The following is a 72,089-nucleotide window of genomic DNA, read 5'->3' as shown; positions in this document are numbered from 1 at the left end:
TCACTAAAGAAAACAATAAAATTAAAGAGAACAATGTGTTTTTAAGTGAAAGAAACAATGTGCTAGAAACTCAATTTGTTGAGTTTGATAAATTGAAAATAGAATGCAAGATTGCTAAGGATGAACTAATAGAATCCTTAAAGAAAGAGGAGATTTTAAGAAAGCAACTTGAACGAGAACGTGAAATAATTAAGGCATGGAAATCATCTAGAGATGTCCATACACAAATCACTAAAGTTCAAGGGATAGAGTCATTTTACGATGCAACTTGGAAAAAGAGAAAAGAGAAGCTTGATTCTAATTTGATTGAAGGATTGTCAACGGATGTAGATTCGACGGATGATGAATGTTATCCGTCGAAAGACCAAAAGGACTATCCATCGAAAGACAAGGAACCACATCCGTCGACTGAGAAAAAGCCAGTTAGCAAAGCTAAGGTAGCTAAGTTAAATGAAAAGTATGGATCAGTTTCTAAAAACTTTGTTCCAGGAGAATCAAGTCAAGTGAGAAAAGAAAAGAGAGTTAATGTTGGACATTTATCTATCAAGCAATTGAATGACATATTGGAAAAGATTGAGGTTAAAACATAATAAAAAAGGAAAAACAATAGGAATGGGAAGGTAGGAATTAACAAACATAACAACTACACACCTGATAAATATGCACCAAGAAAAATCTGTGTTAATGGTGGTAGTGTTAATCATTTGTCTGTTAATAGTAAACTTGCCATGCCTACTCCCATGTCTGCACATTCTTCTTTTCCCAACATGACTACTATGCCTGGAATGCCTATGAATATTTTTCCTACACAGAATTTAAATACACAATTTACTAATATGCCATTTGCACCTAATCCTTAATATGCTGTATTTAGTATGCCTCAAATGCCATTTAGCATGCCTTATTAGAATAACATGTTTGCACACAGTATGCATTTTCATGTTAACCAAAATGTGCATGATAATTATGTTCCACTGAATGGTCTCAAAGGTCCAGCTTAAATGACAAAGGATGAATCTGAAATACTTAAGTCAAATAAGGTCAAACCTAAGAAACCAAATAAAAAGGCTAACAAGGCAAGACCCAAGGAAACTTGGGTACCAAAATCAACTTGATTTGATTTTGATGTGTGGAGGGAAACAAAAAGAATTTTTGGTATCTGGATAGTGGTTGCTCAAGGCACATGACTGGAGATTACCTTACTCACTGGTTTTAGAGAAAGAGCTGGCCCAAGTATTACTTTTTGAGATGACAACAAGGGTTATACTGTGGGTTATGGCTTGATTTCAAAGGATAATGCCATCATTGAGGAAGTTTCCCTAGTGCATGGTCTGAAGCACAATCTGTTGAGTATCATCCAGTTTTGTGATAGGGGCAACTCAGATACTTTTAATGCAGAAGCCTGTGTTGTGACTGACAAGAAAAGCAACAACGTGGTTCTCACTGGAGTGAGAAAAGGCAATGTGTATCTAGCTGACTTCAACTCAACAAATACAGAATCTGTAACTTGTCTTCTCAGTAAAGCAAGTCAAGATGAAAGTTGGCTATGGCACAAGAAGCTGTCCCATATAAACTTCAAGACCATGAATGAGTTAGTCAAGAAAGATTTGGTTAGAGGTATTCCTCAAGTGGATTTTTCAAAGGATGGATTATGTGATGCCTGCTAGAAAGGAAAGTAGAGTAAAGCATCATTCAAAAAGAAGCTTGAATCATCTATTGAAGAACCTTTACAATTACTTCACATGGACTTGTTTGGACCAGTAAATGTATTGTCTATCTCAAAGAAGAGACATTACATAGTAATTGTGGATGATTTTTTAAAGTTCTCTTGGAAATATTTTCTAAAATCCAAAGATGAGGCTAGTGAAATCATCACCAATCACATCAGGCAAGTTAACAATCATCCTGCCTTCAAGGTTAGAAGAATCAGGAGTGACAATGGAACTAAGTTCAAGAATTATGTGATAAGAGTGTTTTGTGAAGAGTATGGAATCATGCATTAGTTTTCTACAGCAAGAACTCCACAACAAAATGGTGTGGTGGAAAGGAAGAATAGATCACTCATTGAAGTTGCAAGAACAATGCTTAAAAAATCAAGGCTGCCAACTTACTTTTGGGCAGAAGCTGTGAACACATCATGTTATACTCAGAATATCTCCTTGATCAATCAAGCAAAAGGAATGACTCCATATCAGATATTCAAGAACATGAAGCCAACTCTAAATTTTCTTCATGTCTTTGGATGCAAATGCTACATTCTAAGGAATCAAACTGAACAACATGGAAAGTTTGATGCTAAAGCAGATAAAGGAATTTTTTTTCGATATGTTGTTGGAAAAGCTGTTGGAAAAGCATATAGAGTCTAAAATCTTACAACAAACATTGTTATGGAATTTGTACATGTTGTGTTTAATGATAAGAAGATTGAAGGACTAAAATATGAAGGTTTCCATGATAGCCTCAAATTTGATAATGTTGAGATAATTTGTGATGACAGTGATGATGATAGTGATCAAGAAATAATGGCTAAGGATAATGCAGAAAAGTCTATCTCCAATGATACATAAAATTCAGCATCAGTCGAGGTACAAAATGCATCATCCATCGGAAGACAATCAGCTTCATCCGTCGAGATACAAAGTGCATCATCCATCGGAACAATCAGAGAAGCTGAGAGTCAAAATAGATCACTTACAGAAAGAACTCCTTCTTCAAATTAAAGATCCACAAAATCAGGGGGAGTTTCTTATAATCAAAACTCAGTCACACATCAAGACAACAATGAGGCCTCTTCATCTAGAGCTAATCTACCTCAACAGAGAAAATGGACTAGAGATCACCCATTTGAACTGATCATTGGTGATGTGTCCTCAAGAGTGCAAACAAGGAAATCAACTCAAGAGGAATTTCTATAGAGCAGCTTTCTATCTCAGGAAGAGCCTAAAAAGGTAGAAGAAGCTCTGTTGGATCCTGATTGGATTTTTATCTATGCAAGAGGAGCTAAACCAATTTGAGAGGAATAAAGTATGGAAGCTGGTACCCAATCCTAAAGGAAAGAATCCATTTGACACCAAGTGGGTATTCAGAAATAAGATGGATGAAAATGGTATAGTTGTCAAGAACAAAGCTAGATTGGTTGCTAAGGGCTACTGTCAACAAGAAGGAATAGATTTGATGAAACTTTTGCTCCTGTTGCAAGACTTGAAGCCATCAGAATTTTCTTATCCCATGTAGCCCATGCCAATTTCAAAGTGTATCAAATGGATGTTAAAAGTGCCTTTCTGAATGGAGAATTAGAGGAGGAAGTCTATGTCATTCAGCCTCCTGGTTTTGAATATCCAAATTTTCCAGAATATGTCTACTATCTTTTGAAAGCACATTATGGTTTGAAGCAAACACCTAGAGCCTGGTATGATACTTTGTCAAAGTTTCTCTTAGAAAATTACTTCACAAGAGGTACTGTTGACAAAACTTTATTCTTTAAAAATGTTAATGGCTCTAGCATACTTGTTCAAATTTATGTAGATGATATTATATTTGGCTCTACGGATGAAAAAGTTTGCAAAAAGTTTGCCAAATTGATGCAAAGTAAGTATAAAATGAGCATGATGGGAGAACTAACTTGAAAGAGATATGTCCTAAGTCCAATCATGTATGTGGATTTAGGAATAACTTTTATGTAATCTGTTTTGATTTCATTGATATTAATAAAAGACTTATTTTGTTTTTATTGCGGGCTCTATCTATTTAAATGTTTAAATAAGATATACCACAGTTTAGAGTAAAGCTTTTTATGGATTGTGATGAGATCATAATAATGAGACCTAAAAAGATGATAACTCTAAACTTAAATAGTTCCTGGTCGTAGGATTACTAACTGATAATTAATAATCCGCAAAGATCGGTACATACTATGCTTGCTTCATTATGAAGGATGTCTGTTCTCATAGACATTTGTGTGGTGACACTATAGCTAGTATATAGGTGCTTATTATAGAATAAGTTCACTGAACATGACTCACACAACTGAACAACTGATGGAGTTCACTCACGTGTCAGCAGTTGTTCACATAGTGATAGTTGTACAAGTATCCTTAGACTTGAGGTCATCATAGTCATCTTGTGTACACTGAACTATGCTTTGTTTAGTTCTTAGTCTCAAGGGACAATTATAAGGGCTCTACTGGGTATAGGAATTTCTACACGAAGATAGTGTATGATCAATAAAGGATCTACCCCTTCCAGTGTAGGAAGAGAATGTTCAATGCTGATCCATTTATGTTAGTTCAGGAATCTCTGGCCAGAGTGAATGAAATTAGAAAGGAGTTTTTAATTTACATTAAATAGAACTAAGCATAGTGAATGGGAAAGCAAGTGATTAAATAAGATAGGCTTGACACAAGTTTCATGCCTTATATTTAATCGTGACATTGCAGGGTAGAAGGAATTAATTATACGGTAACTACTCACTGAATAGGTTCTTGGTATTCTAAGCAGTGAATTCGTATTATCCGGATAGTCGCGATATGCTGAGAAGTATCCCTCACGATGTAGAATAAATATGATTAATTAATTAATCATATTTAATGAATTAGAAAATTTATATAAATAATGATAAAATAGTTTTATTATTATTTATTTCTACTACCGGCTTAATATTGAACCTACAGGGTCACACCATAAAAGAGAATGATTTAATGGTGGAGGAATTAATTAATAATGGCTGATAATTATTTATTTATGAAATAAATAATTAATTGGCAAATTTAATAATTGATTAAATGAGATTTAATTGATTATAAATTAATTAAGAAAAGGTTCTTAATATTATTAATTAAGAATTTAATTTTTGGAAATTAAATCAAGTGAGAGAATTATTTCTAAAGAGTTTAGAAAAAGGATTAATAATTAAAAGGTGTTTTAATTATTAGTGAGAATAATAAAGGGTTAATAATAATAATAATATTTTATGGGAAAATTTTCAGCTGAAAATTTTGCCTATAAATACACTATTATAGACCCTATTTTTGCCTCAACCAAAAAGATTTACAAAACCCTAATTCTCTCCATCTCCTCCTCCTTCATTACATCGTTTTCTTGGTGGATACCGGTGGAGTGTTTCACACTTGAGGAGCAGCTGCTAAGGATCTCCGTTCATCATTTTTGGATCGCCATTAAAGACCTCCATCTTTCCATTAACGTAAAGCTTCTTAAGGTAAACATACTGAACTACGAATTAAATATTATTTTTCGCATGGATCCTGCGGAGGGTTTCGGTTTTTTAAGATTTAAATTTACGTTTTCGCTGCGTTTATGTGCTAAAAACCCTTCATAACTTACTTTCTTGGTTTACAAGTTAAGCAAGTTAGTGATGGAATATTCATTAGTTAAACCAAATATATTTATGATCTTTTAAAGAAGTTTAATCTAATGGATTGCACATCTGCAAAAACTCCCATGGTCACTGCAACTAAACTTGAATTAAACACTGCTGCAAAGTCTGTGGATATTTGAAGCTATAGAGACATGGTTGGCTCACTTTTGTACTTAACAACTAGTTGGCCGGATATAATGTTTGCTACTTGTCTATGTGCTAGATTTCAGGCTGATTCTAGAGAATCTCATTTAATAGCTAATAAGAGAATTTTCAGATATCTCAAGGGAACACCAAAACTTGGCATTTGGTACCCTAGAGATTCTGGTTTTGATCTAACTAGTTATTCAGATGCAGATTATGCAGGTTGTAAAATTGATAGAAAAAAGTACAACAGGAACCTGTCAATTTCTAGGAAACAAGCTGGTTTCCTGGTTCAAGAAAAAGCAAAATTCAGTTTCTACTTCTACAGCTGAAGCTGAATATATTGCTACTAGCAGTTGCTGTGCACAGATTCTATGGATAAAAACCAATTGTTGTACTATGGTCTGCAAGTGGACAAAATTCCTATTTTCTGTTATAACACAAGTGCAATTTCCATTACTGAAAATCCAGTATAATATTCAAGAACAAAGCACATAGATATCAAGTACCACTTTATTAGGGAACCTGTAATGAATGGTATTGTGGAACTTCATTTTGTTCCAAGTGAGAAGCAACTTGCAGATATCTTTACCAAGCCACTTGATGAATCCACCTTCACTAGGTTGGTAAGTGAGTTAGGTATGCTTAATTATTCTTAAATATTTTTTGATAATTTTGCAAATTGAAATGCAGCCATAAAATTAATTGATTCTTATATTTTGGATGAAAATTTGGCTAAGTCAAAATCTACATCTCGATGGATGTTCATTATCCATCAAGTTTGATCATCAGTCGAAATAAAATAGCTTGGTAAAAATCAATTACTTTTCTGGATTATTTTAAACCCGACGGATAATTGCTTTATTCTCATCCGTCGAATTGTCTACATTTTAGCCATTAAAGTTCTGAACATTATCCATCGGATTTAATTATAGTCTGTAAGTATATCACGACGGATAATTGACAGAATTTTGACAGTCTATTTTACTTCTAAACGGCTATTTTGGGAAATTTTCATTGGGTCTTTGATTTTTACCTTTAATTTTTATCCCATTTTAGCTGAGAATATATAAAAGCCTAATTTCAAGTTTATTTTAGCTTTTATCTTTCTTTATTGCAATTAATTGCTCTCTTCTTCCTCAAAGCAAAACCCTCTTTCTTTCTGCAACTTTCCTTGCTTAACAATGGCACCAGTAGTCAAGATCATGTCTCAGTCAGGATTCATTTATGAGAAAAACAACTTCATGGGTCTTGTGAAGAAAGAGATTCCAGCCTCTGAAGATTATCACAAAATGATGGATTTTGTGAAGGGATGCAAGCTTAACTATGCCATGCTGGAATCACCCACAATCTACTGTGAAGTTGTGGAGGAGATGTGGACCACTGATATGTATCAGGAAATTGACAACACTATAACTCTCTCCATTAAAGGTAAGGAATTTTGTATTAACAGTGATACTATCCAAGCATGCTTTAAAATTCCTGAAAACACTACTACTAAACCACACACAGATGCTGATTTAGTTAACTTGCCTAATTCTATTGGCTATGCACTTCCTACCACTAAATTAAGTGAAATTAGGAGGCTGGGTCTTAGGAAAGAGTGGAGCTTTCTGTGTGATGTAGTTATCAAGGTGTTTTATGGTAAAATAAGCAACTTTGATTCTATCAATACTGTTATGCTTAACATGCTCTACATGCTGCTTACTGATAATTACTATAATTTTAGTGATGCTATCATGTTTGAGTTAGGCTACAAGTTAGGGGAGATTAGAAAGAGATCTAGGAATGTTTATTATGCTAGATTCTTTATGATAATTGCTAATCATATTTGTGAGTATCTTGTGATTTAGAACCCAACCAACATACTGGATTGTTGGGTTCGAGAAAGAAGAGTAATTGCAGATTTAAACAGAGCCAATCACCACAAGTAGGTGCCCCTTATTTATTTACCTATCATGGAGGCCCTCAGGTAAATGAGGTAAATACTTATGTCCCTACTCCTTTTACCTCTCAATTCTCTTTGACATTGACTGGGGCTATGGCATCTGTGTCAATGACCCAACAGATGCCTACCCAAGCCACAAAATCCAAAACTTCAAAATCCAAATCAAAGAAATCACACTCTAGTGTCTCTCAAAAGATTCCAGTTTCAAAATCTACCAAAAACGAAGAGGGGAGTGTGAAGGGGGGTGAGATTGGTGAGGGACAGGGTGAACATCAAAGAAGCCCTAAGAATAAGGATGGTGAGGTGAGTGTACCCAAACCTAGCCACACCACAGTTTTCCAACAAATTGTGGTGCTTAATAAGGAAATTAACACATCTCTAGTTTCATCCTCTCAAAAGGATGCTACTATTGAAACAAGCTCCCAACCAGGAGCACATGCCAAAAAGGTTAGGGACATAGACTCACCCCAGACTTATATAAGAAATAAGAAGTCTAGAAAACTTGGGGATGCACAGGGATCATACACAGTGCAAACGGCAGCTAAAGACTCAGTCACTGCACCTTCTCAAACTCAGTTTGATGTGGCTCCAATAAATGTGGAGTCACAGCCAAAATCTCTAACTATTAACATCTCACACACACTAGATACACAAAACTCTCCCACTGATTCTCTGGATGTAGATATGATTCATACATCAATTCCTAATTCTCCTTCTTTAACTCTGTTAGAGAAGCCAAAATTCAGTGCAAGTGAGCATCATCTTCTAGATGATCTGTTGGCTCACTTGCCAATTCTTTCAGGAACTATTGAGACTTTTGTGCCTAAATTATAATCAATCTGCACAGAGTCCATAATAGTTTCTACTCCAAAATCTTTCATTTCCTCTATTCCGATGGATATTGTTCATCCATCGGCTAGTGATTGTATCCCGGCGAATGTGCCTAACAGCAGTTATCCGTCGGCTAACCTAACTACTACCCTGATGGATGTTCCTCGTCCGTCGATACTTACTACACAAGCTGAATTTTCAACAATTATTGCAAGTGTAGATGAGCTAGTAGTTGTACAATCACTTCTAGGATTGAGGGAAGGGAATGAACAGAATGAGAGGCTGAGTTACTCTCAGGAAAAAGGAGAGGAAAAAAGAGAAAATATGCAGGCTATTTCTTCCAGCCTGGCAAAAGTGAGTGAGGGGAGTTCCACCTTAGTAGGTGAAGGTGAGGGTGTGAGGGTGGTGAGCTAAGGGGAGCCCTTGATGCAAGAATATAGAGAACATGAGAGAAAAGCAGGTATAGCTGAAGAATAGGAGATTCCTATTGTTAATGAGTTAATGGATGTCAATGAAGCAGACAAGAAGCAACTATTTCATCAAGAATATCAAGCTATTTTAGATTCTGTTTCTTTTGATGCTGAGGCATTTACTCATCCTGTTCCAGCTTATCACATTCTAGTTGCACAGGGCAATGAGGCAGCTGAGAGAACCTTGAATCTAGTGCACACAACAGCCACCAAGCAAAGGGCCAAGGATGCCATCAATGCCCTTCCTACCATAACTGGTGCAGCTTCTGATTCTCTCAGTGAAGAATTTGGAAATAGTGGTAAAGATGATGAAGCAAGGGAGCCCATGAATTTAGGGGGAGAAGCTGGTCCAAGCAGGAGTGCAAACACTCCTTCATGGATGTTTAGCAAAGAATGCAGCAAACACCACTTCAAGTCAACCCTCATCTCTCTCATCAAACAGACTACTACAGCTATTCAGGCTACTACAGATCAAAATACCAAAAATCTGCTTCAAGCTCATCTCAATTCCCTCCAACTACATCAAATATCCAATATCAATCTGACTCAGCAGGTGGATGAACTCAAGGCCTCCATTGTTTCCATTAAAACAGATGTATCTGAGAGTTTGGAATCTAAACTTCCTGCAGCTACAATGAGAGATCTACATCAAAGACTCAGAAAGGAGTCTGAAACCAACTCCAAGATAGATACTGTGAGCAGAAGAGTGATGAATCTAGAAAGTAAGCTAACAAAGATCAGACTAAATCAAGCTCATCAGACTATGCTTCTTCAACAGCTGGTCGCTGCACAGACCAAACCTAAAACTTCTCAACTTGATTCTAAGAAAAAAGGGGAGAAAGGCTCAATTACCCCAGTTAGTAAAGTGCTGCAAGTGAGGGGGAGACAGTGCTGAAGATAAATGTCAGCAAGGTAATTGTTCCAGAAATAACCTTCACTAAGCCACCAGTGATGGACAGTATAGATTTGATCAATCTCAAGGCAGCTGAACTGAATGAAAAGTGGGAGGAATTTGACAAGAAGATTGAGCAGAAATTTGGTCAAATAGAGAAACCAGACAAGATCTTTCATCACTTCTCTCAAGTCAAGCAAATCTCAATGAATGAAATGAGTCAAGCAAATATCAATGAATGAAATGAGTCTGGGTAATATGGAAAAGGGCCAACCTTCATGTATAAAGTCTCCAAAAGCCAAGTTGGTTTTAAAGCCCAAAAAAAATTATCCAAAGTCATCTGACAAGAACCCCTTGGATCTTATGTTTGAGACTCCAAGGACAGATGAAAAGAAGCTGTTGGAAAGGTCCATTGCATTCTTCAAGGATCCAACTGACTCTATACGAAAGAGAAGAATTGATAAGATCTAGGAATGGGAAAGAAATCTGTGTGGTGGCTGGACACCCTCAGTTTGTAGAAGCTAAGAAGAAAGAAAAGGAGAGAATTAAACAAGAAAAGAAGCAAGCTGCTTTAGATGCTAAGAAGCTCAAACATAAAAAAAAACAAGCTGTTATAGTAGCCAAGCTCCAAGCTGTGAAAACTGCAACTGAGATTTCTGAGAAGCAACATGTGATAGCTGAAGCTCAGGATCATAAAATGCACAAGGAACCTCAACAAATAAAGAAGCTCAGATACAAAGTCAAGGACAAAAGAAGATTGGACTTCAATTATGATGAGATGGAAGATTACATTCCCAACCAGTCTACATCTACAACTCAAACATCCAAGCCCTCAGTGAAGCAGGAGGAATTTAAGGTGGATCCTACAAGGAATTATCATGGTGATCCAAGAGTTCCCAAAGATGAGCCAGTAGACTGGGATAGCTTGCCTCTTCTTGAGCTCAATATACCAATCTTCAACAAGTTAAAAAAGACAAAGATAAGAGCAATCAAGAAGGTCAAGCCTGTGAGACTCAAAACCAAAACCTTAACCAAAACTTAACCAACTGTCAATAAGGGATATCTTCTATATATTAGTGACATCAAGGAACTTTCAGATATAAATCTCTACATGGATGAACTAGAAGAAGTAAGAGCAATTGATGCTCACAGAAATCTCCCTGAAAGACTGGTATTCAAATATAAGGGTGGGAAAGAGATCATATGGCCCCTTCACAGAATTCTTCAAGAGAGTTGTTCTATTTTGATAAAGATCTTCTCATCTTTCAAGAAAAAATTTGGATTTAATGTGACTACCAAGAAAATGGTTATAAAGAAGATAGAAGAACTAAGGAACAGGAGAAAAGCCTCATATGCAATCCCAAGGACTCTATCAATTCCCTTCACAAGAAATAGAGTGCACTTGAGGCCTTACTGGCTGATGAAATTCAAGGATGAAAAATGTGTTAGGAGATTCTTCAGACTGGATGACCAATTGAGCATCTCAAGCAATGAGCCTCTCTATTGGAAATGCAAGAAAGCTGGATCTATCAAATGCTGAAGAACTTGAATTTCACAGACAACTCCAAAATCAAATAAAAGAAAACAACAGGAAGCTTGGGAAGAAATCAAGACAATCAAGAAGATAGATCACGTCTGCTCAGACTAGAGGAGCACCTTGAAAATGATTATGAGAACTCTTTGTACACTTTACTTTGTTCAATTTTCAAATAAACTGTAGCACTTACTAGTTTTATCTACCATAATTCAATCTGTATATTTAGGGTGTTTTTTATCATCAAGTTTCTCTTAATTTATGGCTACAATTCCAGTAGACATAAATTAGGGGAGATTGTTAGGAATATGTTGTGAACTTGATGATAAGTTGAACAAAACACCTTAGTAGACTTAACTTAGTATTTTTGTAGCTCTCAACGGATGTTCTACAATAGTCTCGATGGATGAACTTTTAGTCCCGATGGATGACCACTGAACATCCATCGAGAGTGTAGCTTATGTAATAATAAGTCTTGTAGCACATGTCTGCAAACAACAATGTATTAGTTGGGTAAATGCTATAGGATTCTTTAAGTCATGTTGACTACTAGATTGATATGCAGAATAGGGTGATTAATTGTAAATATAAGATGTCTTGTAATTCTGTATAAGTGAAATAGAGTCAAGTGTCAGAAAGGCTCCTGACGGATGATCTACAAAGGCTCCCGACAGATAATCAACAAGGAATCCGACGGATGACCAACATAGTCCTGACGGATGATAATATTCAAAAGAGCAGTTGACAATGACAACACAGTCACATGTGTCGGGTTTTTGCAAATGGAATGTGGCAGCCTAAGTGCAGGATTTAGAGAAGAATGAAGCATTACTATTTCCATGCAATCATGAAGATATTCAAAGATGTTGGGTAGTGTAATGAAGCAGCATGAAATTAGACTATAAATAATTTTTGTTTTACTTGTTTTTATTTTTATCATGTATCTTGGTAGTATATAAATCAAGTGTAGCAAGTAAAAAAAAGGAGACTAAGAAAGTAAGCATTATTTTCAGAGAGATAGAAAAGGCTGTATCTGTTAAGCATCTCTTTGTAATTTTGTAAGTTCACTTGTAAGCAGCTGTGTGATATTCAAGCATCACAGAGTTCTCATCTTACTATATATATCTCTGGTGGATAAGTTCAAATCCACCAGAAAGTTTTAAAGCCTTGTGTTTTATTTCTTTGTGTTTGATTTTCATATCTTTATCATTCCGCAACATAGAAAAATCTGCACAATTATATTATTAAGTAAGAACAGTTTTAAAATCAGAAAAAGAAACCGGAATTACATTCAACCCCCCTTTTGTAATTCTTGTTGCATTGTTTGGGAATAACAAATATCTATAGTGGCTCTCACCGTACTGTTAGAATCTCTATACCAGCTCAGGTAGGGGACACGCATGAATAATAGCTGGGAGTAAGCTATTTTGAATCAGATTACTATTATCAGTACCTTTGGGTTGTATTGTATAATTCCAAATCGGAGTTAAGACCTTGGCTATTTATTAAGGGTTGTAATAATTTTATATTGTTCGTGAGTAGCTGTAACTTGTTTCATACCATAACCTGTTTTGGGTCCTTGTAGTTTAAAGGGGTTAAATAATTATATTATGATAATAGTGTTAATTATGAGAAGTGACTCCCCAATCTAAACCCCGGATTGGGAGGGCGTCACACTATATCTTAAGGAATCAAACTGAGCAACATGGAAAGTTTGATATCAAAGCAGATGAAGGCATTTTTGTTGGGTATGCTGTTGGAACCAACATTATTTTGAATATGTACATGTTGTGTTTGATGATAAGAAGATTGAAGGACTGCAAGATGGAGATTTCCATGAAAGCCTCAAATTTGAAAATGTTGAGATGATTTGTGATGAAAGTGATCAAGAGAATATATCTAAGGATAATGCAAAAAAATACAACAAATGAAGCACATGATTCAGCATCCGTCGAAAGACCAAGTGAATCATCCATTGAAAGATAAACTGCATCATCCGTCGAGAGACAAAGATCAACATCCGTTGATCCATCAATAGGAGTTGAAAATCATTTTGGATCAAACGGTGAACTTGCCCCAACTACAAGTCAAAGATCCACAAAATTAGGGGGGGTTTCTTCTAATCAAAACTCAGTCACTCATCAAGACAACTATGAGGCATCTTCATCTAGAACTAATCTACCTCAACAGAGAAAATGGACTAGAGATCACCCTTTTGAATTAATTATTTGTGATGTATCTTCTAGAGTGTAAACTAGGAAAGCAACTCAAGAAGAATGTCTATACAGCAACCTTTCATCTCAGGAAGAACCTAAAAAGGTAGAAAAAGCTCTGTTGGATCCTGATTGGGTTTTAGCTATGTAGGAGGAGCTAAACCAATTTGAAAGGAATAAAGTATGGATGCTAGTACCCAAGCCTAAAGGAAAGAATCCTATTGACACCAAATGGGTATTTAGAAACAAGATGGATGAAAATGGCATAGTAATCAGGAACAAAGCTAGATTGGTTGCTAAGGGCTATTGTTAACAAGAAGGAATAGATTTTGATGAGACCTTTGCTCCTGTTGCAAGATTTGAAGCCATTAGAATCTTTATGGCCTATGAAGCCCATACCAATTTCAAGGCCTATCAAATGGATGTTAAAAGAGCATATCTGAATGAAGATTTGGAGGAGGAAGTCTATGTTAGTCAGCCTCCTGGTTTTGAAGACCCCAACTTTCCAGAATATGTCTACTATCTTTTAAAAGCACTTTATGGATTGAAGCAAGAACCTAGAGCCTGGTATGACACTTTGTCAAAGTTTCTATTAGAAAATCATTTCACAAGAGATAATGTTGATAAAATTTTATTCTTTAGAAATGTTAATGGCTCTAGTATACTTGTTCAAATTTATGTAGATAATATTATATTAGGCTCTACCGATGAGAAACTTTTCAAAATGTTTGCCAAATTGATGCAAAGTAAATATAAAATGAGCATGATGGGAGAAATAACTTACTTTCTTGGTTTACAAGTTAAGCAAGTTAGTGATGGAATATTCATAAGTCAGACCAAATATATTTATGATCTTTTAAAAAAGTTTGACTTAATGGATTACACATTTGCAAAAACTCCCATGGCCACTGCCACTAAGCTTGAATTAAACATTACCGAAAAGTCCGTGGACATTTCAAGTTATAGAGGCATGGTTGGCTCACTTCTATATTTAACAGACAGTAGGCCAAATATAATGTTTGCTACTTGTCTTTGTGCTAGATTTTAGGTTGATCCTAGAGAATCTCACTCAGTAGCTATAAAGAGAATTTTCATATATCTCAAAGAAACACCAAAACTTGGCATTTGGTATACTAGAGATTCTGGTTTTAATCTAACTGGTTATTCAGATGCAGAATATGCAGGTTGCAAAATTGATAGAAAAAGTACCACAGGAACCTGTCAATTTCTAGGAAACAAGCTAGTATCCTGGTTCAGTAAAAAGCAAAACCGAGTCTCTACTTCTACAGTTGAGGCCGAATATATTGCTGCTGGCAGTTGTTGTGCACGGATTTTATGGATGAAAAACCAACTGTTGGACTATGGTCTACAGGTGAATAAGATTCCTATTTTTTGTGATAACACAAGTGCTATTGCAATTACTGAAAATCCAGTACAACATTAAGGACAAAGCACATTAACATCAAGTACCACTTCATAAGAGAACATGTCATGAATGGTATTGTGAAACTTTATTTTGTTCTAAGTGAGAAGCAACTTGCAGACATCTTTACCGAGCCACTTGATGAATCCACCTTTTCTAGGTTGATAAGTGAGTTAGGTATGTTTAACTACTCCTAAGTTGTTTTGATGTCTAAGTAATTTGGAATGCAGCCAGAATAAAATTTGATGTTTCTCGTCAAAGATGAAATTTTGCCTAAGTCAAAATTTACATCTCGACGGATGTTTATTATCCGTTAAAAATGAATATCTGTTGAACTTTATCATCCATTGAAATATCAAATATTATTCTGGGTACTTTTATCTCGATGGATAATTGTTTAATCTTTATCCGCCGAATTGCTTTTAGTCTTAGCCGTTAATTCTAGGTATTATCCGTCAAATTTACTTAAAGCCTGTAAGTATATTTCGATGGATATTCATTAGAATTTCAACAGTTTATCTACTTTTAAACGGCTATTTTGGGAAAATTTCATTGGTTACTTTATTTTTACTTGTTATCTTTAACCATTTATTTGTTAGAGAGTATAAAAGCCTATTTAATATTCATTTTTACTTTTATCTCTCTCAAGCAATTTCTCTAACCCACTTCGTCTCCAAAGCAAAAACTTTCTTTCTGCAAGTACATTCAATCACAGCAATGGCACCAGTAGTTAAGATCATGTCTCAAACTGGGTTTGTATATAAAAATAACAACTTTTTAGCATCGGTGAACAAGGAGATTGTTGCTTCTAAAGACTATCACAAAATGATGGATTTCATTCAAAGTTGCAAACTGAGTTATGCTATGCTGGAATCTCCGATCATCAACTGTGTAACACCCCCAAATCCGGGGTCGGGGATCCGGGTTGTCATGAGTTCCATTTCCCTCAATAACACCCAATTTTAATAAACAACCAACTACTGCATACTGTTACCCCACAATAAATACACACACCACAAGTTATAGTCTCAGAGATGAATATCAAAATAACACAAGTCATTTTATTCCACAATTATAAGTCATTATACCTCAAAAGGGCATCTGAATAAATTTACATTTCTTTTCCATTATTACAATTCAAAAAGATACATAAGTCTGGTACATCAAAAGTTGAAAGCCTAGCCTATTGGTAGTTTCTACCTCAGCTACAGCGGCATCAACGCCTATAGGAAACTGTGGAACGTTTCATATCCGCTCGCGAATTGGGAGCTTGGACATGTTCATCTTGTCTATCTGTTGTTATGTGATGAAAGAAGAAAGCAAGGGTGAGCAATAAGTCCACCGAAATAACATGTATGATAATTTACAATATATGAGCATTCTCATAGTACTCATGAAAGTCTTGGTCAAGAAGAAATGGACCAAGTTTTGATATCTTAATGCGATGAAGTCGCAAAATATTCAGTATATATATACATATATACTTCTCAAAATCTTTAAAATCCTCTGACATATATAATATACACAGAGTTCTAGTTTATAACTGTATAAAATATCGTTGTAAGGTGATCTCATATATCTAACCTCGTCTCAACGTTTTTCTGAAAATCTTTGTCGTGCACAAGATAATCATTAACTAGATATAAGTTGAAAAGATGAAGTTATAAGATACTCCAATATACTTATATATTTTTCGAATACTACTTGAACTACCACCGTTCAAGATATAATCAGTTTCAAAAGTTCATTACATAGATGAGACTACAAGATAAGACTTGAATATATTCAATTTTTGAAATATCATTTGAAAGAATGAAATTACGAGATACTTCATTAGTCCCGATATATATATACACTTATATATATATACATTTCATACACTTTTCTTCTTTGGAAATATAAGCAGAGTTATCATTCCCAAGAATTTTGGAAAGAAGAAACTTTGGTATAAACCTGATATATTGCTGATCAGGCAAAGATAGCAATTAAGTCACCTTTTCTACTAGTAGATGGATGAATCCCCCACTGGTCATCACCCTGGCCATATTAGGACCTTATGCTGGACTGCCACTCAGCCACTTACGCATTGATGGACTCCCACGGAGTCACTTACACTTTCATGGACCCCCATTGAGCCCATGTTGCTTATGCCACCGCATTTCGATTGGGCTTACTTCCTGAATGTTAGGCAAGTAATCAAACTCTATTATCAAGTTAGAAATTCATTGCTCCAAAAACACACCTAGGAGCCGGATCCCTTAGGTTTTGAGTGAGTATTTAAATCCCCTTCGAAAGGAAGATCTTAAATCTGAAAATGAGTTTTGGGATCCGCTCTAACTTTTAAAATCATATTGAAGACTCGAAAATATTTTAAAGAATGTTTAGAGTAATGATGATTTGATAAAATAAATCAGTCCTGATATGTTAGAAAATATCTGAATATTATTATTTAAATAATATTCCCATAAGGATAATCTTTATAAAAATAATTGAAGTAGAAGTTTTAAAAACTCATACTTGAAACGAATAATAAATAATAAAAGATATACTTATACGAAAGTACGATCTTTATTTGAATAATCGAAAATAAGTTTGATTATTATTCAAAACTATCGAATATACCTTATTTGATTAATAGTTATAGAAAACTTTATATATATATAAATATATAGTTATATATATATATATATTATATTCGGGAACATCGACTCCCGGTTTAGAAAAATGTTCACCTTTGGGTCCCCTATACTAAGGGTATACGCAACTACTGATTTTCTCTATCATAGGTATTATGCAGCTTTTAAGCATTTGAATTGATAATAGAATATCAAGATTACGAAACAGGCATGCATATAAATATCATATCACATGCTCCAATATATCGCAAGACTTTGCTAATAATAATCATGCACTTATCTCAAGATAATGTATCAATATATTACATCACAACAACAGTATAACGGGTAGAAAAATTTTCTAAGTGTTCTCGAATAGACTTAAGCTTAGAGTGGGTCCGGTAACCTATGAACAATAACATAAGCCGGAATTAGACCAGGTCGCTTAAGAAACTAGTCTACACTCAGTCATACCCTAACGGTCGCCTATACGCTTAACGATTTGCGTTAATTGTTTGTGTACCCTCAGCTCCACCAATTTTAATAAATTAACGTTATGTATTTTAAGTCGACTCTTTCGCGAGTACTTTACCAACTGCCTAACCCACCTTATATAATTTTTTCGTAATCCAATTAGTCTTTTAAGGGCCTTAAACAAGGTTTCAAAGTTACTCGAGATTTCAGGATTCGCTCGCTAAACGCCGATACTTAAAATGGTCGTTTCTCAACGCTCGTAACTCAGATTTAGGCGAACGACATATCAAAACGAAGCTCGTAACATGAAATATCTAATTATGGCAAAGTCCAGAATCTTACAGTGAGTTCACAGGTACTAAAGCTAAGCACAAAACAGTCTAAGGTAAATCGGGCATTACGACGGCTATGTTTACGCGATTCCCAAAATAATTACAACTCTAAAACCTCATCAATTCACTCCCATCCTCCAACAATCAATAACACAAAAAATACAACTTAAACCACTGAAAAATCAGTCCACACTCCAAGGTTTTATCAACTCATTCAATCACTACAAATTCACCATTTAAAATTAACACAACTTCACAAAAATCACTACTAAGCGTGGATCTAACTATACATTTACCAATTCATCTAAAAACTCAAACAATCAAGCTTATTACTAAAGGTCAAGAAGTTTTTATACCTTTATTTGTGAGTGAAAAGTGGCGAGGGATCCTTAAAACCTTGATCAATCCCTATACAAGCTTGGATCTCTTAAATAATCAAGAAAACACAAAGTTAGATTTTGAAGTTTCTAAAAGTCCGATTTAAAGAACTATACAAATGAAGGTCTTACCATGATTATTTGGACGAGACTTGTGAATAATAGTTGTAGGCCATCTCAATAACTTTCCAACGAGTTATAGAACACAATATTTGAGTGAGTATTGAAGGAGATATGGAAGTTTGAAGTTGCCGGTATCATTTTGGCCGAGAGCAAAATGATGAAATGGAAAAAATGGAAAAGCTTCTTTGATTTTCTTGCATAAATATCTTCTCCCTTGATGACATCATCCATCATGCATCACTTTCTTTCCATGTGTCAATCCCTTGTGGTTTGATGATGTCATAATCCTTGGCTTCTTGTACAAGCTTATCTCTTGGTCGCTTATTTGTTTTACGGTTCGCTTAACTCTCGTTCTCGTTAATAGTTTGAGGGATCATATTCGAGATCTTATTACTTGGGCTTCCCTGAACCTTTATTAATATCTTATATTCCTTTAATGATCCTCTGTTATAATCCTTAAATAAAAAATCATTTTAATCATGTTACCTTATACTCAATTCTTTCGGTATCTGGTGGATTTTCGGGAAAAATCAAAGTATCCAGATTCGAATTCTGACGACCTTTACATACACTCATTTACTTTGTGGAATACTAATACGGTCTCAGAATTTCCATAACAGTACTCCTATATAGTGTGGTCTGATAATTTTCCTTAATCAGAATAATCAGAAAAAAAAAATTACTATTCATCAGAGTTTCAAAAATTTCCAAAAATTGGGGTTATTATAGTCTCCCCCCTTAAAAGGATTCCGTCCCGGAATCAGATAGAAAACTGTTGGGGATGCTTTTCTAGCATTGTGCTTTCTAACTCTCAAGTAAAAAAAATTCCACATTGTGGTTTTGCCACAAAACTCTGACTAGTCTGATAATCCTGTTCCTAAGCACTTGCTTCTTTCAATCCATAACCCTTACTGGTTGCTCCATATAGGTCAAGTCTGGTTGCATGTCTATGCGCTCGTATTCTCCTATATGTCCGACATTCGGATTATGCTTCCTTAATATTAATACGTGGAACATGTTATGAACTTGCTGCAGGTTTGGGGGTAGGGCTAGTTCATTTGATAACTTCCCAATACATCATAATATATCCAAGGGCCCCACAAATCGTGGACTTAGCTTTCCTTTCTTTCCGAACCTCATCAATCCTTTCCAAGGCTTTCCAAGGGGATACCTTTAACAACACTAGGTCCCGTATTTCATACACTTTGTCCTTTCGTTGTCAAATCAGCATACTTCTTATGTCCATCTTGGGCTACTACCAGCCGTCCTCTGAGTAGATCTATTATATCCTTTGTCCTTTGGACCACTGCTGGTTCGAGCATCTTGCGCTCTACAACTTCTTCCTAACATAAGGGAGATCAACATTGTCTTCCCTCAAGGATCTCATAAGGCGACATCTCGATACTGACATACGATCTATTGTCGTAAGAAAACTCAATCAGCGTTAAGTGATCATTCCAAATTCTTTCAAGTCTATTGCACAGACTCTCATCATAGCTTCTAGCATTATAGCTTTTGCTTCTCAATACCCACTCTTTTCCAGTTCATAATCGTTACTATCTTCAGTACAGAATACTTTTCTAGATATACCTTTACTCGCTAGAGTTTTATAACCTTTTAATAAATGCGTCAACCTTAGTATCACAATCGCGTTTCCATTCCGAATACCGCCATATTTTTACTACTCCTTTTTCAGCTGCTTCTATTTTCCAAAGTTTGATCAATCATATAGAAGTAAAGGAATTTATTGAGAGATCACTATGATCATGAACACTTGTTCTATTGCATAGTTAGTACAGAAGGTGGCCAGCCTTTAGTACTTGACAAACAATTAAACAACATGTGGTATCCTACTAGAATTCTATCACACAGATAGATAGTCATTTGTCTAATACCTCCCCTTTTGGAAGGGTTGTTCTTCTCAATTTACACGAAAATGAAAAGAAGAGAAAAGAACGAATTTAAGAGAGTTGTATATAAAAATATATGGTCACAAAATATGTGGCTTGGAATCTACCTCTGAACTATAGAGATTTATCACCGGAGAAGAAAATACATATAGATGTATATATATATATATCAACATCAAGTATTATCGCATCGTATTTCACATGCCTAAATACTTTTGCTATTTCGTCCATCATTTTATGGACCCATGCTCTTGCTCGAGCTTAAAAAGACAATCATCTTTGAAACTCCCTCGACATCGAAATTCGAATCTGGGATTTCATTCTAGACATCATCGTTACTAGAATACATTGCTACACCGCAACCTTCTTCGTATAGTAATACTACTCTTTATTGATAAGAAGGAATAAATATTCAATAGGTAGATGATCGACTTAATTAGTCTATCAATGATAACTTGTACATCACTACAACCCGATTAGTGGTACTTAATCTTAACATCCATTACAATACAACTCTCACGGTTGTTATCGTCTCATTATTCAAAGAATTGTTAATGCATTACTATAGTCCACCACGGACCAACAGTAGTCATTTGTTTTCCATGAAATCTTAATATCTAACCATACAGAGTCCATACCTACCGTATCGAATTCTTCTAAGGAGGTAACATAATCGCCATTCATGATTCATGAAGAACACTCTTGAACTTGACGTACATATGACATGAAGCAGATAAAATTGCAGAAGGGTTTTAATGAAAGCAACGATAGCGAGCTAATACCATTATTAACCATATGTCTTTATTAGGAGACATGAAGCTCAAAGGTTCATTTAGTCCTTTTGTAACATAGTCCAGGCTTATCTCAAGATAGGACCTTCTAAGATAGATAGCCCGCTTACGGCGATTACATGAATTAAATCTTTACCAAACTACTATTACGGTTGAGTATCGCACCATCATCAGAAGGAATATTAATCTTTCACACCATAATACAACCTTCACGGCCTTAACTATCATCACTGTATTCCTCTGGCACGAGCGCCTATAATTGCTCTCTTACACTTAAAGTGTCGGCCATCTCATTGGCCTTTCCTGATAGTAATAGTTCCTTATAATCAATATCTTTTGAACAATCTCCAACTAAATTTTCTACCTCATTTCCAATCACTGCTTGTGTGAAAATGCTCTTCCTTAAGCTTTGGTGAGAGAAAAAAAATATCACCATTTTTCCAAAAGTTATTGCCTCGGTCTTTAGAGGTAAACATTGTCACGACTGACTCTCAATCATACTTAGGACGTCTCTTATCTTGGGTCCTTCTTGTTTTCACCAATCTCGACCTTCATTGGGTCGATCCATACTTTCTTATGGTTCAACATGTGCCCACCTGACATTATTATAATTACGTCATATTTCCTTTATCAAAAATTTTATTCTTCAGAACTTTGAATATTACCTTTCTCTTTGTAAGACCTCTAAGGTTATCCTTGAATCGTTCCTCCTGTATTCCCTAGATACATGGCATATCAAAATACCCTTTTACTAATACTAGAATCATTGTCTATATACTTCTGAAAAATTTCTCCACTGATCCTTAAAGGTTGTTGTTACCTTAATCCTTTCCAATTCATACTGTCAAAACTCATATGGTCCCTATTAAGGGCGAAATGCCAACCTTTATGCATTCCCCTGGGGTTCATCTCAAGTTATCGAGTATCTATCCTTAATTCCACCTTTAAAAAGGTACTTGCCTTGCATCCTTCCATGGATAAATCAAGTCATATATCCTTGATAGATTATCTTATTCAATCATTCCCACCTCGATAGTCTATACCAAATTTCATAATAGCATCCTTATTCAAGTTGAGGTCAATCCATACGGCCTCCAAAAGATAATAATGGTTATCCGCTTTTCTTTCCTGATTTGGTAATAATAACAGGGATGTTCTGGAAGATATTGGTCGTGTTCAATGTGAACTTTTTAGTTCTAACTGTTCATTTATCTCCATTATTTATCTCAATCGTCATCTCAATGTTGGGATATCTTTTATACTTGGCGTCTCCCTTTCTGGGTATCAAGTCATCGGTCTTACCTACACTTCACATTCTTGAAGGTCACTTCCTTCATCCAATTTCCTAATTTCTTACTTTCCTGTCTCCTCAGTTCATCCGTGTTTTCTTATTAGCCCATCAATCTATCTCGAAGTGTCTTCGAATACTCCCAACTTAAAGGGGATAATATATATATATATATCATTTATGCCTTCAACCATCAACTTTAACTCATGGTGAATCACCCCCATCCTGATGATCACCTACTTTTCTATTTCTATTACTACGATTCTTTAGGGTTTCCTCATACCCAACTCCCTTATTATTCCTCAAACTCTATTGCCTTTATATTCCTTTCCACTTCAGTTTCTTTTTATTTTCCTTTCTATTACAATCATTTCATAAACCAACACAACATAAGCATTGATTTCAAACATCCCGTCATTCTGGATTCGTGTCCTTCAAATGAACCTTGATGACTTTCACAACCTAGATTCATGATTCATCATACTTGTCCGCCTCTGGCCTGCTTTTAAAACTTCTACACTATCTCTCTATCTTCCTTAGCCTTCCATCAGTGGGTGGCCTCTCTCTTAGGAAGGTAAGTGGAAAAACAGTCTTTTACGCTTCGTCAATCATTTAGAATCTTAAATGAATCCTCTATTTCCTTTATCCAGGCTCTTGCCTCGACTGGGTCAACTTGTTCCTTGGAACTCTGAGAGCTTAGCGACTTAAAGATCCTGAAATAATTTCCCACCGCATTGTTTCCTCAGGGTGGTAATTGGGGATAATAGTCTAAGTTCTGTTTAGACAGGTCCATGAATTGTCGTATAGGAGTACCGTCTCGGGACTCCTTTCCTTACTCGACTTCTGTTTCCTTAGTATGAACGTTCCCTCCTCCTCCCCATAATCGGGGTCATCCTACATATTTTAAATCCTCATTTTCCACTTCATTATGTTATGGGTTTCTTCTATCTTGATGGCGACCTCCCTGACTATCACATTTAGGGTTTGCTCTAAATCTTATTCCTCAAACTAGGGCTTTCAACTAAGATCTCATCTTTAAGCTCTTGAATATTGAAACCCAATTTTTATCGGAATACCTCATTATTCCCTTATCATCTTTCTCGGTATTAATCTCTTCTCCCGTCATCGGCTCTTTGCCTTCATTCATCACTTTTTCTTGGCACAATATGATCTTTTCCAATAATCTGGGCTGCATTACAATCTCAAACAGCTTTTCGGTACCGGCTCCGGTTATCTTCACTTCTATTTCCATTTTCTCGAAATCTCTTACCAATTCTTCCAAAGACATTATCATCTTGAGTATCTCCTTTCTACTAAAGGCATCAGCCACCATATTGGCTTTTCTTGGATGATAAAGAATCTCATAATCGTAATCCTTGATTAGATCTAACCACCTCCTATGGTGCATGTTGAGCTCTATCTGCGTGAAAATGTACTAGAACTCTTATGGTTTGTGTAAATCTCGCACTTCTCTCTATACAAGTAGTGCCTCCAATCTTTAGGGCAAAACTATTTCCGTGAGCTCAAGATCATGTGAGGGATATCGAATTTTATATTCCCTTAATTATCTTGACGCGTACGCGAATACCTTGTCGTGCTGTCTAAGCATGCACCCTAATTTCTTGTGCGAAGCGTCACTTCAAATCACCAAATCTCCTTTTCGATCCGGCAACGCCAATATAGGGGTCGTCACCAATCTTTGCTTCAGTTCTTGGAAGTTGTTCTCACATTTCTCTGTCCATTCAAACTTCTCAATCGTACAAGTAAGCCGCGTTACAAGGGCTGCAATCTTTGCAAACCTGAACGAACCTACGGTAGTAACCGAACAATCATATCTCTGGTAGTCACCCGGACTATGGTCATCTATTCCTTAAAGATCATCTCTTCAGTCTTGTTAGGATCCTTTACGAGATACTCCTCAGCAACAATCCCTTCTGGGATAACATCCTTAATCATTACATCCTTAATATGAACATCATCTGGTCCCTCGTTAGGGCGCTCCATTGGATCCACAATCTGATCCCCAATATGTAGTAAAACATCATCATATTATTGCTCTTAAACTTCAGGGTTCGGAGTCCCACTACCATATACGATAACGAACTACGCTTCTATCACGATATTTATAAGGGTTCCCATAAGGGTTTTAACTGTCAGTACTACGTTAGGTAGTCTAACTATGAACTTGGAAAGAGTTCTTATTATCTTAGTGAACTTCTTATCTTAACGTCGCATCATCTCTGAGGTTTATAACGCTTAGCTCTGATACCATTTCTGTAACACCCCCAAATCCGGGGTCGGGGATCCGGGTTGTCACGAGTTCCATTTCCCTTAATAACACTCAATCTTAATAAACAACCAAGTACTGCGTACTGTGACCCCACAATAAACACATACACCATAAGTTATAGTTTCAGAGATGAATACCAAAATAACACAAGTCATTTTATTCCACAATTATAAGTCATTATACCTCAAAAGAGTTTCTGAATAAATTTACATTTCTTTGCCATTATTACAATTCATAAAGATACATAAGTCTGGTACATCAAAAGTTGAAAGCCTAGCCTATTGGTAGTTCCTACCTCAGCTACAGCGGCATCAACGCCTATAGGAAACTGCGGAACGTTTCCTATCCGCTCATGAATTGGGAGCTTGGTCATGTTCATCTTGTCTATCTATTGTTGTGTGATGAAAGAAGAAAGCAAGGGTGAGCACCAAGCCCACCAAAATAACATATATGATAATTTACAATATATGAGCATTCTCATAGTACTCATGAAAGTCTTGGTCAAGAAGAAATGAACCAAGTTTGATATCTTAATGCGACGAAGTCACAAAATATTCAGTATATATATACATATAAACTTCTCAAAATCTTTAAAATCCTCTGACATCTATAATATACACAGAGTTCCAGTTTATAACTGTATAAAATATTGTTGCAAGGTGATCTCATATATCTAACCTCATCTCAACGTTTTTCTGAAAATCTTTGTCGTGCATAAGATAATCATTAACTAGATATAAGTTGAAAAGATGAAGTTACAAGATACTCCAATATACTTATATCTTTTTCGAATACTACTTGAACTACCACCGTTCAAGATATAATCAGTTTCAAAAGTTCATCACATAGATGAGACTATAATATAAGACTTGAATATATTCAATCTTTGAAATGTCATTTGAAAGAATGAAGTTATGAGATACTACATTAGTCCTGATATATATATACACGTATATATATACATTTCATACACTCTTCTTCTATGGAAGTATAAGCAGAGTTGTCATTCCCAAGAATTTCGGAAAGAAGAAACTTTGGCATAAACCTGATATCTTGCTGATCAGGCAAAGATACCAATAAAGTCACCTTTTCTACTAGTAGATGGATGAATCCCCCACTGGTCATCACCCTGGCCGCATTAGGACCTTATGTTGGACTGCCACCCAGCCACTTATGCATTGATGGACTCCCACTGAGCCACTTACACTTTCATGGACCCCCACTGAGCCCATGTTGCCTATGCCGACGCATTTCGATTGGGCTTACTTCCCGAATGTTGGGCAAGTAATCAAACTCTTTTATCAAGTTAGCAACTTCGTTGCTCCAAAAACACACCACGGAGCCGGATCCCTTAGGTTTTGAGCGAGTATTTAAATCCCCTTCGAAAGGAAGAACTTAAATCTAAAATGAGTTTTGGGATCCGCTCTAACTTTTAAAATCATTTTGAAGACTCGAAAATATTTTAAAGAATGTTTAGAGTAATGATGATTTAATAAAATAAATCATTCCTGATATGTTAGAAAATATCTGAATATTATTATTTAAATAATATTCCCATAAGGATAATCTTTATAAAAATAATTGAAGTAGAAGTTTTAAAAACTCATACTTGAAACAAATAACAAATAACAAATAACAAAAGATATACTTATACGAAAGTACGATCTTTATTTGAATAATCGAAAATAAGTTTGAATATTATTCAAAACTATCGAATATACCTTATTCGATTAATAGTTATAGAAAAATTTATATATATATAGTTATATATATATATATTATACTCGGGAACATCGACTCCCGGTTTGGAAAAATATTCACCTTTGGGTCCTTATACTAAGGGTATACGCAACTACTGCTTATCTCTAGCATAGGTATTATGCAGCTTATAAGCATTTGGATTGATAATAGAATATCAAGATTACGAAACAGGCATGCATATAAATATCATATCACATGCTTCAATATATCGCAAGACTTTGCTAATAATAACCATGCACTTATCTCAAGATAATACATCAATATATTACATCACAACAACAGTATAACGGGTAGAAAACTTGTCAGAGTGTTCCCGGATAGACTTAAGCTTAGAGTGGGTCCGGTAACCTATGAAGAACAACATAGGACGGAATTAGACCACGGTCGCTTAAGAAACTAGTCAACATTCATTCATACCCTAACAGTCGCTTATACGCTTAACGATTTGCGTTAATCGTTTGCGTACCCTTAGCTCCACCAATTTTAATAAATTAACCGTTAAGAATTTTAAGGCGACTCTTTCGCGAGTACTTTACCAACTACCTAACCCACCTTATATAATTGTTTCGTAATCTAGTTAGTCTTTTAAGGGCCTTAAACAAGGTTTCAAAGTTACTCGAGGTTTCGGGGTTCACTCACAAAACGCCGATACTTAAAATGGTCGTTTCTCATCGCTCGTAACTCGGACTTAGGCGAACGACATATCAAAATGAAGGTCGTAACATGAACTATCTAATCATGGAAAAGGTCAGAATCTTACAGTGAGTTCACGGGTCCTGAAGCTAAGCACAAAAACAGTCTAAGGTAAATCGGGCATTACGACGGCTATATTTACGCGATTCCCAAAATAATTACCACTCTAAAACCTCATCAATTCACTCCCATCCTCCAACAATCAATAACACAACAAATACAACTTAAACCACTGAAAAATCAGTCCATACTCCAAGGTTTTACCAACTCATTCAATCACTACAAATTCACCATTCAAAATCAACACAACTTCACAAAAATTACTACTAAGCGTGGATTCAACTATACATTTACCAATTCATCTAAAAACTCAAACAATCAAGCTTAGTATTAAAGGTCAATAAGTTTTTATACATTTATTTGTGAGTGAAAAGTTGTTAGGGAGCCTTAAAACCTTGATCAATCCTTATACAATCTTGGATCTCACAAACAATCAAGAAAACACAAACTTAGATTTTGAAGTTTATAAATGTCCGATTTAAAGGAATATAAAAATAAAGGTCTTACCTTGATTATTTGGACGAGACTTGTGAACAAGAGTTGTAGGCCATCTCAATAACTTTCCAACGAGCTATAGAACACAATATTGAGTGAGTATTGAAGGAGATATGGCAGTTTGAAGTTGCTGATATCATTTTGGCCGAGAGCAAAATGATGAAATGGAAAAAATGGAAAAGTTTCTTTGATTTCCTTGCATAAATATCTTCTCCCTTGATGACATCATCCATCATGCATCACTTTCTTACCATGTGTCAATTCCTTATGGTTTGATGATGTCATAATCCTTAGTTTCTTGTACAAGCTTGTCTCTTGGTCGCTTATTTATTTTACGGTTCGCTTAACTCTCGTTCTCGTTAATAGTTTGAGGGATCATATCCGGGATTTTATTACTTGGGCTTCCCTGAACCTTTATTAATATCTTATATTTCTTTAATGATCCTCTGCTATAATCCTTAAATAAAAAATCCTTTTAATCATGTTACCTTATACTCAATTCTTTCGGTATATGGTGAATTTTCGGGAAAAATCAAGGTGTCTGGATTCGAATTCTAACGACCTTTACATACACTCATTTACTTTATGGAATACTAATACGATCTCAGAATTTCCATAACAATATTCCTATATAGTGTGGTATGATAATTTTCCTTAATCAGCATAATCAGAAAAAAAATTACTATTTATCAGGGTTTCAAAAATTTCCAAAAATTGGGGTTATTATATACTGTGAAGTTGTTGAGGATATTTGGACTACCGTTGTTTTCAATTCAAAGGACAAAACTATTGCCTTCACTTTGAAAGGTAATAATTACTGCATAAACTGTGATGAAATTCAAGCTTGTTTCCAACCGTCTGAGAATAATACACTAGTTCCACACACAGATAAATATGTAAGCTCTATGCTTATTTCTATGGGTTATTCTCTTGAACCTTCCAAGCTAGGTGAGGTTAGGAGGAAAGGCCTTAGAAAGGAGTGGAGCTTACTATGTGATTCTTTCATTAAAGTCTTTTCTGTAAAAAAAAAAGCAATTTTGATGTTGTAACTTACTCACTTGTTAACATGCTATACATGCTACTTACTGATAAGTATAATAATTTCAGTGAGTTTGTTATGTATGAGTTGTTAACTATTATAAACACTTCTATCTCTGCTACTTCTCTACCACAAGTTTCTTTGCAGACAACTGTGGCTATGGCATCTGTGAGTTTGCCCCAACAGATGCTACCAAGCCACAAACAAAAATTTCTAAATCCAAGTCTAAAAGACCCCACTTCAGTTCCTCTCAAAAGGAACTAGTTTCAAAAACTACCAAACATCAAGAGGGGAGTGTGAAGGGAAGTAAGGATGGTGAGGGACAGGGTGAACAACAAAGAAGCCCTAAGAATAAGGAGAGTGAGGTGTGTATAACCCAGCCTGGCTACACTGCAGTTTCTCAACAAACTGTAGTGATTAATAAGGAATTAAGCTCATTGCTAGTTGCATCCTCCCAAAAGGATGTAACTGTTGAACAAAGCTCTCAGCCAAGAGCACAGGACAAAAGGGTTAGGGACACAGACCAACCTCAAACTTACACAAGAAAGAAGAAAAATAAACACACTGGGGAAACACAGGGTGCACACACAGTGCCAACTGCAGTCAAAGACTCAGTGAATGCACCATCTCAAAGTCAGATTGATGTGGCTTCAATAAATGTGGAGTCACAGCCAAAATTCGTAACTATAGAAGCACCTCACACAAAAATCACCCACAAATTCTTTGGATGTGGACATGATTCACACATCAATTCCTGATTCTCCATCTTTAACTCTCATGGAGAAGCCAAAATCTCAAGCAAGTGAGCATCATCTTTTAAATGATTTGTTGGCTCACTTGCCATTTTTTTCTGATTCTACTGAGAAATCTGTGCAAAATCTCAAATTAATCACCACAAATTCTATAGTTTTTTCAACTCCAAACTCTATCATTTCTACTCTCTCGACGAATATTCTTCATCCATCAACTAGTGATTGTATCTCGACGGATGTGCTTAACAGCAATCATCCGTTGACTCTCTCAACTACTATCTCGGCGGATGTCTCTCATCCGTTGAATATCATTGCACCACTTGGAATGTCAATAATTGTTACAAGTGCAGATGATCTAGTAGTTGTATAATCACTCCTAGGATTGAGGGAAAGGAGTTAACAGAGTGAGAGGCTGAGTCGCTCTCAGGAAAAAGGAGAGGAAATGAATGAACAAATGTAAGCTATTTCTTTCAGCTTGGCAAAAGTGAGTGAGAGGAGTTCCACCTTAGATAGTGAAGGTGAGGGTGGGAAGCCAAGGGGAGTCCTTGATGCAACAAAAGAGTGAAATTGAGAGAAATGCGGGCACAAATGAAACTTGGAAGAGCCCATTGTTAGTGAATTAAGGGATGTCAATGAGGCTGAAAAGAAACAGCTATTTCAGCGAGAATATCAAGCTGTCTTAGACTCTGTTTCTTATGAAGCTGAGGCATTTACTCATCCTGTTCTAGCTTATCAAACTTTGGCTGAACAGGACAATGAGGCTGCTCGAGAATACTAAACTTGGTGCACACAAAAATATATATGCTAAGGGCCAAGGATGCAATCAATGTCATGCCCTCCACAACTGATGATGATTTAGAGTTTTCTGAAGACTCCTTTGGGGATGATGGTAAGGATGATGAAGGAGAAGGCATGAACATAGGGGAGATGCAGATATTCCATCATGTATGATGCACAAGGAATGCACTTACTCACATCTTCAATCCACACTTTTCAAGCTAATTCATGACACCCAAAATGCAATTCAAGCATCCACAAATAACATCACCAAAAGTTTACTCAAAGTCCATCTGGAATCTCTCCAATTACACAAAATACAAGCTCTAAAACAAAGTCAGGATGTGGATGAACTGAAGCAAGAACTCGCTGAAGTTAAACAGGACTTTGTCGCAAGGTTGGATGATAGGCTTCCAAACACAACAATGATAGAGATAGTCCAAAAACTCAGGAAGGAACCTGATTTGAACAAGAAAGTTGAGGCCATGGATTCAAGACTAAAAAAATATGGAGGAATCAATGGCCAAGATACTTGCAAATCAGGAAACTCATACAAGTCTGCTACAGCAGTTGGTGGCTGCATATACCACAAACTCTGCTCAACTTGATGCTAACAAAAAGGGGGGAGAAAGATTCTATCATTCCAGTAAGTAGGGGGAGAAAGTGCACATTCAAGTCAGTAAAGCGATTGTTCCAGCAATTACCTTCTCTAAACCACCAGTTCTGGATAGCATTGACTTGATCAACATTGCAGCAGCTGAGCTCAGGCTGAATAAATAATTGAAGCAAATTGATGAGAAGATTGAAAAAGTTTTTGGTCCAATTGCAGAACCTGAAAAACTAGTGAAACACTTCACGTAATTGAGACCAATTTCAATCAATGAAATGAGATTGGGAAATTTGGAGAAAGGTCAACCCTCAGCAAGAAGACTTTTAAAGGCTCCTTCCAGACCATAGAGATGGGCCGGCTAAATAATCAAAGAATTCAAAAAAAAATCCATTAGACTTAGTTTATGCAACTCTCAAGCCTGATGAGAAGAAGCTACTTGGCAGATCTATTGCTTATCACAAAGATCCCAGAGACTCAGTCTTGAAAAAGAGAATTGCTAAAGTCTACAGGGATAGCAAATTGATCTGTGTGATGGCTGGACATGCACAATTTGTAGAAACTAAGAAAGAGGAAAAGTTGAGGCTCAAACAATAGAAAAGACAAGCTTCCTTAGATGCCAAGAACCAAGCTAAGAAGCCGGCAACCACGAAGACTGAAAAGGCTGCTTTGATAGCTGAGTCTATGAATGAAGAAAAGCAAGAAGAGCCAAAGCAGAAAAGCAAAAAAAAGAATGAGAAAAGAAACAACCAAAAGGAAGCTGGATTTTGGAGAAGAAAAAGAAGAAGAAGATGAACCTGAGTTTACCCAGTCTGCCAGTGCAAATCAATCAACCTACTTTGGAGCAAGCTGAAACCAAGGTCTATTCAGATGTGAATTTTTATGATGAGCCAATAATTTCAAAGGATGAACCAATAGACTGGGAAACCTACCTATCCATGATCTAAACCTTCCAATTCCAACTACCTCAGCTAAAAGAAGAAAATCCAACCCAAGCAAGCCAGTCAAGTCAATTCCATTCAAATCCAAAAATCTATCCAAACCCAAACCAACTATCAACAAGGAAGATCAACTCTACATTTGTGACATTAAGGAGTTTTCTGACATCATTCTCTACTTGGATGAGCTAGATGAAGTTAGGGCTATTGATGCTTATAAAAGACTTCCAGAAATATTGGTGTTCAGGTACAAGGGTGGAAAAGAGATGACTTGGCCTCTTCACATAATTCTCAGTGAAGGCTATTATGTCTTAGTGAAGATTTTTTCCTCAATAAAGAAGAACTTTGGGTTCAACATTGTTGCCAAAAAGATGGTAGTGAACAAAATTGAGGAGATAATGAAAAGAAAGAGAGGCCCAAATGCACTCCCAAAAGTCTTAACTATTCCCTAAAGTGGAGAAATAGCGCATTTGAGGCCATACTGGATAATGGAGTTCAAGGATGAAAAGAACATCAAAAGATTCTTCAGATTAGAAGATCAGGTAAAGATTTCAAGCAATGAAACTCTCATGGAGATGCAAGAGATGCTTGATCAGACTAATGAAGATGAATCTGAATACTTCAGGCAACTCAAACACCATATTGAAGAGAACAATGAGAAGTTGGGAAAGAGGACTAGACATTCAAGTAAATAAGATAAATTTTCTCATTCTAAAGGAGCGCCTTGAAAATGGCTTATGAGATTTTCTATGAACATTCCACTTAATAATTTTCAATAAACTACGGCACTTGTTAATTTTATCTACTATTAATCAGTCTATAATTTTAGGGTGTTTTGTTATCATCAAGTTTCCCTTAATTTATGTCTACAATTCCAGTAGATATAAATTGGGGGAGATTGTTAGGAATATGTAATAGGCTTGATGATAAGTTCACCAAAATACCTTAGTAGATTTAAATGCAGTGTATTTATAGCTTTCAACGGATGACCACTTTAACATCCGTTAAAAGAGTAGCTTATGTATTAATAAGTTTTGTAACACATTTCTGCATTCCATAATATCTTAGAGATCTAGAAGTTGTAGAATATTCAAAGTCTGACTACTAGTTTGATATGCAAAATAGGTTGGCTAATTATAAATATTAGATGCCTTGTAACTTTACATAAGTGAAATAGAGTTAACTGCTATAGAAGACCTTTAACATATGATTCTACAAGGTTTCAACGGATGATCCAATGAAGTTTCAACGGATGTTCTAATTCAAATTGTAGTTGATAGTGACTTGAGAGTCACATGGGTTGATTAGATGCAAATGGAATGTGGCAGCCTATTTACAGGTTTTAGAGAATAAAGAAGCATTTCCATTTCTATGCTAACTTGAAGATATTCAAAGATGTTGGATAGAGAAATGAAGTAACATGTAATTAGACTAAGAAACTTTTGTCTTATTAGTTTGTCTTTTTATCATGTAACTTGGTGATATATATACCAAGGGTAGCAAGTAGGATAATAAAAAAAGTAAGCAAGCAATAGACAAGAGAAATAGATAAAGTTGTATCTGTGAATAATATCCCTATTCTTTTGTAATTCTACTAGTAAGTAGCTGTGTACAATCTTTGTATCACAAAGATCTCGATCTTATATATATCTCTACTGGAAAAGTTCAATCCACCAAAAAGTTTTTAAATACTTTTGTTTAATTATTTTGTGTTTGATTACTTCAATATTTTCATTCCGCACTTTTGCTTAATCAAACACTGTTATATATTTGAGATAGAACAGTTCTTAAAATTGAAAAGAAACCAGAATTACATTCAACCCCCTTCTGTAATTCTTTGTTAGATTGTTTGGGAATGACAGAAGTATCCTGGAAAAAGAAGTTGGAGGAAGTAAGGGAGCATATTCAGAGGGAAGAAGAGGCAAATATCAAGCTTAAAATTCAGAAAAGAATGCAACTAGAAGAAGAGAAGCTACTTACTAAGACCAAGACCAAAAGGACCCGGAGAGACCCGACCCCGGAAGCCATCTATGATGATGATGAAGAGCAGCATGATCTCAAGGACATGATTTATGAGCTCTAAAGAAAAATGGAGAAAGACTCTGGAATGGAAGTTGGGAAAATTCTAACACCCTTCGACCATTCCCTAAAGGCTATTCCCGGGTAAAGAGGCCTAAAACACTACAATTTTGACTCATTCGATGTAATGGAGGATCTGGAAGAACACTTGAATTACTCTGAACAGATAGCCCATATATGCTACTATAATGACTTGACCAAGTCCATATTTTTCGCATCAAATCTCAAGGGAGGGCCGAGAGATGGTTCAGCCGGACCCCCCCCCCCCCCCGTGAAGCATCCACAGCTGGAAAGAGTTCCGAGGAGAGTTCCTCAAGAGGTTTCGGGCCAATAAAACACATGAGCTGCATATGTGCCATATGGAAACTATTCGGCAATATGACAATGAATCCATATAAGCCTATATGAGATATTTCCAAGAAGTAATCAATAAGATCTTTAACTTAGATGAAGGGGAAGGCCTGGGCATCTTCCAGAGGAACTTGGACCCAGAGCATAATGAAAGATACATCGTAGAACTGATCAATAAGGAGCCTGGCTGTAGTCTACGCCATGGACGCCAGTTTTATCAAGGAGACGGATGTGCTCCAAGCTATGAGAATGACCCAGATCCAGGAACAAGAACTTTGGTGACCTACTGAAATAGGGTTACCATCAGGACAAAAAATTCAAACAGAACCAGCAAACTCATTTTGTGTAGAATATTTCCGTATCCCGGAGACTTGGTCCCAATATAGAAGCCAAGAGCGACGCGGGACCCACTAGATCAGCTAGGGAACCAAGACCAGAGCTAGAATGGACTCCACTAAACTGGACCCGGGGGGAAATACTCAAGGAAATTAAAAATAAAACCTTCTACTACCCGCCCAAGCCAATACAGACTCCTCTGAAAAGCCGGCCCTACAATCGACAATGTGACTATCATGAAACACATGGTTACAAGACAGAAAAATGTCTCTCTCTCTCAAATACTTCATTGATGATTAAATCAAGAAAGGGAACATGGGTCAATACATATCACGGGACACTAATGAGAAAAAGCAAGAATAGGGTGAACGTGGTTCTGGGAGGCTCTCACTCACCCCCCGCAGCCCAGACCCAGGGGATGAGGTCCTCTCTATTCAGTCATTCTTGGAGATGATCATCTTCTTCAGAAATAAAGATTATGAGGGGGTTAATCCTAATCACAACGAGGCCTTGGTGGTGACCTTGAATATTTTCGACAATGAAGTCAGGAAGATTCTGATTGATAATGGCTCCTCGGTGAATATTCTCTTTTAAGCATATTGTAGATTGCATGTTCAAATAAATACCAGGAAGATCCACTCTATGGGTTCAGGAATAACTTGGTCCCGATCCAAGGGACCTTGTACCAGCCTATTCTATTTGGAACTGCTCTCAACCATGTAACCCATGTCATGAAATTCTATGTGAATGTGACCAATACTCCTTCCTTCTATAAGAGAATAATTGGCTGCCTGACTCTAACCAGGATGCAAGCAATAAACTCTATCTCCCACCTAAAGATCAAGTTCCCAACCCTAACTAGAGTCGGAGAAGTCAAAGGATACTATGAGGTTGCAGAAAGATACTATTTCGATGCCCTGGTAATGGTCGAGATTCACCGAGACAATAAGAGGAAATCCACAGTCCTTCAGAAATTAAAAAAACCATAAGAAGCATCGTCCTCACTCAAAGTAAGGATCGGTGAAGGAGGTCCAAGTCATTGAATCTTGTCCGGATCCAAAAGCAACCAACCCGGGTTCAGAGGAGCCATAACAAAACAACCAAGTCATGATAGTGATTGAAGCTGACCCGTCTCCGGATAAGGGCAATCCTGCTATGCAAGCAACCAGCCCCGACTCAGGCAAAAAAGTAACTAACCTGGGAACAAATGACCAAGGGAAAGCAACCAAGCAAGGGCATCAATCCATACCCAAGTTTACATAAAAAAGAATGTTGAAGCCCGGATCCAGCAGATGTTCTCAACCCAGGACCAAGAAAAAATTGAGGATGTAGTAGAGACAGAAAAAATCCCGATTGATGAAAGTAACTCTTTCAAGAAGGTAAAAATAGGACTGGAGTTATCAATGAGTAGATGGATATATGTATGTACATTATAATTGGTCATATTTATTGAACAAATATGTTTTTTTCTCCTTAATCATATCCTCGCTATCATTGTCATTTGATATAATCTCGTCAATTCATTAAGTTATCAAAATTTCCAAACCGCACCCGCACTGCGTAATATCAATTACCGCATAAACTACATCACGAAAATACGGTGCGGTGTGGTGTGGTTTATTTCTTCGAAAAGTTAATATTTACATACAAATATAATAAAAATTTAGCTAATAATGAATCTAAAAATAATATATTTTTGATTAAAAATAAAAATATGTCGATAATTTATAATATGTAACCTAACATTTATAACACAAAACTATACTCCCTCCGTCCCACTGGATTCTTTACATACTTTTTTCTCATGTTTAACACGCATTTTAAGGCTACTATAAATTATAGTTTTATAATTTATTTTTTGAATTTTCTTTAATCTGTATAAAAGTATACACTTTATACTTTTATTTAAAAGAAAAATATTTAAAATTATTTAGGGAACCATGCTTTACAAGAGCCTTAAAATGCGTGTTGATCCCCCCTCCCCCAATGTAAAAAAACCAGTGACACGGAGGGGGTAATAAATAAGAAATGAATCTATAATATATAAAAATATATCTATATATACATTATATATATACATATACATAAATATAAACTTATATATAAAATTGTGGTGCGGTGCGGTTTGACTGCAATGTTAAAATGTCAAACCGCAAATCGCAGCACATTGCGCAGTTTGTCAAAAATTCAAACCGCAACACAAAAAATTAAAACTACATTTTACGGTGCGGTATACGGGCGGTGGGACAGTTTTTGCGTTTGTGCGGTTTGATGATCACCCCTATCTCAACCTAAGGTTGAAGTATATGGGTGCAAATTGAGTTTCTCAACGTTTGGATACCGATAAAGTAACAGGGTGCACAGTGCATTTAACCTAAAATAAAATAAAAATAATTTTATTTACACTTAACAATGATGTATAAATTTAAACCTAAACCGTGCTGATCCAATTTATGGTTTCAAATCGATGCCATTTTATAAACCAAATAACCCCTTTATTTTGTAAAAAAAGTATAGCGGAATGACAAACTCGTTTTCTTTTTTTCAATTTAGACCATGAATAGTTGTTAATGTAATGATTTAAAAAGATTATCATGTAACTGGTCCCCCAGGATGGGGGCAGCCCATGGCTACGCTCAGATGGGCTCCGGCTCAGGTCAATTCAAATGTAGACAAAAATTTACTAGTCAGGTGGTCCATAATTTAGGTTTAGCCCCGTTAATTTTTTGATTGTAACCCACTGCTCACTGATGACATATATTCCAAAGTTGGTGTTTAATGCAAATCTAGTTCAGTGAATTACAAAACTCTGAAGCTAACTTATTCATATATTGATACACTATATGCATAATTTCTTCAGGCTTAATTTGCAAAAATAAAAGAATCTCAAATTGATTATCTTAAAGGAACTTTGAATAATAAATTCTGAGATTGATGGATGATAAACCTATTAACAAGAATGATATATTTTAGACATAAAATTCTTCAAATATTGTTTTAAACTTTATATTCTTCAAAAAGTTTTTTTTTTAAAAAAAATAGCTTCATATTTGTTCTCCCTCTGTCATAGTTCATCTTTTCATGTAATAATAATGTACTAATTTATTTTATGTTTTCACAACTTACAAATGATAATGCATGAAACATAATTTAGTATTTATATTATTTAAATATTAATATTAAAATGAAAAATCCTAAATCCAAATATATCTATTTTAAACCCTTTTTCTTCTGAAAGTACAATATTAAAGGTAAGAACCAAACATATTAATTTAATTAAGTATATTGAGTAAATTATTATATAGGTACAACTAAAAGTTTAGTTGGCAAAAAAACAAATTTGAACAAAGGAAAAGAACCTGTTTAGGAGGAAAAGATATTTAATTCCGTCCGGCAGCTCTTAACTAATATTATAAAAATTTTGAGTAAAAATAGTACTTCAATAGCTTCTTATTAAATTCTTAAAAAATTAAGAGCAATATTTTATACCTTATTAATAAGGATCCATTAGTCATTCCTTATTTTGTTTTTATCAATAAAAAATTCAACTGTACCTCCTTTTTTACTTCTTCTCTCTTTTCCTTCCCTTTTTATCCAATTCTTTATAAATATACTATAATAATGATAATAAAAAATGTGTATAAGGATTATTGTTGGAGTTGAAATACAAAACAATGTCTTCGATTACTACTACCACGTATTTCGAGATTTTAATAGTGTATAGTTTTATAATATTTTTTAAATTTTTTTTAATAAAAGTTTAAACATAAAATTTTTATTTAGAAAAAAAAATTAAAAAAATATTATGTAAATATTGAAAAGCGTGTAAAAAATAAAGTATAGATTGAATGGGGCAGTGACCGGCTCTTAGGCCCATCAAATTTTTTTCTACACTAGTCTTCAAGTTTTTTAGCCCAGGCGCGTCCAACGAGAGAAGGTCCAAGATATCATTATTCCAATATAAAATATCCAAAATGTCAGTACCGAAAATTAAGACCCAAAATATTATTTCAAAACAGAACATCTTATACTGTTTTACTATAAGACCAAAACGTCAATTTCTACAGCGTTTTGTTCTCTCTCTTTTTTTAATGTTTACCCACACACTAGATAGTCTAGCGTTGTGTGTCTTATTTTTATTTTTTTAACTTTTTTAAGCTTTGTGTATTTTTGAGACCGGAAACATTATTTTCAAATTTGTTTTAACAATTTTTTTTAAATTATTATTTTTATATTAAAGATGTACCCTAATTTAATAATTTTTAATTTTGTAGGGTTCAATAATCCCTTTATGGATTTTAAAAATATTAAAAAATTGAATATAAACACATTTAATTTAATAATATTTAACATTTTAGAATTCACCAATCCCCCTCTGGTTTTTAAAAATATTAAAAAAATAATAAAAAAAAGGTACACCGATTTTTTTTATCGTGGGTAACCCGCAGCCGCTACCCTTTGGGTGCGCACTGAATAAACCCTACGGGCTCACGCAATAGCCTACAAACCACGTGAACAAGGTAAACCGCATTTAAACGACAAAATCTGACTCAGAAGATATAATCATAAATTCTCATTTCGTGGGATTAGAACCGATTTAGGGTTTAGGATTTAGAGTTTAGGGACCCTAAACTCTAGAACCTAAACCCTAATTTAATCGACCTATGAACCAAAAATAATAATTTTAAAATTTAAGGATGCAACTTAATTTAATAATTTTTAATATTTTAGGGTTTAACAATTCCCTTTTGGGTTTTAGAAAATAATTTAAAATATTTTTTTTATAAATTTATGATTTAATAATTTACAAGATATAGTGTTTTGTTTAATTTTTTTTTAAAAAAATTAAAGGTAAAAACTTTATTTTATATAACGTTTTGCTACTTTTGTACCAAAACGCTGCTTTATCTAACGTTTTGTCCATATCAAAAAAAATCAAAGTGCTAAAACCGTACACGGAATTCCGTTTTGGGTCTTTTACATAAACGTTACATGATGTACCGTTTTGAGATGATATTTAGGGTTATTATTTTCGGAAATGATATTTTGTACCATTTTTAACCTCAAAATGACATTTAGGATCAATATCCGCGTCCAAAATCCTGTGTCCGCCCCTGAGAGGACCGTATCGAAAATGCCCTTACTAACTTCTCGGTGGTTCGAATAAAGACAAGAATAGGAAAGGATGATGGCAAAAAATACCACTTTTTTGAAATTTGTGACCAAAATACCAAATTTGAGAAATGCAGCCAAAAATACCGACAGAATATGTTTTCTCAGATTGGGTATTTGGAATACGCTTTCTCAGATTGGGTATATGCCCGATTACCCATTCTCAGATTGGATATTTCAACCAACTTTTTTTATTTTTTAAAAGTTGAAATTCGCTTTCTAAGATTGGGTATATGAAATACGCTTTTTCAGATTAGGTATATGCTCGAATACCCATTCTCAGATTGGGTATTTCAACAAATTTTTTTTTTTTTTTAAAATGTTATTTTACAAAAAAGAAAAAGAAATTGAGATACTCAATCTAAAAATGGGTATTTACTTGATAAAAATGGCTAGAATATTGAAAATAAGTATTTTTGTCACTTACTCCAAAAAAAACGTTATTTTTATCATTATTTCAACAGTAAATAAAAAATGGAGTGATCATCTGTGTCAACTAACTCTACCTAACTCCTCTGACTCAACTCACTTTAAAGTTCAAACTATATATATTTCACTAGTAAGTATTTTTTTAATTTGCAGTCCAAAAATTAAACAACATACCTCTCCCTCTCCCCTAATCATTCACCATGGATTCTCCAGCTACTCGCCGTTTTAAAGTCATCACTAGTCACTTGACCTCCATTTCCGGTGACCAGCCGTCGCTTCTTCGATCAGTCCAAACCTCCGGCGAGCTCTTCTCCGGTACACTCCTGCCCTATGTATATATATTACTGTTTATATTGCAAGCGATAACATTTTTTTGTTATCTGAAAGTAATCATATATGATTACAAGTAATGACTCATAATTAAAGTAAATTACATTTGATTACCATTGTAAACTAGTCTTGATTTAGTACAGTGTTCTTGTTTGGATGTAAATATGTAATGCAGGAGTGCTAAAGGCAAGTTATTTGAACAATTAAGTAAGTGTTATTGTAACCTTCTGTTTTGTTCTGGCAGAGAAATGGTACAGTAATTAAACAACTGTGATTTTGAGTTTTTACCCAATGCTAGATATCAAGTGTCAATGCTTTTTCTCACTTGTTTGGTTTAAGTGTTTCGAAATTAAGATTTGATGGGATACCACTATTATGGAAGTAGTCAAGTTTTTACGGGTTAGTGAGTTTCTGTCATCTGAGATCTTAAGAGTCGGAAGAATCTTTGTGTACTAAGCTAAGATAGGTGATCACAGTAACTGATAAAATTTATGCTAAGTCAGCTACTTTAGTGCTTGTTAACAGTGATTCGTTACAGATGTTTTGTGTCCAATCAGCTATGTAAGCTTTCAAGGGGTAGCTAGAACCTGAGACATGTCTATGTGAAGTTGTCAAAACCATGAATTCTTGAAAGCCAGGGTAAATATGTGCATAGGCTTTGGGCATTAGTTAAATAAAAAATGTAATTGAATACCCATATCTCAAACTTTACTAAAATTTACATAAGTTTTGAAATGTTCTTTCATTTGTAAAAGCTTGAGAATATAGGCCTCCTTTGATGGAGAGTTAGTGAGGTACAAATTTACAAATATATTTATGTATTGCCTTTCAGTGTTGTCTTTTTTGGTCATTGTGGTTGCGCTTGTCCTAAATGGTTACTGATCCGGATCCTTACTTTTCCCTCTCTACTTTTTCTCTCTTTCAAACTTAATACCAGTCTTCCGTTTGTAATTTGAGTAGAGCAGGGGTACAGCGTTGTCCTCCCGCAGAAATCGCAGAAAGGAAAGTCGAATGTTTATAGGTTGGATTATTTTATCTGTTTGTTTGCAAGTAGCTTTTCTGTGCTCATGGTGGTCTTTTGAGATAACCTTTTTTTATTGGCAGATCTGCGCTTTCACCTCTGAACCTCATCACCACGTTTCCTAATCATCCTGAAATTAGTACCTTGCATGATAATTTTGAGTGAGCATCCCCCATTATCTATTTTTTGCCAGCCTCATGTTATCTTGTATACGAGTGCTTGACCAATTTGTTCCTTATCATGACGGCAGGCGCTCTGCTGAAACATTTCGAGATCAAAAGTATTTAGGTACACGAGTTGGGGCGGATGGAAGTGTTGGAGAGTAAGTTTGCCATCTAGATTAGTTTTTTAAATACCATTTTATAAAGTCCGTGTGCACTTTTACTTATTATTTTTCTTTCACAGGTACATGTGGATGACATATGGGGAAGCAGCTACAGCTCGTTCATCAATTGGTTCTGGTTTACTGAATCATGGCATACCAAAGGCAAGTTCTAACATATGTCTGTGTATGTAATAGATTTGTTGTTGGCTTAAGTAAACTATCTAGTATTTACTTATTCAGATATAGTGAACATTTTTGGATTTTTTTTTTACAGGATTTAGACATGTTTTTTGTGATAGATTCTGGTAAAATTTTGGGTTGTTTGTCACTACCATCTTATTATATTTTTATGTTAAATTTATGGCAGGGATCTTGCATCGGGCTCTATTTCATCAATAGACCTGAGTGGATGATAGTTGATCATGCTTGCTCTGCATATTCCTATGTGTCAGTTCCTTTGTATGATACCCTTGGTACGTGTAATAGACATTCATAGAAGGTATTAATCAATGTGGGCAAAAGAATTTACTGATTTCATTGATTGCTGTTCTGTAGGTCCTGATGCTGTAAATTTTATAATAAATCATGATACTGTACAAGCTATATTTTGTGTGCGGAAAACACTAGATACTGTGAGTTTTCTTCTTTATCACTATAATCATTTTTGGACATTAAAAGACAACTTAAGTGTTTGGAGAAATTATATTATTTATATACAAAGATTATCATTGATCTGTGGGCCTTTTGATTTTTTCACCGGAACAGTCACTGTTATAAAATTTGGAACACGAGTACAAGCAAATCTGTGATTGAATAAGTTGAGACTCATGATACGGTGTTGTGAATGTACGAATAAAAAATACATATTATTACTTGTATTATGATAAAATTAATATTTGAATATATCCTTAGAAGCACATGCCCAGGCCTTTCCTTAGATTCCTGCCTAATTGATTGGCGCTGGAAGGCCGCTCTACTGCATAGCACCCCCAATATTTTTTGAAAACAATTAGTATAGGTCTATTGCAGCGAATAGTTAAAATTTGATTGGATATTTGTCAAGGATTTAGATCTTCCTGGCCAGACTAGTTACACATGGATAGTTTTGTATGAGAATCAAATATGAACAGTTCACGTTATGTATCTTAAGAATCTGGATGCTATTCTTTCTAAATATTTGTATTTCATATGTTCGGGATGGATAACTTACATTTATTTTGCATGAACTTATTTTGTAAATACTATTGTCCTTCCTCAACAATTTTTGGCTTAAATTGCAGTTGCTGAGCTGCTTGTCTAAGATTCCTTCTGTGCGACTAGTAGTGGTACAAATATCTAGACTGTTCCTCTGTTTAAAGTGACCAATTTATTTCTCAGTATGATGCTATATAATGGAAATGATTTGGCGTAGGTGGTTGGTGTAGCAGATGGTCAAATGTCATCACTACCATTAACCCCAGGAGTAGAGGTTGTATCATACTCAGAACTACTTGAACAGGTGTTTTATAGAATCTTTTCTCACAAATTTTACTTAATAGCATAATAAAGGTCATTTTAGATCCTTCTCTTATAAATTTACTTCACGGGGATCCTTTCACCCCCTCTCACCCGTACATTTGTTAACTTGGCCACAAGAAAATAAAGATTTCACCTATAGTATTTCCCATTTCATGTGGAGGCCAAAAATAGTTGCAACTTGATTAATACTGCAATTTGTCTCTTGCTTGCCACTTATCTAAATGGTTCAATATACTCAAAATCACATATTTTAGTTTAGCAAAAAAAAAATCACATAATTTGTAATAGCAGTTTCTTATTCAAGTTAATGAGCCTTGAAAAAATCCGAGCAAGAACAAACACGAAGTCAAAATTATGAAGAATCTCCCACTTCATTGATAATTTCTTGATTGGACCACCATTAAACTTCACATAGTGTGGAACTTTAGTGTCTAGTTTATATACAGTCGATGTTCGAAAATGTGACATTATTACACATTGACACTAATTGTCCATGACACTGTACGTTTAGATGCGACGGCGTAACTCGTACCTGGATCATTCACATATATACAGTAGACACACACAAACACACATTTATAACCCGACAATGTGAGGATTAAAATGAATTTCTCCGCACATTGAACAACGTATTATCCAAATGAAATGGCTGGTGTTTTCAGGGACAGAGCAATTTCCGGCCCTTTTGTCCACCAAAACCTGCTGATGTTGCAACAATATGCTATACAAGTGGTACAACTGGGAATCCAAAGGTGAGAATGATATACATCTCTCATTAATCCTTGTGTGTTATATCATATCCTGTAAAGGATGTCTCAAAAATCAACTTTTTCAGGGGGCTGTACTGTCCCATGGAGGTTTGATCGCAAACGTAGCTGGCGCAACTTATAAAATTAAATGGAATTCTTCAGATGTGTGAGTATCTTACTTTAGTACAACAAAAAGCGAGACGATCCACAGTTATGTAAAACATACTCCATCCTTTTGAAAGGATAGGAAAGGAAAAGCAAATTACCGGACAATGAATAACTGTGTCAAGATTATTTTTACATATCACAGGTTCCTGATATTCTCTGACACTTGGTTCCTTCATTGACAGTTATATATCATATCTTCCTTTAGCACACATATATGAACGGTATCACCAGATAATGGTGCCATATTATGGTACTGCAGTTGGATTCTACCAGGGGGTTAGTCTCAAACTTTTGTATTTTGTCCTGTCCATTGAGGGGTAAAAATAAAATCCTCATTTCCAATTATATGGGGTAAAAAGATGTTAGGCCTACACTTTTAGGTATATCTTTAGGAGAATGATACTTGGTTTTTTGCTTTGTAGTGTGATCATGTTGAGAAAGGATTATGTATTTCTCCGTACTATGTTTTATCGTGCACTGTCTGTTCAGTATGCCACAAACACGCTAACACATCCACACCATATGTAATAAAGCGATTTATACTGAACTCTCTAATGCTGTCTAATATTATTTTCCAAATGTAGTGCTCATGTCAATTGTAATACTGAAGTTATTTTATGAGAACATTAATCACCAACGAAGCATGCTCTGAAAACTGTAGCTACTTTTGTTTTGTTTTGTTTCAGTAGAATTTGTTACTTATACGTGTATGTCTGGAGTAAGGGTTCAGAAATAGATTGGAAAAGGTGTGTGAAAATGTTAATAAACAAAAAAAAGGGGCAGAAGAAAATTACCTAGAAATTACTAGAAATAAACAAATGAAGTATGGTAATTTTTTCTTCAAACAAATTTGGGTCATACTGATGGTCTAGCATGTTGAGGGAATATGATTTTAGTTTACTAAATCATAATTCTGATAAGTAGATTTAATCTTTAGCAGTATATTAGGGATGGCTTTGTAAATTAAATACTAACCTAATCAAAAGAATCGGGTTGTACTTAAAAGGAGCCTCTTTAGGCTTTTCTTTGTTAATATAAAGTAGCATCTATTGCAATTTCTTTCGCAAGACTCATGTGCTGTTCATTATATTTTTCAATAGGACACCACAAAATTGTTGGATGATATGGTGCATTTAAGACCCACAATTTTTTGCAGTGTTCCTAGGTTGTTTAATAAAATATATGCCAGGTAAATACAGCTAATGTTATTACTTTGTTCTGTTCTGTAATTTGCACTAGATCCTACTTGTAGCAACCTTCTTGACTGACTCAAATTGACATGTTGCAGTATTCTAAATTCTATAAAGGCGTCTGGGGCTATGAACGAGAAGTTATTTACTGCTAGTTTCAATGCTAAGAAGCAGTCAATGAACGGTGCAGTTCTGAACTATGTTCTGCTAATTTACTTGTCATGCTCAGTTGCGAAAATTTTAATTCTTAATGCCATAGCAAAATAGTTTCTCATTTTACTTCATCATAAATAATTTTTTTAACAATTAAAATTTGTTGGCAGCTAAAAATTATAGTACTCCGTAGTACTTTTTTGTGCCATGTGTATATTAAATATGAAAACTATGCATGTGTGTATCTCTGTAAATCGTTCTGGTCCTTGGAGAGATGGTACTCTACGTCTACGATATTCCATCGCCATTCTATCAAATATCTGATATTTAAGGATTTAAAATGTTTTTCCAGAATTGAACTGTCACAATCCTTGGGGGCAAAGAGAACTAAGGAACATAAAGGAAACCCAAAGTAAAATCTCTCTTCTAATGATATATCTTATTCTTCATCGCATTTTCAGGAAAGAATCCCACTTTCATTTGGGATAGTGTCATATTTAACCACATAAAGGAAAAACTTGGAGGTCGAGTTCGTTATATGTTTTCAGCTGCAGCACCTCTATCTCCTGATGTAATGGACTTTTTGAGGGTGTAAGTTGATTTTGTTCATGCATGGTTCCAGAATTCTTTGTTAAAGTCAATAAAAATTAGGCCTATTTATAGTCTGTTGATTTACTTCACAGATGCTTCGACGGTTGCATTATAGAAGCGTATGGGATGACTGAAAATTCTTGCATGATAACTTGCATGGATGATAACGATTATTTAACTGGTCATGTGGGTTCTCCCAATCCTGCTTGTGGTGAGTAATTGGTCATAATAAATTTTTCTAGCGCTTTTAACATGATTAATTGTTGCATTGCTACACATTAATATGTTAAATTGACCCAATGCACAATAATCTACATTCTATTTTCTAATATTTGTGAACTTTCTCAGTCAGCTATGATATATTGATATTGAGACGGTGCTTACAGTTTTCGAGTATTTACCTCAGACTTAGTTATTTTTAATTTTTTAAAAAACTATATACATGAATTCAATGAGCATCATAGTATACAATTGGTTTTCATTCTCACTGTTTGTACTTACCTTTAACTAGTGTTTTTCACCTTTCCAATTGAAGCTACATATAGTATGAATTTGTTTGTTTATATTTCAGAAGTAAAGCTCGTGGATGTTCCAGAAATGGAATATACATCTAATGATCGGCCTTATCCACGTGGTGAGATCTGCGTAAGAGGCCCCACTGTGTTCCCAGGATACTTCAAAGATGAAAAGCAGACGTACGTTCCTTTTCATGTCTTACCGGTTGATCAATATTTTGTGTGTATCAGTGAGTGATAGACCCTAGCGTAGGGGTGTTACTTTTTAAAGTGAAATGTAGTATCTAACAGTGTAATGTAATGCATCAGAAAAGAAGCAATGGATGAAGACGAATGGCTTCATACTGGAGACATTGGGATGTGGTTACCCGGGGGCAGACTAAAGATCGTTGATAGGTAAAAGATTTATACAGTTTTGGTGATAGACCCTGCGGGGTTTAGTGACTGCTTAGTTACATGTATACCATAGTTTAGCTTAGTAGCAACAGTTTGGAAACCTGATTGAATGGACTTCTTATAGGAGTAAATATCTGGATTCTATTGATCTAGCTAGTTTATGTCAGGAAGAAGAACATATTTAAACTGGCACAGGGAGAATATGTAGCTCCCGAAAAACTTGAAAATGTCTATGCTAAATGCAAATTTGTTGCACAGTGCTTTATACACGGTAATGTGAGTTTTGTATACTGCTTTCTCTGTCTGTTTCTTGTGAGTCTGTGATACTGACTGCTTATTTTTTATGCCGGTAGGTGACAGCACAAAATCCGCTTTAGTTGCTGTCATCTCGCTAGATCAGGATGTGTTGAAACCATGGGCAGTAGCTGAAGGCATCATGGTAATTTAGTTTTTGGTTTTTACTGTATGCTGCAAGCCTTCAAGCATAAACTTGGTGACCTGTATATATATTGGTTGACTCAAGTCTTTGCTCATGAGCCAATCACTAAGCCTTAAATAATATCTTCAGTTCATTCTACAAAATTGAGAATTAATGATTTAATGCCTTCTCTGGTGGGTACAGTATGAGAGCTTACACCAGCTGTGCCAAGACCAGAGAACAAAGGCAGCCGTCTTGGCTGACATGGATGCCGTGGGTAGACAAAGCCAGGTACTCTATATATCTGCAATTTTGCGCAACAACTTACTTTAGCATGTCAACACAAGGTAATATTCTGCTCTGCAGTTGAGAGGCTTCGAATTTGCAAAAGCTGTGACTTTGGTGCTTGAGCCATTTACTCTGGATAATGGCCTACTCACTCCTACCTTCAAGGCAAGTGCCCCTTTCCCACAGAATATATAAATCATCGACGTCTCAGAATAATACATTTCTAAAATTTTAGTTTATCAGTTTCCGATGTAAAGTTAAAGCAAGCAGGAGGCTTATTTTTTCATTAATGAGTTGAAATGATGAATTTCCATATTTTAAATGCATTTTTTCCCTTCAGATCAAAAGAGCTGCAGCAAAGGCATACTTTGCAAAAGAAATATCTAGGATGTACACAGAGCTTTCAGCCTCCGAAACCTCTGCAAAGAAGCTACTGTAGAATGAGCGAAGGCATCAAATACAAGAGATTAATCAATCTTCTTCCAACCTTCATTAGTATATAATAACAAGATATTCTGTTGCGGGTGGGAGTGATTGTAGTATTGTCTTCATATTTCAGTTATAAGGAGAAGGGAGTTCGGCGCAGGGCAAGGAATTATGAGGACTGAACCGTGCCTATTTAAGGCTGGAGATGAACTTTTATCACGCAGCCCTAAACCTGGAAGCTGTTGTATATTAACTTTCTCTTCTCCCATCTTTAGGACAGATCTAAACAACCTAAATTTAGATTGTGTAATTTGCGAGTAACATGTCATATGATATTTAGTTGAGAATACTTCTTTCACAATATTCAGTGGAAACAGTGTATTATATTGCACACTGAACAGATTAGTCTGTTTATTTCAAGAAACATGAAGACATAACACAACCGATGATGGACATTAAGAGATTATTATGATTGCGAACAAGAGTGCTTGCTGTCTAATTTAGGTTTTGTTCTTAAATTCCTGCTATTCCCTGTCAAAATAATTATGTAAAATATTTCATTAGTGTAAAGAGGATCCCTGTTTATATGTGTTGTTTTATAGCAAAGAAGATAGATTTCTTAACACAAAAAGAAAGAATTGGAATATAAAATTATCAACCAGAGCCAATGACATCAATTCCAACAAAAAATGGTTCACAAAGACTCCCTGCATAAAGTAAATACATATCTTCCTGATTAACTGAACTCTCAAAACAAGGCTACAACAACAGCCATAACCATCCAAAGGTGATACGAAAACCAGCTCAAAACGTAGAATGAAGCTCCTTTACTTGAAGAAGGTGCAGGTACAATGGCGGAAGAAGTGGGCAATGCAGTAGGAGGGGAAGATGGAGGAAGTGAATCAGAAAGGCGAAGTACGTTGATGTCGACTTTCTGACCGGCTTGGCAGTGACCTGGAACCCCGCAGAGAAAGAAATGGTGGCCGTGCTTGGTGATGGTGATGGAGTCATTACCTGATGTGTGGGTGGTAATTGGGAAAGATGCATTGCATGACTTGTAGTGTACATGTTTCACTTGCATTACATTGTGGAATTGAGAGCTGTACTCGAACACTGTTTTTACCATTGTAAAAAAAATGTTACACAAAATTGACCCATTTAGGGTTTGTATACTTTCTCCGTTTTATATCATTCTCATGTCGTGTTTTGTGTAAAATTAAATATTAATATTAATATAACTAAATAAATATATTAATATAAAAATTGAATTTTTAGGTAAAATATATATAAAATTATATATACAAAATTATATGAAATATATACATTTAAATCATTTATACTTATAACATTATAAAGATATGCATTATTTTTAAAGTATTCAATATAATTATACATATTTATATTTACATTTAGATATTAATATTTATAATAAATATTAATATTTAATTAAAAATATATTTATTTTGTGTATCTCTGTCACGTCGTGTACCCAAAAGGTAAACACAAAACCGACACAATATCTCAGTCGTATATCTCATGCCGTGTACCTTTTCGTGTCATGTAATCAAAATGCAAATACAAACACTAATTTTCTGTGTCATGTTCATGTTTTTGTGTTGCCTAAAAAATTGTGGGGTCTACTCAAAACACATTAATATTGACCTTGTGGTTCCAAAATTCAAAATTCAAACTGCTGCACTAAAAGTAATTGAGTTGTTGGCAAATACTATTGTGGTTCCAAAATTCAAACTGCTGCACTAAAAGTCATCTAAAGCACCAAAGGTATCAGGGGTCTTGGGCTCTTGGCTCTTTTTGGGAAATATACTATCATATGACCCCAGTAGTTCAAATCAACAATAAGACATCTTATATTAACCCTACATAAAAAGAATTCAAAATCAAGATAATAGGGAAGTAAGAAGAAGACATACATATAACATCATTAACTTGAAAGGTTTTGGTAGCAGCCCACTGTTTGTAATCAACTTTCCCAATGGTTGTCCAGCCAGCTGAGTCCCCTACCTTGTACACTGTGCCTCCTCCTATCTGCATGCAACCACACATCATCGCCATCATAAAAACACATATATTAGCTCTCTCCAAACCCAGCACATTTTTCATGATAATTGTTGTTGGTGTGTGTGTGTGTGAGAGAGAGGTGGAGATTGAAATGCAATGCAAGAATGTGGGATGTAGCTGGTTTTTATACTGGCAAGATGATGATTGCACCAGCAAGTGGTTCAGGACCTTTTCGGTTGAGGCGTGCCCCTTGCTTTTTACCAAAAGTAAAACACAACTGAACTGTATAGTATTCATATCATAACATGTCATGCATTGTTAAAAGGCTAGGCTTGCTCCAACATACTCCCACATTGTCATTTATTATGTTCATTACACAGTGTCAAGACAAAACATGCCTTGAGAGTTGAACTTCGATCATTCTGCCATGTCAACTGCTCGCAACAAACTATTCTTTTCACAATCCAGGGGAAAATTTAAAATTAATGGGAAATAAATAATTCACATATAGAAAAGTGTTACAATATTAGAATGTAAGAGCATATTTAATGGAATTGTTGAAATTATTAGCTAAAATAATTTAAAATAGAGATTATCTAAAAATTTAGAAATTATTTAAAAATTTACTGAAACTATAGTGGAGTCAACTATAATAATTGGTCATATTTTAAAAATAGTAAGTTGTTATTATTTGAATATAATTTAACTACTGTTTGTCAGATTTTCGACAAATATAGTCAACTTAAAGAAACGTACTAAATTTTAGGATAAGGGAATGCACCATTTAAGCTAATAAACTTTTACATAATGGGTTAAGTTATACGGAGATCACTTTTTTTGGAAAACTTGGATACCACTTATATTCTGCAAGTTAAATATTACATAAAAACATTACAAAATATATTATTTTGCGAATCAGGCTCTACAAAGATCCTTAGTTTATTCAAAATCTTGAATATCATATATGTACTGCATGTAAAATATTACAAAAATGTTTTATTCTGTAAAATATGTTAAGTTTGTAGAACATTTGTTAGGCTTGCAGAACATACACATTCTACTTATTAAACTTAAATGATTTTCAATAAGTTTAATGAATTATACTCGTAAAACATATTTCACAAAATAATATATTTTATAGTATTTTAATTGCAGAACATATGTGGTCTTTTATAAAAACGTGGTCTTCATAGAACTTTATATTTTTAATATATTTGACACATTTTCAGTTAAGGGTTCATCCTCGTTGGAGATACTTTAAACGGTTTGTCTTGTGACCATACACACATGGTAAGAAAGTGTAATTGATGAGTTGTAAAAATTTTATTGGTGAAATTTTGGTGCATACAAATTGGTTCACCATTATTAATGAGCTCTTTACCAATATTTTATGAACAAATTATCAAACACAAATTTTTAATATGCGCATATAAGAATATACTAGAAAAACCCTACTTTAAAGTTTTCAAATTAGATAACCTGTGAATGCTTTTAAGAGCCTAATTATTTGTCATGAACAACAACAATCCAGTCCTCAAACATTTACGGGGATGGAAATGATATTGTTGCTCCTGCATGTCAAAGCAAACAATTTGCTTTCTATTCATGCAACTTATATTACAATGTTATTTCGATTCATATATAGGTTCAAGATCATTATAGAAGTTTGTCGACATCATGTTACTGTGGTAGAACAAACTTTAAGAAACCATATTTTCTTTATTATTATTTTTTTGCTAAATCTTTTCCTAATCAGGCCACCCAACATTGGCAAATAAGCTATTATAAACGCCGCAGTACATTAGGATTTTTTTAGACCGAATAATTATTGACTGAATATATTCCACATAGGAAAAAATTAATATGGTAGTTTGAATTGAAGAGACATTTTAGGAGAATAAAAAAATGACAATTTGAGTAAATGAGAAAGTTTAGAACAATATAAGTTAATTAAAATAAATTCATTTTAGGAGAATATGAAGATGAAAAATTGAATAAATGAAAAAATTTACGAGAAAATAAGGTGATTATTATTTTCCTTTTTAATAATTCAAAATTTTGAGAAAATAGAAATTAGATTGAGACCAGCGCCACCTTACTGCCATATCTTTATGTTTACCCTTAATGAGCCATTTTTTTCCAGATGTAATATCATAAATTGTATCGTCTATTAAGTATTAATCAATAATCAATTTGATAATAGCATAAAATTAAATTGAAGTAATTTTATGAAGATTATTTTTCAAATTTTAATAATATTAATATGATAATTTTACTTGGCCAGAAATTTTAATAAAATAGTAAGATGATAGTTTGAGTTAAAAAGAAAGTTTAGAAAATACAAGTTAATCATAATTTTTTTGTTTACGAAGTTCTAAAAAAATATTAAGATGTTAGTTTAAGCTAAAATGAACGTTTAGGAGAATAATGTTAATTGTAATTATTAATATATATTAATATTAAAATTTAATGAAATAAAATAAAATAAAATAAAATAAAATAAAATAAATGAAGATAATTTGATAGGCGCCATATTAATTGTTGATTATTAAATCGATTGGGCACCAACAAAGGGTTAGTCTCTTGCCTCCATTATATACAGAGGGATGATTCAAAATGGGCTCATAAATGAAGTAATTTCTACTTGGGCTTCACTTAATAATAGCTCGTTATCTAAAAGTCGTGAACCTTGAAGAAGGCATGGGCATGTCACGGCATATAAGTAATCAAATTTAGAGCCCGACTCCAGCTTAAAGTTATACTCCTATATTCAAGTTAGAGATGCACAAAAAGACCGGGCCCGAAAATCTGGTCCGGCCCGATCCGGTTAAAACCCTGTCAAGCCCGGTCCGGTCAAAATCCGGCCCGGGCTTCGGGCCTCGACGGACCCTATATTTTTAGGCAAAGGCCGACCCGGCCCAGTTAAAAGCCCGGGCTTCGGCCCGGCCCGGTTAAAAGCCCGAAAAAACCCGGTTGTCATCCGATTATTCTAATATATTTTCTTATATATTTATAAATTCACATTTACTATAAATATAAATAATACTTTAAACATATATATATTTACATATTTGTGATTATTAATATTATTTATATACTTCGTTGCATAAATAATGAAAGAAGATATAATAAGTACACTATATATATTTGGATATCATTGTTATGAATATTTGGATATCATTGTTATCATAACAATGATATCATTGTTATCATTGTTATCATAACAATGATAAAATATATTATATAAACATGTTTATTTTTTGCCGAACTTAAATGTTTTCAACGAAGTAATGTTTTCATAAAATATTCTATGCAAACTAATACATTTTTACGATGATCTAGTTGTTAACACATGTATTCTTCGGAATCTCTAATAATACTCGATCCGATTTAAATTAGATAAAGTCTGGTCCGATCCGATCCGGCCCGAAAAAAAGCCCGGTTAGACCCGCCTCAAAGGCCCAAACGGGCTTTGACATTTCCGAAAAGACCGGCCCGGTCAAAGTCAAAGCCCGAAAGCCCGACCCGGTCAAAACCCAGGCTTTTCAAAGCCCAGCCCGATGGGCCTTTTGTGCATCTCTAAGTTAGGCTCAATAATGATATTTATCTATTTGAGCTTTCCCTGACAGTAGCTCTTTAACGAATAATAGTAATAGACCTTGACGATTGCAAGGCCACATTAAAGTCTAATGACCTAAATGCAAAACAAATTCATATACATTTCAAAATTTTATAAATTATTAATTTAAAAGTACTGTATTATATAAACATGCAATGCTACTACTTTATTATGGGTTTTTACCTAGAATCGGGTGTAGTAATCACAATAAACATATTTCATTCACGAAAACAATGTTATTCAACTAGTTTAATCAAACTTGTTCACCGTTTTTTCAATTCTATCATTTTTTTTGTTAGGATTCGAATAATCTAGATCCAAATTTGTACAGAGATTATATCTATGAACAAAACATTATCAATGTTCAAATTTTTTGCAATTAACATATTTGGGTGTATATTCATCCTCCAAAGTCCACAAAAGTTGATACCATATACCTATCTTGTAATGCATGAAAGGGAACTATAACAAAATGAAACAAGAATTTGAGAAAGACTCTTAATCGCACTGTTGGGCATCCCTACACCTAATACAAACCCATAGACAAAGCAAGATACGTTGTGAAAAAACACTTTCTTGATGCTTAGTTTTGTACGTGTTAGCGTTTTTTTCGGTAGAAACTAATCAACTACACGTGTATAATTCTACCTTATTTTAGGTGAAAATTAATGGTGAAGTATGGTGTAGTGGTTCTTTACTTGAAGCAATATATTATTACTAGATTCTTTCTGCACATAATAGCTGATAAAATGCCCCAATTTATCTATTTTATTTAATTTTTTACGATCAAATTGACTCAGTAAATTAAAAACTATTATTTCATTATCTTGAAAAATTGGAAAATACATTAAAAATAGCTTCTAATAATAACTTTTATAATTATTTCTGATTAATGTACAATATAAAAATTGCCGTAAAAATTTGATTAATTTAATCATCATAATTATGTGGTGGTTTACTGGATCGAACTCCCAATGGGGGTCAAAACGATATGGTCTGCCACCTATGCTCGTGGATCTCATTGATTTTTACTCTTATTATGATTTTAGGACATGTGGACTCGACTGGAAATTGCACGCAACTTTTAAAAATTGTCCAAACGTAGCCCTTGCTTTGAGTTTAAAAAAAAATGAAAGCAATAAGTATAAGATATATACATTAATTTCACTTTCACACATAATTATGCTACCGAGTTTAAAAACAAAATAAAAATAAATGATGATAAATATAAATTTGCCAGACTTTCACTCCAAAAATAGAATGAAAATATTTCTCTCCAAATTATTTAATCTCTTTTCTTTTAAAAACTAGGAAGCAAAGCCTAGATAATTGGTTGTGTTCTTCTTTCATCGGAATGGAAATTTGAGTGGAAACAATCTCTTGCTCTTCTAATTCTGGTATACTTGCATTTAATCCTACTCCCCTGCCTATGTGCAAGACCTTTAGGTTTTCACTGCACATGCTTGATCAATTTTACATTTTTTTTTGAAGAAAAAAATTTGTCCATGATTACTTATTTATCTCTTGTTTCCACACAAATTTAAAAGCCATTTCCAAAACTACGACTCTATCAAATTGTTTTCAAGATTAGACATGTAAAATGGGATTCAAGGTTTGACATGTAAAATGGGACGCTTTGAGTAATATTTAGTCCTCATTTATCAAAAATCAATTAGCTCTAAGTTGATTCTAAACACACTACAAATCAGTTTCTCAAGGAACTCTAATAGTTTTAATGAATGTTGAGATGCGTTTATTCAGGCTAACATAGTTACGTCAAAATAAAAAGTTTAACATAGAATTCTAATATCATTTATCTCTAATTCTACTATCATTGACTTTAATCATTCTTTAAAAAAAAAAGGCTTAACATAACAAATTAGCAAACTGATCAACACAAGAAACAGGAAGGTGACAAGTAGAATCAGGTTCTTGTCCTCTTGAAGTTTCCTTTCTTTTACATAAAGAGATGAAGATTGAAAGTTCCTTTTGTCCCTACCAAAATTCCTAACTTGCATTTATTTATATCAACCCGTATAAGCATTACTCTCAAGATTATCTAATGCAAGTCAAGAGCACTAACAAATTACTACAGTAACTGAGCGTCGACTCTCTCGTTTCTCACGTTCGGTTTTCGAATTTTTTTGTTAGCGACTCCTCCCATGGGGAATTATTGTCCACCATGGAATCCCGAAACAGTGCAAAAGATAGTGGAAATGTTCTGGGGAAAGTATCAACCAGAGAGCACAGATAATAGGAGGGAGACCAAGAAGATTAGAGGGACAGTGGTGCTGATGAAGAAAAATATCTTAGACCTGAGCGATTTAGGGTCGTCGTTTCTTGATCGAGTGCACGAGTTGATGGGACGAGGTGTTTCTTTGCAACTCATCAGCTCTGTTCATGTTGATCCAGGTCAGTTTCTCTTTAATCTTACAAACTTTACATTTATCTCCATTTCTGTTCACCAAGTTCAAATCTGTAATTCTAAGAATTTATCCTTGCAAAATTGTAGCACTACTCCTTCACAATGTAGCACCACAGATCATCTTTTTTGGATAGACAAATTACTAATAATAAAACCAAAGCCGGAATATATTTCCTTAGCCTTCACAAGGCCGATTATATTCATTCCTTTGAAGTAGAATAAAATTTATAGTGAAACACAGGAAAAGGTAACTGGCACATGTTTCTCGCTGCAATATAGCAGCACATTGTGGGGGAGAAAAAAAAAAGGCAGAAGGAAAGTAGATGGAAAAGTGAAGTGAGTAAAATTTCACATATATGTACTAGAACTCTCAACTCTGGAGTTTTAATAGGGAGAAAAGTTAAAAGCAAGGTGAATGAAAGCCCTTCCAATTTTTTATTTCGATAATATATAAGAGTACATTCCCCATATTACTGATGCTTATCATTTCAATCCGTAGACTACAATTTTTCCGCTCCCTCTCATTTAAGAATGCTAATGAATTTTTTTGAATCACTTCCTTCAGTTACCTACATCCATTTGTGAAATACTGGGGGAGCATGGTGTTAAAATGTGACTAATTAACCACCTCAGATGTCTGAGACTTTCCAATATTAATTCTAAGCTTGGACTAAAAAAAGGAGATCTTCTGAGACTTTCCAATATTAATTCTAAGCTTGGACTAAAAAAAGGAGATCTTTATCGAGTGATCTAACAATATTTCATGATACAGGATACCTTTTCAAGTAAAATAATTTGATAATGCTTTATCGACTCTCTGATTAGCAACTTTTTCTATACTAATGTACTATATGTCATCCAGTCAACGGAAGAGGGAAGCTCAGCAAAGCAGCATATCTGGAAAATTGGATTACTAGGATTACCTCGGTGACAGCAGAAGATGCATCTTTTAGCATTACGTTTGACTGGAATGAGTCGATGGGCCTTCCCGGTGCTTTCATCATCAAAAACCATCATCGCAGTCAGTTTTACCTAAAAACAGTTACTTTAGAAGACTTCCCTGGTCACGGAAGAGTCCATTTCGTATGCAATTCTTGGGTTTACCCAGCGCATTGTTACAAATACGACCGTGTCTTCTTTGCAAACAAGGTATAGTAACCCTGAATCCATAATATTACTCCTTTTCTGATTCTATACACTTTCCAATAATCCTTCAAAGTTGATACTAGTAACTAGATGACCTGTAAGATATTTTTTTCTAAGATATTTATTCTTTTTTATTAGGCTTACCTACCACATAATACACCAGCACCATTGAGAGAATACAGAGAAGTTGAGCTCATTAATCTTCGCGGAAACGGAACAGGAATGCTGAAGGAATGGGATAGAGTCTATGACTATGCATACTACAATGATCTTGGAAGTCCAGACAAGGGCCTAAAATATGCTCGCCCGGTGCTTGGTGGATCCAAAGAGTACCCATATCCTCGCAGAGGCCGAACAGGTCGCATGCCAACAAAAAATGGTCAGAATCATTCCTACTTCTTTTTTTTTTTGGTGTACTAAGCACATCTTTTAAACACAATTGAATGGTAACCACCTCTATCTATTTACTTTTTATAACAATCTGCGTAATAGTCACTCTGACTCATGTTGTCATTTAAACATCTATAATATTCAGTTAAAGATGAGCGAAAAGGCTAGATTAGCTCTTATGATTAAAAATTGTTTTCAATCTGAAGTAAGAATTCTGAATACTATCATCACTACAGATCGCAACACTGAAAGTAGATTGCCTCTGATAAGTTTCGACATTTATGTTCCACGAGACGAAAGGTTCAGTCACATAAAGTTTTCAGATTTTCTTGCCTATGCTCTCAAGTCCCTCGGTCAGATAATAGTGCCAGAGATTAACGCTTTATTTGATAAAACCCCTGGTGAATTTGATACTTTCCAAGATGTGATGAAACTCTATGAAGGTGGGATAAAGTTACCTGATGGTGACAAATTGAGAACACTCAAGGAATGCATCCCATGGGAGATGCTCAGAGAACTTGTTCGTACTGATGGTGAGCAATTTCTCAAGTTCCCGATGCCTGATGTAATAAAAGGTAACATCATATCTTTCTGTCTCACTACACTTAATTTACAGTCAGCATTCCGACTAACAATTCTGTACCTGATATGATAGAAACAACATTAATAACAAACTGAAGAATTGATATAAGATCATACAATAAATTATGTCTACCTACCTGCATTTTTATTCATGATGTTTAGCTACAGTTGTAGACTAGTTGGGCATTTGTTTCAAGATGAACGTCTTGCCACTTAATTCTCCCCAGATAACAAATATTTTAAGTACTTATGGTTGTTAACTGCAGAGGACAAGTCTGCATGGAGGACAGATGAAGAGTTTGCACGTGAAATGCTCGCAGGAGTGAATCCTGTATCCATTCGGTGCCTCCATGTAAATATAACTTTCATTTATGATTGATCAGTATATAGTAATGGATTCTGATACTGATATTTGAACTTTTTTACTACTACACCTACCAGGAGTTCCCTCCAACTAGTAAGCTAGACCCAAAAGTATATGGTAATCAAACCAGCTCAGTCACAAGGGGACACATCGAGAAGAACATGAATGGTCTAACTGTAAATAAGGTAAATGTCCTGAACAAGTTGTTCTCTGTTGGGAGTTCTGAATATGTGGATTTGCCTCGCCTGTTAAATTTAGGAAACATGCTGCAAGACATTTCCTTGAGTAAATCAGAATTATAAACCTATTTAAATGTTCTTCTGTCTTAAAATTTCAGGCTATTAGAAGAAAAAGGCTGTTTATATTAGATCATCATGATGCACTGATGCCATATCTAAGACGGATAAATACAACCACCACCAAAACCTACGCAACTCGCACTCTCCTACTACTTCAAGATAATGGGAATCTAAAACCGTTAGCAATTGAATTGAGCTTACCACACGCACAAGGAGACATACATGGTGCCACCAGTCAAGTATATACTCCGTCAGAGGATGGGACTGAAGGTTCAGTGTGGCAGCTAGCAAAAGCTTATGCTGCTGTTAGTGACTCAGGCTACCACCAGCTCATAAGCCACTGGTATGTACCATGCAGTACAATTAAGTTTATAATTAAGTACTCAGTATCTTTATACAGAGGCTTCAAAAGAAAATGATTTTATCCAAGTCCAAGGTTGTTTGACATGTATAACTAAATTTTAATTCTGGTTTCAGGCTGAACACACATGCAGTGATTGAGCCATTTATCATTGCAACAAACAGACAACTGAGTGTGATTCACCCAATATATCAGCTACTGCATCCCCATTTCCGTGATACAATGAACATTAATGCTTTGGCTAGACAGATCCTCATCAATGCTGATGGAGTTCTTGAAAAGACGGTGTTTCCAGCTAAATTTTCAATGGAAATGTCTTCTTTTGCGTACAGAAGTTGGATTTTCACAGAGCAAGCGCTTCCATCTGATCTACTAAAAAGGTAAAGAGATTATGATGTCTCTCTTTAAAAATAATATCCGCAGTATATATCTTTAAGAAAACCAGAGTCCAGAAACTACCTTTTTTTCCTGTGCATTGTAGAGGAATGGCAGTTCCAGACTCAAGGCAACCCCATGGCCTCAGGCTTGTAATAGAAGACTACCCTTACGCGGTTGATGGCCTTGAGGTATGGTCTGCAATTGAGACCTGGGTCAAAGAATATTGCTATCTTTATTACCCAACAGACGAAACAATTCAAGCTGACACTGAACTTCAATCATGGTGGTTGGAGATACGCAATGAGGGCCATGGTGACAAGAAGGATGAGCCCTGGTGGCCTAGTATGCAGACAAGAGGCGATCTGATCCTAAGCTGTAGCATCATTATATGGGTGGCTTCAGCTCTTCATGCAGCAGTGAATTTTGGGCAATATCCTTATGCCGGATTTCTTCCAAACCGCCCGACTGTAAGTCGCCGCTTCATGCCTGAGCCAGGCACTCCAGAGTTTGCTGAGCTTGAAAGCAACCCTGATTCAGCATTTTTAAAAACTATAACAAGCCAGCTTCCAACACTACTAGGTGTGTCTCTTATAGAGATTTTGTCTAGACATTCAACAGATGAGGTTTATCTTGGGCAAAGAGACACACCTGACTGGACTTCAGATCAAAGAGCATTAGACGCATTTGAGAAATTTGGAACAAGGCTGGTGGAGATAGAAAACAGGATTGCGAAGAGGAACAGTGATGTGAGATTGAAGAACCGAATGGGGCTTGTTAAGGTACCTTACACATTACTTTACCCTAACACCTCAGACTACAGTAGAAATGGCGGGCTAACAGGCAAGGGAATTCCTAACAGCGTCTCTATCTGAAAAGAAATTAGCATGTTCTGGTAAAACATGAGAGAACATGTAGCTACAAACTCATCTGACATTACGATTCTTTTCTAATTTTTCTGATAGAAAAACAAGCCTTTTCTTGTAATTCATTATTGGAGGCAATTACATAATGATTGTAAATCATGCCTTAACAATTGTATGGCGAAAATGTGGAGCACTATTAATCATTCTTGAGTGTTTGAATTGAGAAGATAGGTGTTACGATGTCTTGACCAGTAAATAAAACTTCTTAACATTCAACACTAACAATGCATCCTCATTTCATCCAATAAACTACTCCTACCTGATATTATGCAATTAAATCTAATTTCCAATAACAGGACTCATTAATCTGAATGATTACAATGGATCACATGGAAGTTAGAATGATCAAAATACCCAAAAAAAAACATAAAAGCACAAGATAATCTAGACAATGAACGATGTGCAAGTAAACAAACACTAGACATTGTCATAAAGCAAACAACACGTGTGGGACGTAGCAACTAATTAGAGCTGTTCACGAACCGAGCCGAGTCGAGTTTTGATCGAACCGAGCCGAACTTTAATTTTTTTTCTGACGAGCCGAGCCGAGCCGAGCTTTCTTAACGAACAAAAACCTGTGTTCGAGCTCGAGCTCGTTAACGAACGAGCCGAACACGAGCTTTTATCGAACAAAATCGAGTCGAGTCGAACCGAGCCGAACACGAGCCGAACACGAGCTTTCTCCATCAAAACGAGTCGAGCCGAGCCGAGCCGAGCTTAATTAAAAAATTCTGGTCAAAACACCGGTTGACTGTTAAAATAACAAACCAAATACTTTTATTTTTTTCTAAAAATTTTGTCATATCACTAAAAAATATTGATCTTAACATCCGTACGGTTGGATCATTCATAAATATTTTTTAAAAAATCGAAATATTAATACGATACTAAACACTAATTACAAGTACAAGTCAAAACACCGGTTGACTGTTAAAATAACAAATCAAATACATTTATTTTTTTCTAAAACTTTTGTCATGTCACTAAAATATATAGATCTTAACATCCGTACGGTTGGATCATCTACAAATATTTTTAAAAAAATCAAAACATGAATACGAGACTAAACACTAGTTACAAGTATTGTTCAAACAAGTGGTTGATTGTCAAAATAACAAACAAAATAAATTTATTTTTTTCTAAAATTTTTATCATGTCACTAAAATATATAGATATTAACATCCGTACGGTTGGATCGTCTATAAATATTATTTAAAAAATCAAAACATTAATACGAGACTAAACACTAGTTACAAGTAAAGGTCAAAACACCGGTTGACTGTTAAAATAACAAACCAAATACATTTATTTTTTTCTAAAACTTTTGTCATGTCACTAAAATATATAGATCTTAATATCCGTACGGTTGGATCATCTATAAATATTTTAAAAAAATCAAAATATGAATACGAGACTAAACACTAGTTACAAGTATTGTTCAAATAAGTGGTTGATTGTCAAAATAACAAACAAAATAAATTTATTTTTTTTCTAAATTTTTTATCATGTCACTAAAATATATAGATATTAACATCCGTACGGTTGGATCATCTATAAATATTTTTAAAAAAATCAAAATATTAATACGAGACTAAACACTAGTTAGAAGTAAAGGTCAAAACACCGGTTGACTGTTAAAATAACAAACCAAATGCATTTATTTTTTCTAAAACTTTTGTCATGTCACTAAAATATATAGATCTTAACATCCGTACGGTTGGATCATTCATAAATATTTTTAAAAAAATTGAAACATTAATATGAGACTAAACACTAGTTCTAACAACTATTCAAACAATTGGTCGATTGTCAAAATAATAAACAAAATAAATTTATTTTTTTCTAAATTTTTTATCATGTCACTAAAATATATAGATATTAACATCCGTACGGTTGGATCATTCATAAATATTTTTTAAAAATTGAAACATTAATATGAGACTAAACACTAGTTACAAGTAAAGGTCAAAACACCTGTTGACTGTGAAAATAACAAATCAAATACATTTATTTTTTCTAAAAATTTTGTCATATTACTAAATAATATAGATATTAACATCCGTACGGCTGGATCATTCATAAATATTTTTTAAAAAATCGAAACATTAATATGGGAGAAGTACTAGTCAAACTACTAGTTTACCGTTAAAATAGCAAACTAAATATATTTATTTTTTCTAAATTTTTTATTATATCACTTAAATATATAGATCTTGACATCCGTACGGTTCGATCATTTATAAATAATTTCAAAAAATCGAAACACCGATCAGGAAATAAATACTAGTTACAAGTAATAGTCAAATCACTTGTTAATTATTAAAATATCAAATTAAAAAATTAATTTTTAATATCTGAATTTTTTCAAATTACTAAAATATGTATTTTGACATTCGTATAGTTCAATAATTTAAAAATATTTATAAAAAATCTGAATAAAATTCATAATAATTAAATATATAAAAAATAATTTTTTTTTTAATTTTTTTTCGAGCCGAGCCGAGCCGAGCTCGAGCCGAATCGAGCCGAGCCGAGCTCGAACCGAGCTCGAGCCGAACATGCCAAAAGCTCGGCTCGAGCTCGTTTTCTTAACGAACACATTTTTGTGTTCGAGCTCGAGCTCGAGCCCTTAACGAACCGAGCCGAACCGAGCCCTTAACGAGCCGAGCTCGAGCTTGTTCGCGAACGGCTCGGTTCGCGAACAGCTCTACAACTAATCAGATAAAATAAAACAATAAAACTAGAGTATATTCGAGTATCAAATAAGACATTCCCATTCCTCCCAAAAAAAAAATAAGACATCCTCATTGTTCCGTATTCATTTTATCTCATCCAAATTTTGATCTACCCTACTGTCCCATCTCAACAATTTGCATAAAAATGACTACCAAAAACTAATCTCAAATTAACACACACTCCTCATGCACTGTAATTCTTTTCACCGGGAAAAAAAATATTTTCCAATCAAACATGGCCCTGGCAACACAAGCCACACTATTCACCCCGCCACTCTCCAACCCAAAATCATTTTTTTCAGAAATCGGAATTAACCGATTTAGGTACCAATTCGTAATATATCGAATAACTTTTGAAAAACCGAATGATCGCTTCGATCCTTGGTCCTGTGGGTTATGGCCCCACCACGCTTCCGCTGCGCCACTCTGATGTATTGACTATTTGCATTTTTTTAATACTATTTTAATGCAATTTAATTTAAGAGAGCATTTTTGTTTGTTTATAGAGTAATATACCAGATTCGCGGGGATCGTTTTTTATATCTGATAACCCTAAAAAGGGAAGGCACACAGATATATAATAAACAATTATATTCATGATTAAATCCAAAAATCAACATATTTCATTTAAATGTCTACAACCTCATAACAATACTCATATTGTGATCTGTTCCATAAACATTCTACTAATATCATAATTTAGCAATCATAAATTCAGAATAATACCTTATAAGTATCCTAGATCACCTATGGCTGTCAACCTGTCTTGGCTCTCCTTCCCTTCTCGCTTCCTTGCTTCGGGATATAGCCTGACCTTGGGATCGCCTTGGGATATCCTCTAAAACACTTAATAAAATATTATATCTGTCTTAACAATTACTAAACATAGACATAGTATAATATTTACTTCGATCTTCACAATATTTTCTTGTATAGAGATTGTAGAGTAAAGGGTTTAGCTACTCATAGAAAATTTATAATCAGCCATTTCTATTAATGAAAACTTTCGATATCCCTTAATGATTTACAAGATGGCTTTTATAGAGTTTTCCAATCTCTGTTGATTCTACTAATTTCTATTTCTAAGATTCCCTTTTAATTTCCTCCGTTCTTTTTCTTTCCTCTTTTTCAAAAGCTGAATCCACTTTCTGTAATTTGTCTGCCATTTCACCTTCTTTTTGACTTTAGAGATAAAATTTCTGGTAAATGTCCTTGTCTTTTCTGCTGCTGTCTTTTTCTTCTAGTAACCTTTCTTCTTTGTTGCTGCTGACTTTTTTTTTCCTGAAAACTATTGATTTTTTACAGTCACCAATATAATTTGGGCCGTAGTGTCATTTGTAATATGTTTTCAGTCACCAATTCTTATTGGGCCGAAATATCATTTGTAATATGCTTTCAGTCACCAATTCTCATTGGGCCGAAATATCATTTGTAATATGCTTTCAGTCACCAATTCTCATTGGGCCGAAATATCATTTGTAATATCCATAGGTCACCAATTCTCATTGGGCCTATCAATTCATCGTTATTATTACATTGTTAGGTCACCAAATTCTATTGGGCCTAACTTTCATCAAATAGTATTACATTGTATTATATGGTTAGGTCACCCTTTCAGGGCCTAACAAATATCTATGCAAAGGGATCAGAACATCCTTCTTCTTTTGTTGCTATATTCTTTAGAGTTGCCACTGGTCTCCGTCTTTGGCCTGATAATAAATTCTGATAAATTTCCTTTGTCTTCTGAGCATGATTGTGCTTTAAATCTGATAATCTTGCATGCATTTCGTTCAAAGCTGTAGTATCCCTGCTAATTATATCATTATTATAATAAATAGTTAGTATTTCTTCTGCTAATCCACCTTTACTTGTGCCAATGACATATGCCTTTCCTCCTCGTATCATATCTTCAAGTTTAGACTTTAATGTTGCTATGCCGATTGCTCTCTTGTTACACAACCAGTCGCCAAATTGCTCTATTGTACATGCCATGTCCGTCTTTAGGCTAGTATTTTCACCTTCTATATTAGTATTCCTGCCATACTTAAATATTTGACAGAGTAATATGGGTTTTCCTGTTAAGTCAGTACAGGCATCAAAAACCTGTATACCATAAATTCCTCCTGGTCCGTATGAATTCATGTAAGATTGAAGGCTTTGTGTTATAGTTGATGGTAGTTGTGCTATACTTGATAAGGTTTCATCTACCATTATTTTGTCAATAAATCCTAAGAGTAATAGGTTTTTTACTACAGTTGAATCTGCGTTTTCCCTACAGATATACCTTGGGTATTTTCCAAATTTCCCATTTCTCAGGATTGTAGTATTGGTTTTATAATCATAGTACTTTTGTATCTTTTCAAAGGACTCGGTATATTCTTTGGTAAAGGTTACACGATCCTTTAGGGTAATGGCGTTGATAGTATTATCTGGTATGGTTATTGTTTTGATAGTAGGAGTATTGGCTAATCTTGATACAAAGGTTTCTGGGGTTTTTTGAAGGTTGTTTAATATTCTGAGTTTTCCTTCTAAAGTAGTAGTAAGTTGGCTGATTTCTTCGTTAATAAAGTTTATCTGGTCATTCTTTTCCTTTATCTTCTGAATTACTTCTCCCACCTGTATCATAATACTGCTAATACTTTCCATTTTCCCTGCTAAGATAGTCTGCAAGAATATTTTTAGTACCTAATATATTTTTAATAATAAAATCATAACAACTAAAAAATGCTTGCCAATTTCTTCTTTTATTTAATTCTGGTAAAGGGTCAATTTTATTGAATATAAATGATCTTACTTGAGTATTATCTGTTCTTACAACAAATTTTGCAGGTAGTAAATGATAATGAAATCTTTTAATTCCTAATTTTACAGCTAATAGTTCCTTTTCATTAATATGATAATTCTTTTCATTGGGTTTCCACGTTCCAGCTGCATATCCACATATTAAAGGGTTTTCTTTATCAATATCATCTTTTTCAAAAGCTACTAATACTGCTCCCCATCCTATATCACTAGCATCTGTAAATAGTTCTAACTGATCACTATCTTTGGGTAATCGTAGTTTAGGTAAATTTTCTACCTTTGTTTTTAATGCTCTTATTGCATTTGTATGATCTTCCTTTCACTCAAAAGTTTTATTTTTCTTTATTAAATCTTGTAGTGGTTTTCTTAATTTTGGTAAATCTTTTATATAATCTGAAGCGTAATTTACTATTCCTAAGAATTGTTGTACTTCTTTTTTATTTTCTAAAATTTCTTTAAAATTCTTTATTTTTGTTGATATATGTTCTTGTAATTGAATTCCTTCAGAGTCTATAATATATCCTAAATATTCTATTTTATGTTTAAATATTTCTGATTTCTTTTCTGATAATAATATTCCATGTTTTCTAATAGTCTGAATAAATATATCTAGATGTTTTGAATGATCTGTTAAATTATCACTAAATATTAATATATCATCTATATATACTAGAATAAAATCATTCATTTCTCTAAATATTTTATCCATTCTTCTTTGGAATATTTGTGGAGCTGTTCTTAATCTAAATGGTAGTACTATCCATTCATAATGTCCTTGTGTAACGCTAAATGCTGTTAAACATCTAGATTCCTTAGTTAATTTTATTTGCCAGTATCCACTTTTACAATCAAATTTACTAAACCATTTTTTATTACTCGTTTGGTTGATTAAATTTCTTTTATATGGTAAAAAATATCCATCAAATATAGTCTTTTTATTTAGTTCTCGATAATCTATTACCATTCTAGCTTTTCCTCTTTTTACTTCATTATGATTTCTTACTAAAAACGCTGGGCTACTATGCGGACTTTTACTTTCTTGTATTAGTCCTAAGTTTAATAATTCTTTTATTTGAACTCCTAACTCCTTTTGATCTGTTGGGCTATATCTTATTGGTCTGTTTCTAATTATATCATTAGGGTTTATTAGTTTTATTTCAGCCTATATTTTTTCTTTTTCCCATAACTTCATTGGATGTTCTCCAAAATTTATTTCTAAGGCCTTTAAATATTTTTGTTTTAATAGTTCTAAATTCATTTTTTTTTCTGTTTTAATATTACTTATTTCTATTGATTTTACAGGTATTATTCTTTTTAATACTATCCATTTTTCGCAAGGTGTTAGCAAACTTATCCTATCTTGTTTTATTATTTGAGTTTTAAAAGAATCTAAAAAGTTATTTTCTAGTAACATTTGTTGTTTCATATTATTTTCTTGGTATATTATAGGTAACCTAAACCTTATTTTTCCTAATATAAATCTTACATTTTCTGCTATTATATCTATCTCTTTTTTATGGTTATTGAATCCTGTTACTATTATTCTATTTTTTGTACGTTTCCATTTGTGTTGAGTAAATACTTCTTTTTTAGCTAAACAAATATCTGCTCTGCTATCTATAAATATCTTTTGTTTTATATATTTCATAGGTTTATATTCTACCTGTGCTTCAATATATATAGCTACCATTTTATTCTATTCAGTAGTTAAACTTTCATTATTACTATCATTTTCATTTATGTAATTTATTTCTTCTGGTTCTGTTTCACTTATATAGAATACTTCTTCATCATACCAGTTATTGTTATCTTCTCTTATGTATTCTGGTTTCATTATTAATTCGGTGGTATCTATGTATTTTATTCCCTTTTGCTGTAATTTAGGACACTTATTTGCATAATGTCCCTTTTCATTACAATTCCAACATTTACAATCTGCTATTTTTGTTTTATTTCTTTTTCTAAACTTTCTCTTATATCTAAATCTCTTTCTATTTTCAGGAGTATTTCTATATTTTTTAAATTTTCTTCTTTTAAATCTTCGATTAAATGGTTTATAAGGTCTATAGGTTTTATTTTGTTTTCTATAATATTCATTTTGATTATTATAATCTAGTTTCCTATATTTCCTATACTTCTTTCTAGTTTTATAATCTTGATTATCACATCCAAATATTAATTTTTTCTCCGTAAAATTACAGATTTCTCTTAATCCTTGTTTTTTATCCTTTTTAATTTTCTGTTTAATTCTATATTCTTCACATTTTCGAGTTAAATATGCTCTTAATAATCTAATTCTTTCTCCTAATGTATTTTCTTTAGGTTCTAGATTATTATATTCTTTAGTTATTTCGATATTATAAGGTGAAGGTAGATGATCATAATACAGTTGTTGATATACTAAGCTTTTATTAGGTAAAAACTTAGCTTCATAAAAGAATTTAGTAAAACTTATAGTATATTCTGGTAATTTACTAATCCTACAACATTTCATATTATTTAGATACATTGTTATTTCTAATTTTCTTTCTACTGTTATATTTTCTTGAGCTACAAACCATCTTTCTCCTAGAAATTCTCTTTTTAATAATATATCAAATGCGTTTAACGTATCTTTCCAGCTTCTAGCATACGTTCTTACTTGTCCCTTTAATTCATAAATAATATTTTCTAACCAAAATGCTGCTTTTCCTATAATTGTTTTTTATATTAGTTCAAAAACATAATCCAGATCTTCTATATTTTTTGAATTCATTAAGGCTATATACATCCCTAAATTCCAGTCTTTTATTCTTCTACTTATTTCTTGATCGTCGTAGACATTATCTAAATCTAGAAAATATTCATTTATATTTATTCCTTGGTGTATTGATCTTATGAAGTCTTGTACTTCATTTTGTTGTCCTATAGGTATATTTCCTGGCATTTTAATATTATTTTTAGTTATTATATGATCTTCTATTTCTTCTTCTGGGTATGCATCGTTATCTGTTTCGGTTTCATAATTTGTTTGTTTATGTGAAGTTTCTCTTTCTTCAATATCACTTTCATCGCTTTTCTCTTCATTTGTTATTATTGCATTTACGGTTTTTCCGAGGGCTTCTAATATTTCTTTATTTTCTTTTATTACTATTTCCTTTTCCTCATTATCTGATTCCTCTAAGTAATTTAATCCTTCTTCTCCTAGATTACTATCTGATTTACTTGTATTACTGCTCTCATCTTGTTCTTTGTTCGTTTCTGAATTACTATCGTCAGACTTAATAATTTCCTTTTCTTTTAATTCTATTTTTAATTGATTAATCTCATTTTTTAAATTATCTATTTCTTTTAATACATTTATTACTTCTAACTTTGTTTCTTTTAATTCTTTCTTTTGGGTTTTATATTTTTTTTTATAAAATTTATATTTATTTAACCATTCTATATTAGTTTTAGTTTTAATTTAGCATTTTCTTTTCTTAATTCTTTTAGTTCATTTTCTCTTATTTCTTGTTTTATAGGTTCATATTTTTGTCTTTCTTTTTCCAGTAACTCTTTTCCATGTTTTTTAAGAAATGTTATAGCACTATGTTCTGTTATAGACATTTTCCTATAATTTTCCTGATTTGTGAAGCTCTGCTAAACCATTTATTGTTCTTTTAACCTCTATAGTTATTTTCGGTTTTGATTTGCTTATATCCATTAATATAGGTTCTTTAGTTCTTCCTATTACTGTTATAGGTACTAGTTCTGGTTCTTCTGTTTCGTCTTTAATTATTTTCTTTTCTTTATTTTGTTCTAAACTATTTTGTATAATAGTTAACTTATCTAATATTTGTTTAAAGATTGGGATTTCTGATATATTCCATAACGCTGTTATTTCTTCCTTAATTATCTTTCTACTAATTTCTTGATTTTCTTCCATCTTTTTTAATATAGCGTTTAAACTTTCCTTTATAAATATTTCGTTCCAAATATCTTTTATTTGGTTTTCAGTATTATTCATATTTATAGACTCGTTTTCTCCATTCTCCTTTAATTATCCATATTTTTCTTTTCTTACCTTTTATTTTCTCTAATTCTTTTACTTCTTCCTCTAGTTTTTCTTTTTCTTTTAAGTATTGTAGCTCTTTTTCTTGAGACATAATTAATGTTTCTTTTATTATCCTATTAATAGTTTCTATTTCATCTTTCTTTTCATTTATTTCCTTTTCAGGGTTCATATTCTGTCTATAAATCTTAGTTTATTCTGATCATTTATTTCTATTCCTTCATTGGTTATATTATATTTTATTTCATTTAAGAAATCCATTCCTAATAATAGTTGATAACTAACGTCATTTTCTATTACTCCTAGGCTTATATTATATTCTAAGTCTAAAATTTTTAATCTTAATTTTATACCTTTTGTTATTATTGTTTCTCTCGAACTATTTGGTTCAGTTATTATTTGAGGTTCTATTTCCTCACATTTGTTTGAGTCAACTTCAGTTATATGTATTTGACTTTTTGTTGCTCCGGTATTTATTTCTGTTATGACTTCTTTGGCAAATATTCCATTAAATATTATTGTTTTTATTCGTAATTTATCTGATTCGTAACACGGTAATTTTATTAAATCTAATTTTCTACTGGTCATACTCATTGATCTAACTAATTTTATAGGGTTGTGTTCTCTTCTAAAACTTAATCTAAATCCTTCTAATATTGGTTTAATTCTTTGTGTTGGAATTATTTGTCTATTACTAAAGTCTATTGTAAATTCTTCTGGGATTGTTATTTGAGATTCTTCTTTATGTTCAATTTTTTCTAATATATCATTATATAATTTTGGTACTATTATTCCTAATTCCGTTTGTTTCTTTACATGATGGTTTCCAGTCATAGCATATACTATTTTAGTTTCTATACTAATTACTTTACTTCCCTTTTGCATTTTTATTCCATCCAATTTATAATATAATGTTAAAGATCTTTCTTTATTTTCATCTCTTAATGATATGCTAAAATCAGGTTGTATTATAAATTTTAATTTCTGATATATTAAGTTTCCTTTTACCACTGCTATTAATGAATCTTGTATATTTCCTATTATTCTATCGTCTAGTACATATATTTGTATAGGAGTATCAATATTTTTCTGAAAATATGCTTTTATTGTAAATTCTATTGCTCCAAAATAAATATTTTTTAGTTTATTTGCTTCTTTTTGTTTTAATTTAGATAATTCTCTTTTTATCAAACCATCTGTTATTAAGTTTATTTTTGCTTTTCCATTTATTGTATCTATGTCTATTATATTTTCATATTTTTGAACTATATATCTAACTTCTTTATTTCTTTCAAAATATGATGTTTTGAATATCTTTTTTATTGTTAGTTCTTCTGTTTCACTTTGGATTTGATTATATATATCTGGTTTAAAACTTAGAGTTTGTGATGTTCCTTCTTCGTATTC

The 72,089-nt window shown here is 34.0% G+C and overlaps 3 protein-coding genes across 8 annotated transcripts; 2 read left to right on the top strand and 1 right to left on the bottom strand.

The window, feature by feature from the left end:
- The first annotated feature begins 40,636 nt into the window (after positions 1–40,636).
- Positions 40,637–49,088, top strand: LOC141683780 (long chain acyl-CoA synthetase 6, peroxisomal-like). Of its 6 annotated transcripts, XM_074488545.1 has the most exons (24): positions 40,640–40,833; positions 41,809–41,869; positions 41,953–42,030; positions 42,120–42,191; positions 42,275–42,356; positions 42,562–42,667; positions 42,750–42,826; positions 43,475–43,519; positions 43,606–43,692; positions 44,375–44,464; positions 44,548–44,627; positions 44,812–44,905; positions 45,730–45,818; positions 45,918–46,003; positions 46,434–46,563; positions 46,656–46,774; positions 47,135–47,258; positions 47,388–47,474; positions 47,642–47,745; positions 47,828–47,913; positions 48,097–48,183; positions 48,259–48,345; positions 48,521–48,630; positions 48,740–49,088. In XM_074488545.1, exons 1-23 carry the CDS (start codon positions 40,719–40,721, stop codon positions 48,617–48,619), a joined length of 2,085 nt encoding a protein of 694 aa, XP_074344646.1. In that variant the 5' UTR covers positions 40,640–40,718; the 3' UTR covers positions 48,620–48,630; positions 48,740–49,088. The 6 variants fall into 6 exon arrangements, 3 of the variants coding, with proteins under 3 accessions (XP_074344646.1, XP_074344645.1, XP_074344647.1); XM_074488544.1 differs by having other exon boundaries at positions 48,521–49,088; XM_074488546.1 differs by having other exon boundaries at positions 40,701–40,833; positions 41,814–41,869; positions 48,521–49,088.
- Positions 49,089–49,237: 149 nt separating this feature from the next.
- LOC141683782 (mavicyanin-like) lies at positions 49,238–50,798 on the bottom strand. Its single transcript, XM_074488547.1, has 2 exons — positions 50,538–50,798; positions 49,238–49,719 (listed from the first exon to the last, which is right to left on the bottom strand). The coding sequence occupies exons 1-2, from the start codon at positions 50,725–50,727 to the stop codon at positions 49,355–49,357; spliced, it is 555 nt and encodes a 184-aa protein (XP_074344648.1). The 5' UTR covers positions 50,728–50,798; the 3' UTR covers positions 49,238–49,354.
- A 5,486-nt stretch (positions 50,799–56,284) lies between these two features.
- LOC141683869 (putative linoleate 9S-lipoxygenase 5) lies at positions 56,285–61,292 on the top strand. Its single transcript, XM_074488661.1, has 9 exons — positions 56,285–56,656; positions 57,532–57,818; positions 57,954–58,194; positions 58,442–58,780; positions 59,054–59,139; positions 59,229–59,336; positions 59,489–59,793; positions 59,928–60,191; positions 60,293–61,292. The coding sequence occupies exons 1-9, from the start codon at positions 56,407–56,409 to the stop codon at positions 61,059–61,061; spliced, it is 2,649 nt and encodes an 882-aa protein (XP_074344762.1). The 5' UTR covers positions 56,285–56,406; the 3' UTR covers positions 61,062–61,292.
- The last annotated feature ends 10,797 nt before the right edge of the window (positions 61,293–72,089 follow it).

The sequence above is a fragment of the Apium graveolens genome, chromosome 9 (assembly GCF_009905375.1).
Source record: "Apium graveolens cultivar Ventura chromosome 9, ASM990537v1, whole genome shotgun sequence".
Classification (NCBI taxonomy): Eukaryota; Viridiplantae; Streptophyta; class Magnoliopsida; order Apiales; family Apiaceae; genus Apium; species Apium graveolens.
Note: the sequence above shows the minus strand (reverse complement) of the source record. Positions and strands in the feature narration are given on the sequence as shown.

Bases quoted from the DNA above. Each gene is read 5' to 3' on its own strand.
- LOC141683780 (XM_074488545.1), top strand. From the start codon at position 40,719: ATGGATTCTCCAGCTACTCGCCGTTTTAAAGTCATCACTAGTCACTTG. The intron at 46,004-46,433 runs GTGCAGTTCTGA...TCGCATTTTCAG, and splicing joins TAAGAAGCAGTCAATGAACG to GAAAGAATCCCACTTTCATT. The intron at 46,775-47,134 runs GTGAGTAATTGG...TTTATATTTCAG, and splicing joins TTCTCCCAATCCTGCTTGTG to AAGTAAAGCTCGTGGATGTT.
- LOC141683869 (XM_074488661.1), top strand. From the start codon at position 56,407: ATGGGGAATTATTGTCCACCATGGAATCCCGAAACAGTGCAAAAGATA. The intron at 57,819-57,953 runs GTATAGTAACCC...CTTTTTTATTAG, and splicing joins GTGTCTTCTTTGCAAACAAG to GCTTACCTACCACATAATAC. The intron at 58,195-58,441 runs GTCAGAATCATT...TCATCACTACAG, and splicing joins TCGCATGCCAACAAAAAATG to ATCGCAACACTGAAAGTAGA.
- LOC141683782 (XM_074488547.1), bottom strand. From the start codon at position 50,727: ATGAAAAATGTGCTGGGTTTGGAGAGAGCTAATATATGTGTTTTTATG. The intron at 49,720-50,537 runs GTATGTCTTCTT...TGGTAAAAACAG, and splicing joins TCAAGTTAATGATGTTATAT to TGTTCGAGTACAGCTCTCAA.